At 42.1% G+C, this 72,089-nt stretch overlaps 1 protein-coding gene and 1 long non-coding RNA gene across 2 annotated transcripts; one reads left to right on the top strand and one right to left on the bottom strand.

Annotated features, from left to right (window-relative positions):
- Positions 1-5,759: 5,759 nt before the first annotated feature.
- On the bottom strand, positions 5,760-9,740 carry LOC146365143 (uncharacterized). The gene is made up of 2 exons (XR_014798637.1): positions 6,454-9,740; positions 5,760-6,355 (listed from the first exon to the last, which is right to left on the bottom strand). It is a non-coding gene; the product is annotated as an uncharacterized LOC146365143 (long non-coding RNA).
- A 5,924-nt stretch (positions 9,741-15,664) lies between these two features.
- On the top strand, positions 15,665-48,563 carry dicer1 (dicer 1, ribonuclease type III). Its single transcript, XM_084914291.1, has 29 exons — positions 15,665-15,925; positions 18,066-18,170; positions 18,317-18,518; positions 19,686-19,848; positions 19,958-20,088; positions 20,831-20,965; positions 21,070-21,230; positions 26,115-26,283; positions 27,736-28,208; positions 28,725-28,857; positions 29,297-29,539; positions 29,652-29,806; positions 30,198-30,330; positions 30,418-30,493; positions 30,572-30,711; positions 31,622-31,801; positions 31,911-32,124; positions 32,209-32,362; positions 32,474-32,656; positions 34,001-34,106; positions 34,631-34,806; positions 35,263-36,022; positions 36,368-36,520; positions 38,024-38,659; positions 39,892-40,150; positions 40,243-40,511; positions 41,503-41,665; positions 41,867-41,942; positions 42,799-48,563. The coding sequence occupies exons 3-29, from the start codon at positions 18,405-18,407 to the stop codon at positions 42,962-42,964; spliced, it is 5,721 nt and encodes a 1,906-aa protein (XP_084770417.1). The 5' UTR covers positions 15,665-15,925; positions 18,066-18,170; positions 18,317-18,404; the 3' UTR covers positions 42,965-48,563.
- The last annotated feature ends 23,526 nt before the right edge of the window (positions 48,564-72,089 follow it).

The raw sequence follows: 72,089 nt of genomic DNA, 5'->3' as shown, positions 1-72,089 counted from the left end.
AAAAAGTGTGGTGAGAGGCTCCATAAGTCTGACTATGTGTGTGAATATTCACTAATATGAACAAGCGTGGCTTGCGTGTGTGTCCTATAAGTCTGTGTGCGCTGTGAGGCTGTTGTAAATGTGCTGCCGTTGAGCGCATGTGTTTGCGTGATCGTGGTGTGATAATATGGAGAAATAGAGGGTGTTGTTTGTAGGTGAGTGGGGAAGTAGGTGATCACAGCAGTGAAAGAAAAGAGAAAGAAAGAAACCACGAGAACGGTGAGCGACAACAAAAAAAAAGAAAAGTAACGGAATCATTCCAGTTAAAGTAATGACGGAGGGTGACGGTGTTATATCGGCTATGACATCATACTGATATTACTAGGTTAAACCATTGACTGTAGAAAACATGGACGACGCGACCCCGCCTCCTACCATTGTGCAAAAATGAAGCCAAAATACCCCGCTTGTGGAGGCTGCCATCTTGCAAATTTGGAGCCAGAGTCTGCGCAGTAGTGACTTGAGGTGGAGCGACTGTGTAAGGCTGCCGCCCACACACCCGCTGGACGTGACCGCAAACACGCCCCCCTACACTTTTTACGTAGCCTGGCTGCTCGAGTTTTTTTGCTGGTTTACCGCGACTGACGACTCGTTTACTTAAGGTAAATACAACCATGTCACTGTTATAAAAAAGACACACAGCTTATCATCTTATAGTTCTAAAATCGCTCTGTTGTTAACAGAGATGGGCAGTAACGCGTTACTAGTAACGTGTTACTGTAATCCGATTACTTTTTTCAAGTAACGAGCAAAGTAAGGGATTACTATTGCAAAAACGGTAATTAGATTACCGTTACTTTCCCGTAGGAACGCTGCGTTACTGCGTTACTAAAACCGTGATTTTTTTGCGAGAATGTCTCATGACAGTGACGTAAGCGAGTGCGACATTCGTGACAACAGCTGTGTGCATATCAACAATGGATCATATATCGAGTGTGGAGAGAGTATGAGCGTGCAGCGTTTAAAGCGTGGAAGTACTGACCTTACTTTGAGTTTGATTCCATAAAAAGTGACAAAAACATTAGTGTCCGTTGTGCGTGGGAAGAAAACTTCTTTTTACAGCGAAAAACCCCACCAAAACTTCCAAGCAAGCACCGAGTAGCTACGACGTAATGGGAAACTCACAGAGAAACTCGCGGATTCTTCCTCTGACCGCTGCAGCTCACCTGCACCAGGGTAAACCTCCGCCTAACCCTGCTCCTGCTTTACAGGTGAAAATAGAGCAACAGGACCGCTGGTCTTTGACTTTATTTATTTTCTGCTGTGTTTTACTTGCATCTATTTGAAAGACTGAGTGTAAACACACAAAAAAATATTTTATGTGCTGGAATGTGCAGAAAATAGGTTTAAATGTTAAACTAATTTATTCAAGTCAGAGAATGGTGCATATAATTAAATTTGTGCTTGATGCATAAAGTTAAAACATTAAAACTAATAAAACAAGTTTTAAAAAGAGACTTTTCCATTTGATTACATTTGGTGATGGATTATGCAGAAAAAGTAGAATTGGCCTGACAGACCTATCGCTTTATCACCTATTCAGGTTGTAAATCGTGTTTTTAAAAAGTAACTAAGTAGCTAAGTAATTAATTACTTTTGAAAATAAGTAATCAGTAAAGTAACGGGATTACTTTTTGGGTAAGTAATCAGTAATTAGTTACTGATTACTTTTTTCAAGTAACTTGACCAACACTGGTTGTTAATTTGTTTGCTAGATTAGCCGCTAGCATACGCACTGTGTTGGAGGCTTGTTGCTAGCTAGTTAGCGATGCTACACACCTGCTACTCTTAATAGTCTTCAACACTTATGTTTTTTTTATCCATTTTTAGACAGCGATGAGATCGGCTACACACTCTACAGAGGCCCAGAGTTACTGTTAATATCAAAAATATAATGCTGTCCTTTGAGATTTTAACATAAGACTGTGAGTGTAATGGATCTAAAACTGTTTAAATCTTCAGAGCCCTCTACAGCCTGGTAACATGGAGACTTTAAAAACATCAGAAGAAGGTTTCAGTAGTGTAGTGTAATTTGTTCTTTTCATTTAATAATAGAGTCCATATTATAGCAACAGCTACATTCACCCTGGAGAGAAACTAGTGAGGGAGACCATCAGGACCAAGCTGGGTTTCCTGGGTCCAGAGGTTTGGAGAAACTTCTTCCCTTTCTTTCATCACAGCTGTCCTGTGCCAGAAGTTCTGTTGACCCACTGAAAGAGGCTTCATTTAAGAAACACCAGGAAGACTGAAGCTCATCGCATTGATCAAGCAGGACTCATGATCTTCACCAGCAGCTCCCTCACAGGGAAATCTTCAGAGCTCCTCTGTAGGCCCGCCCCAGGAGATGGATAAACCCAGCATTTCATGAACACCCTGATGGAGACCTTTGGTTTGTGTAATGTTATAAATACTAGGATACTCCCCAGAGGCTCCGGACTTTTACATAAAGATATTATATTCAGTCCTGTAGAAAGTTATATATTTAAAAATATATGATCCTCTCTGGTTACTCTGGTATGAATAACTCTGAATCACTTTATGGTAAATAACACACTATGTGTAAAAAAAACTGTGAAAAAATTCCAGATGACAAGTTTGTAGTTCAACATACAAGTGACGACCTTTGACCTTCATCAGGTTTTATTTAATTGTGTTAGAGAAACTCAAACGTGCTCTTCATGCAGCTGAGTACATCAAGTGTTTAAAACGGAAGCTGTGCAGGTCTGAGATACAAACTGAGGTCCTGTTAATGCTGATATATAGTGACACAGTTACAGGGGTGATCAATCCTTTTGTTTTTTTGTCTTTAACTTTATCAATAAAACAGCTGCAGCTTTCACTACAGCACATGTGGTACTTTAACCTTTGCACTGTTTTCATCAGTTCATTTTGCAGTTAACATGTGAACATGTTGGATGATCTGTCTGCTGTCACTGGGTGGTGCTGAGGTCTGAATCTGAGGGCAGCTCCTGTAATCACAAAGACAACAGAACCATCAAACTCAGATATAAATTTTATCCCTCAAAATTGAATTAAAGCTGATTCTTCTGTCCTCACACACTCAGGATCTGAAGTTCTTCTCTTACATTTTTTTCAGTATTACAGTACACTACAGTACTTTAATCCATAATTCCTGATTAATGAGGAGTTACTGAAGTACAAGCTTTTAAAAAAATGTTACTGTCTTTACAGATGTGGCAAGAGACTGAAAACATGCTGTTGTTTGCACATATTTAATATTCAGCTCTGCACAGGAGCTGAAGCAGGATGCAGCCTGTTGCTTTTACAGTATAATACTTGTAATAAAAGTACAGTAGCAGTAATTAGTGACTGAGCAGCCCGGAGCGTTTCTCTTGATTTCTTTAGTAAATTCATTCACCTGCACAGCTAAACGAACCCTGACAGCCGAGTGCTCATCTTAGCTAGCTAGGTCTCAGGACCGAGCCAAGGACGGTAGTTACGGATTAGCTGACAAACACGTTTAACTTACCGAAAAAGTGCAGCGGGGCCTCAGGTCCTTCTGTCGGGTAGTCCAGTTTACTGAAGAACACCTCAGGCTGTCAGGTTAAAACACTCGGTCGTGTTTTCGTAACGTAAACGCTGGCCCTCCTCTCAGAGCCTACGCTCTATCTGCTATTCCCGAACAGAGATACGCAAGTTTCTCCGTGACTGCAGCTGCCAGTCAAAGCTCTTATGATGACGTTTCACCCCAATTTAACATCACCGCGGTAGGAATTAGAATCAAACTTATGGGAGAGGAGACCCCTTGGACATAAATCAGCGTGATGAGAACTATTGATAACAAAAGAAAGAATCTTTGGAAAAAAATTATCTGAGGAGAATTAATTTATTTTAGTCTGACCCCAGTCCCATCCGCTAACATGGAGGAGGCGGGGTTTATGACCTATACTGCAGCCAGACACCAGGGGGCGATAGAGACGTTTTGGCTTCATTCTCGGGGAGCTGTTGCGTCGTCCATGTTTTCTACAGTCAATGGGTTAAACCCATGTTAAAGGAGAAAGTGTGAATGAATAAGAAAAGAGTGTAGCGGGTTCTTATCTGGAGTGCAGTCAATATAACCACGGAGTGGTGCCGGGGTCGCGGTAGAGCTGTCCGTCCACGTAGAGCCGGTCCACGGCGATGACAGCGCGGGAGCCTCTCTGGATGAAGCTATGTCGAACTGGGAACAGGACCTTGCGTCGTTCCAGGATCTCTTTGGGGAACTGGTCGTTCACGCTGAAGTCCGTTCCTTTCAGCTCTCTGCCGCGACTCTTCACATGTTCCTTCTGTTTGAATTGACCGAATTTGGCCACAATAGGACGTGGTCTCCCGGTCCGCGACCTCACTCTATCGAAGTCGATGTTCTTTACGGTGTCCTCCGGCAGCTTCAGACGATTTAGATAAGCTCCAATATGCACACTTTGATTTAATAGGTGGTGCTTACCTTTATTTGAAAATGATCCGGGTCTCTGTTCACTTTGCTGGTTGAGCCCCCAGACTGCCCAATCTGTCTTCCTTAGCCTATCGGAATCCCAGATGAGCCCCCAATTGTTAAATATCAACACTTCACAGAGTTCTTTTGATTCCTCAGAGGCATCCGATGGAAGACAAAACACTGCTCATGTCACGGTTCTGGGTCATTTCGACCCAGCATTTTGAGTTCTTATCTTTTGGTTTGATTTTGTATTATGGGCTATTCTTAATCTCTGGTTGTGTCTTGTTGATTATTACTATTCTTCGTCTGTTTCAGTTAAGGGTTTTGTTCTTGTACCCTCGTGTTTAGTATAGCTTTAGTCCTGTGTTAAGTCTGCGTCTTTGTGAATTGTTTCCTGTTTTACTTTGAAAGTCGGTGTCCTTTGTCAATGTATTGAGTTTTGCTTCCTCCTGGTCTTGTCATTTCTGATTACTCCCAGCTGTGTTCTCCTCCTGTGCCTCGTTCCCCTCGTTATCCCTCTGTGTATTTAAGCCCCGTGTTTCTCTTTGTCAGTGTGGCGTCGTCTGTGTTTCGTCCCTCAGGTCATGTCAAGGAGGTTTCTTCCTGTTAAAAGGGAGTTTTTCCTTCCCACTGTCGCCAAAGTGCTTGCTCATAGGGGGTCATATGATTGTTGGGTTTTTCTCTGTATCTATGAAGCGCCTTGAGGCGACTTTTGTTGTGATTTGGCGCTATATAAATAAAATTGAATTGAATTGAATTGAAGTGTTTTTTCAAGATTCGTTGCAGGTCATGTTCTTAGTGTTTATTTCAAGTCAAGGTTTCCTCATGGTTTTTTTCACACATCTGCACCGAATCTTGTTCATAGTGCTCCTAGCCATAGTCTCCCTAGTTTTCATAGTTAGTCATACTGTTCTCCAGTTTAGGTTCTAGTTAAGTTTAATCTCTGTCCCGGCTGTTTTTGTCATGTCATTGTTTCAGCCACAATAAAAGCTCGCTTTTCATTTGAGATTCAGTTTCGTCTCTTCATCTGTGTCCGCACCTGGGTGATGCGGGCTTAACAGTTTTATTACAGAAGCTCTCTCATTCTAGTCTAAACAACAGTGTCTCAGTAACTTTCCACTAGAAGATGGTCCCGTTATCTACTTTTTCCCAGGTAAGCGTGAGCAAGAGTCTACAGCATTCCACTCCCCAAGGACACATAGTCTAATGCCTTTATTTTTTAGGGCTGTGTCCACTTAATACTATACTATATAACTTTATAACACTTATTAATAAAAGCATAGCATTATTGAGGCACTTCAAATAATTTTATCTCAACAGGACAGAGTTTCAGTCTTGAAAGGGGTCCGTTCGGCCACACGAAAAACACTTTTAACATCACTGTCCATGGAAACTACTTAAAAGTTCATAATCAGTTTCAGCCACACAAGACCTAGCCAAAGCATGGAAACATTCTCGAAAAGTCCATAACTTGGTCCCAAGTCAGACACTGAGAAATCTGTTATAGCAGGCTCAGTGACTAGACTAGCAGGTAACTGCTGGGCACCAGCTGTGCTCACCCGAGGTGTTATGAAGCTCTTTAAACTACCAGTCACATTTCAAAATAAATTCATACAGGGCTTTATTCTATATACTTGAATTACGTTGTCTACCTCACACCCATAGTGTCACGGTTTGGCATGGCAGACCGTGGGGGTGTAGGGAAGGATTACCTAGGCGCGGTGCTCGGTGTGCGAACAGTGCGTTTATTTACAGTGTATGGTGCAAAACAACAATAAATCCCCGTGTTTCCCAAGACTCCCGTGTCGTGTCCTCCTTGTGCTCTCTGCTCCGTGTCGGCACTCCCGGTGCTCGCTGCCCTTGGGGCCTTCCACGCTCCTCCTGCGGGAAACAATAGCGGCAGCTGTCAGGACGCTTAACAATAGCAGGCATGCACTAAACGACTAAACCTAAACTGGGTGACTAATGTGGAGTCTCACGCAATGATCCTGCGTCGGTGGGAGCTCCAAGACTCTCCTAAGTAGCTCCCCCGACGAGCCCTGATCAGCAGCAGGTGTGTGGCTTCGGGTGTGGCCAGTACCAACAGGGCCACACCCACCAGGCCTGAAGGCGCCCGCAAATCGGTGTTCGCAGAAACACCGGCATCCGTACACACACACACACACACACACACACACACAGAGTAGTGGCAGCAACACCAAAAATACATATACAATACATATAATATAACATAAGTCCATAGCTGCTCAGAGATCCTGGGTCGCTCAGACCCAGGATCTCTGACACATAGCCAATTTAGAATCACCAATCAATCTAGCATATTTGACCTAGCATGTCTTTGGTATGTGGCAGGAAACACCTGGTCTCCTCCTACAATGTATTCCAAAGAAGCACAGGGAGAACATGAAGAGTTAAGATAAAAACAAAAAAACCCTCCAAATGTCACCTCTTTGAAAAATAAGAGAATGATATCAAATAAAACCTCTCAATGTGTAGTATATGATAATGACTTTTTTTTTTTTTTAGAAGGCTAGAGATGTTGTGTCTGAAATCTGCTACAATGTCTCCTGCATTTATGCTTTCGGAGACTTTGTCTCCTAATGCTCTCATGACCAATGGGACCACTTTTTTTTTTTTTTTTTTTACTTGCCACATCTGCCCCAGTTGTTTCTTCAGTACCTGGTACTCTTTTGTGCTCCTTCTTTCTGATGTTGCGCTCCACTGGGATTGCCACATCTATCATATCTGCAGTCTTCTTGTCAACCACCACAATATGGTTGGTTGGACAGCAGCTACTTGTCTTCCTGAAACTTGATGTCTCACAGGACCTTACACCCTTAACTATCTTTGTAGCTGTCTTCCATTGGAGCTTGACACTAGGACTGTGCGATATGACCCAAAATTCATATCTCGATATTTTTTAGCTGGATGGCGATATACGATATATATCTCGATATTTTTTAAAGCCATAAAGTAAGAACAAAAAGAGAGTTCTTAGTCAAAGCTGTGTCTGAAATCTCACACAGGCACTTTTATTAACATACAGCGTAGATGTACAAGAAAAAAAATCCTCAGAAATAAATTATCAGCATTTATTAAATAATAATGCTCCATAAATAAAATAAAACAATGTTGTTTTTGTGCACAACAAAAAGCTCACAATTGTGCAGTCAAAATGTAAACTAAAAAGACGCTGAGCATAATAACAAAGACAGATTTCGCAACTCGGTTCCCAGGTTCTACTGCGTGACTGACAGCCCGGAGTTTGAAATTCTCTTTGTAACCGTGTCTCATACAGGTGCCATCTGTGGTCCTTATACGCACATAATACGGTAATATTACGTTGAAGCACAGTACGTATTACTCAGCGAGGCTCCTGACTACAGTAGCTGTAATGCTCCAACAATCCATCAAGCAGTGCAGCTTTGTAGCTTACCAAAGTCGTACCAAAACATTTTTTGAAAGGTTTCTGAGCGCTGTGTACCACATAAAATCGGTTCGCGGTCAGTAACCACAACCAGAATTCATACATAAGGCGCGCTGTCGATTTTTGAGAAAATGAAAGGATTTCAGGCGTCAACGCGTTAGCGCGGTTAGCTCGTTGACGCCGTCTAGCCCCACGCACGGGGCAATCTGCGGTAACTCGTTAACAGAGATTTGCCCCGTTAATGCAGTTATGGCGTTAACGTCACGCTGACAGCACTAAAATAGTAATCTCCAAATGTTTTCTTTTTACCGACCAGCTCCTCTTTGATAGCAGCCGTGTCCGTCTTGTTGTTGCCTGCAGGTGAAGCGATGGGGGAGGGGGAGTTGTGTTCAGTGAAGGAGAGAGCCGAGGCAGAGTAACGCGGCGTAGAGACAAAAGTGGACAAACGAGAGGCAAACTTGCGGTTCCACAAGTATAATTATAATGTAACAGACTATATCGATATAAACGATATTGTCACATCTCATATCTCGTATAAAAATATATCGATATATTTAAAAACTCGATATATCGCCAAGTGCTACGTGGCACAGATGCTCAACTACATTATCCCAGCCACTTGGTTGTACCTCTCAATGTATGCAGTCTCAGCTTGCATCTCACACCCTTCTATGTGTTGAATAGTCTCCGGGGCACCGTTGTACAGTCCGCAACATGGTCCTGTTTCCAAGTTCCAATAGGAGACACTATCAAAGATGGTTAAAAACCAGACAAGGAGCAGAAGACCAAAGATATGGTAAGCCTAGCAGATAACAACATCAAAAAGGAGGAGGATGAGAACATACAGAAGTACAATGGGGCCAAATGAACACACAAACACATGTATAGAGATTGACAGACCATGTGACTTGCACGCGTTGCATTGTAGGTACGAGTGGCAGCAAAATCAAAACACTGCATCAAGCATTTCCAGCACCGGTAACCATTCATTCTGCAGTTTTAATCCCTACTTGCATTTTATTTGCCCCCAAAACAGTTGTGTACAAAATGAAGGAGAACGCGGCAGGTCTGGACACAGACTTGATGAAAAGGAAAAAAAAAAAAAAAAGGTACGAGGAAAAAAAATCAAAGGAGTGAAAGGGTTAGACCCATACGAGCATAAGAGTGGACGTTAGCGTGCTGCCCAGCTTTCATCACGCTCATATTTATAATTATATGGTCTTAAGTGTGAGTGCATACACTCATGAAGTGTTTAGTAACTTCAGATCCCTGCAACAAGCCCAGTTCCAGTTTACCGACGGATGGTTACAGGACACTGACATGTTCAGAATAGCCAGATATGTAGGTGGACGCCAGGTTTTATTCTAAGTGAAGGGCAACCCCTCAAAAAACGGACAGAGCAGTGGAGTAGCCAAGGCAACAGAACAATAAACTCGATTACCAAAATATAATTTATTTCACAATTTTTTTTAAAACAGTTAAAAACACCCCTGGCCAGGGAGAACACACAGTAAAAACATAAAAACAACACAAAAATCCAGTGGCGTCAGCCACAGCATTAAAATCCACTAAAATCGGAGCGAGGCAAAGAAAACCCAGCGATGTCCCCGGCCGTCCTGTCTCTTCGCTCTGGAAGACAGAGGGGGCAGCGACAGTCACTGTTCTTTCCAGTGAAAGGGATTTCTTGTACCACCGTGTGTCTCAGGACTTACCCTGCAATCCAGTCCCTCCGTCGCCTCTTCGTGACTTCGGAAACATGACTTGAACAATTTTTCTTCCACGAAGGAATCCGATAAAAAACGATTGCTTTACCCGTTGGCTTCCAGCGGCTGTCATGCAACCGGCTACGGCAGTTAATAATACAACAGCTTCTTGCCATTCTTTGCGTCTCTGTTTATCTCTGTGTGACTGTTGTCTTGTAATAGACTATGTGCACCTTAGCATATGCTACTTCCGGTGGGGAAACTCCTGTAGAGCACTTCGTTTCCGGTGTGATATTCACTCCTTGTTTACGGTCGGGTTTTCCAAAACAAGTCAACCAAATGGATTAATCAAGTGGCGATTTGTTTCTCAAGATGTCTCGGGCATTTACCGAATATATCTGTAGACAGTGGCGGTCCTAGCCCGTTTAATGATTCCGATTGTTTCAGGATGACCTGCCATTATCCAATCACACATCTGCTTACCTGCATCTTTTGCCCGTTTCTCCTCCTCTTCTTTTCTATTTTTTCTAAACTGAGCTCCTGATGGCTTTGAACTTTTCTTGTCCATCTTCCATATGTTTTAATTTTGAACTCCAGTATGAACACCCATCCACCAACCCGAGGATCACCACAACATAACCTAATAGACCTACACCTTGGTTCACAGATTCACTTTGTCTAAGGTTTATTTCTGGGATTTCACACAACCCAGGATTCAAATCATGAATCCATAATGGACTTGGATTTACATCATTATAAATGAAATGTGCTCTATTTGGAAGCAGCCGGCCCCGCCCCTTTCGATGGGTTGTGTGTGAGACTTTAAATCATCAAACTGTAAATTATAAATTTTAAATTGTTATTGAGCCCTTTACCCCTTTTGTTTTATTTTGCGAGTTGATTATTAGATGCTGCTCCAGCCAGCCAGAGAATCCCCCGCCACCCCGCCCTCTCCTCCCCGTGCCGCAAGCAGCAGGCGCACCTCGCAAACGGAGGGCGCCCTTACTCCCAGCAAATGGGCGATAGAAAACCGCTCGGTGCCTGTACCATTCCCAATATGCGCTGGCTGACGTCGGGGCAGCATGAGTACGAGCAAATCTTTTTTTTCTTTTTTGTCAATGCCCGTGATGCCGTCCCCCACCACTATGCCGCCCCGGGCGACCGCCCGTCTCGCCCGTATCAAAAACCGCTACTGTCTGTAGATGATGTTCATTGACGTGTTGATATTTTTTCCCCCCCGCACCTCAGAACAAAAGAGAGAAAGGATTCAAATTCTATATTTCTCAGTATTTTTATACAGCGGTCTCTCGTTTATCGCGGATGTTATGTTCTAAAAATAACCAGCGATAGGTGAAATCCGCAAAGTAGCCAACTTTATTTTTTACAATTATTATAGATGTTTTAAGACTGTAACGCCCCTCACTACACGCTTTATACACTTTTCTCACACAGGCATGAACATTTTCACATTTTTCTCTCTTGTTTAGACACTCTCAAAGTTCAAACCTTTGTAGAAAAATAAGTCGAGTATTATAGGATGAAACCAAAGATCAAACCCTGTTTTCAGGTCCAGAACATGGGAATAGAGCAGCTGCGAGATAATTCAACATCAATGAATCAGCGATTGATGTAGCGATTCTGTACTGTACAGGAGAGAGGGTACGGAGGAGATCGACAGTGGTCTGCAGCCAATCAGGACACAGAACACAATGCACTGTAAAAAAAAAAAAAAAAAAAAAGCATGCAAAATTGCACTAAAAAAATCCACGAAACAGCGCAGCCGCGAAAGGTGAACGGCGTTATAGCGAGGGACCACTGTAATTTTGAAGGTAAGTCACAACATACCCTTCGTAAATACTAATGTATAGAAATACTTACCAGCACGATACATTTATTTTTTGTGGCTTTTTTTCACAGTTTGTTGACATGCTGTGTAGGTGTGTTCTTGGCTAGCTGATATCAACATAACGGGAAACATTTGACTATTGTTCACCTGTAGTTTGAATGCTGAACATTTGCCGATGTGTCTTCTCATTTTGTAATGAAGTTCTGCTTGTGTTGACTGATGTAAACAACCAATCGATCTACACGCTTCAAAAGTCAAAATTGATCATTTTATTTGTTTTTATGACAGCAGTGGTGAGTGGTTAGCATTATCTCGTGCACAGGGTCTATGGCCCGTGCGCACTGGCCACTCGTACCTACAATCCTTTGCGGTTTTACCCCGGAAATGACGTCATATTTTCGATCTCTATAGAGATCGAAAATGTGACGTCATTCAGGGGTAAAACCGCAAAGGATTCTGGGAACGAGTGGCAAGCGGTACTAGCGCATGAAAACAGTCACACAGCGATAAAAAGAAACACAAAAAATGGCAAGAAGCTGTTGTATTATTAACTGCAATAGCCAGTTGCATGACAGCCACGGGAAGCCGACGGGTAAAGAGATCGTTGTTATCGGATTACGTAGTGGAAGAGAAATTGTTCGAGCCATGTTTCCGAAGTAACAGAGCCGACGGATGGCCTGGATTGCAGCCATTCAAAGACCAAACATAACGTCCCAGAACTCTCCAGCTCACATGTTAGTCTGCTCCAAGCATTCCCACAAAGGTCAGTCTTCTGTTGTAGTTAATACGTCATTTATCATAACATAATTGTTGATGTAGGTTACAAATAAGTCTTAATTTGAATTGAATTCGTTGCGCTATGCTGCTTTGTTCACTGTGGCTTTGCGGGCTAATGTTTGTTGTGTTTTGTAGGAAAACCGGCCTACAAAATGCTGGAATGCGATCCAGACTGGGCCCCTCTATCAGCCTGGGTCATACCGAGTGTAAAGCTGCTACCACGGCGAGATTTGATCGGTTAACAGAGACAGCGATATCAAAACAGCCACGAAAAGTCCCGCATATATGTGCCCAAGTGTTGTATTGAAGCAATCAAGTGATGAATAACTGTTTTCCAGTATGTTGTTTTGAAATGTTTTTTTTTTTTTGCATTGTTGATTTGTTTTTCACCGAAGCAGCTAATAAAGCACAATGGAATACAATTTTGCCTCTTTCTTGTAAGATTCTATAATAGAATGAAACAATAATGCCAGTTATAAATAAAGATAATAAATTGAATGAATTACGAAACATTTTATTTCTATTAGATCTGAAAATGTTGTGTAACACTACAACCTGAAACGATAAATAGATTATCTCCTGTGCAGGCCAACGCGAAGGAAAAAAAATTAACAACAGCTGTGAAATGGAATAGTCCAAATCACCAAAGTAAACTGGACCTGGGCTTGTTGCAGGGGTCTGAAGTTACTAAACATTTTGTGAGTGTATGCACTAAAACTTAGGGCCATATAATAATAAATATGTGCGTGATGAAAGTTGGGCAGCACGTCCTTACTCAACTCTGCATGCTCGTAGTTTGGGAAAATAAATTAGAAGTATTTAGCTGAAGTGTATTTTATTTGTGTTTAGTTCTTTTTTTAACTTGTAGTTCTAAATTGGAAGATTATTGTGATTTTGAAATATAAAAATAAAATTATATTATATTATTTTTTCACCGCTGAAAATAAGCGTCACACTCGCCGAAGCCGGTGTACCCGCCGAAACGCCGTGCATTTATCGAGACTTTCAACCCCAGGTAGGCCAGTTATGGATCTTCGGATCCACATTATGTCAGCAGCCCCACCATGAACTATGTTAAAACAAACACCGCTCACGCCTCACAGATGACAGCTTACAGTCCTGTAAAGATGAAAGTGACTTCGTACAGCCCCGATTTGCAGACGCTGTGCGCAGAGGTTCAGGAGCAGGAGTCCCATTGTAAACATATCACGGCAGACCCGACGATGTTTGCATGAACACGCTTTTCAGCATCTCTTTATTGACCACTTTTCACACATGCTTGCTGTACGCACACAGCCGGCTGTAGCTTTGCAGCTCACAGCCCGACACACACCAACCAGTGTTGCCAACTTAGCAACTTTGTCGCTATATTTAGCGAGTTTTCAGACCCCTTAGCGACTTTTTTTCTAAAGAAAGTCGCTAAGAAAGACGTGAAAGCGCGTATCGCCTTTACTCTCAACAAGCAGCGGCTGCTGTAACACAGTCAGTTCTTCTTTTACTCTTTTACTCTTATGCTGTTTTGTGAATCACAAGGTTTAAAACTACTTATAAACACACACACAAAGTAACTCCACCAGAGTGCCTATTTCGGGTCACTTCTGCCGGTCCAAGCCCGGGTAAAGGAGCAGGGTTGGAATTGTGACATTAAAAAAAACAATAATTGCTAAAAGAAATTTAATTTGTAGTTCTAAATAAACTCTAAATGCATTTAGGACGTTTTTTACTCACTTTATGTCTCTTCCGCGATGTTATTTCTCTCTCCAACAACATAGGTTACAATTAGATTAGCATGACCAATTATGCAAATTAGGCGATGACTCATTTAGCGACTTTTAGGACAACCAATAGCGATTTTCCTTACTGAGGAGTTGGCAACACTGTCACCAACAACAGCAGAGAGAGCACAGACGTTAAGGCGGCGAGGCGTGATTGCGGGTGCGGCTCAGGTGCGTCCGCCTCCCCTGCAGCGGCGCTGCAGACCACGCCCCGCCACACACGTTAACCAGGTAAAATACATACTTAGGCAGAATTTTGCAAATATCTATTTTTCCTTTTTTAGCAGCATAGAGCTTTTTTTCCAGTTATTTTTTAAAAGTCAGGTCAAGGCTCCAAAAGCTCAAAGGCGATATAAGGGTGGCGGCTCACAACAGGTTTTGTTTGCTGGATCATTTTAGTTCAGCTGGGTGTCTTTGCTTTTGTTATGTTTCTTTAAGAGTTCAAAATGTGTTCATTACATAAATAAAATGTAATTTTCTCTGTAGCACTTCATGGATTTCAAAAGCAACACACCTTAGTTGTTCACACAAAGCATAAAGATAAAAAACAATATATACAGTGTTATCTTCATTTTAGATGTCAAAAAGTATTTGCGGCTCCCAGTGTTTTCTTTTGCGTGGAACCCGGGTCCAAGTGGCTCTTTGGGTGTTAAAGGTTGCTGACCCCTGCTCTAGATGAAAACATAAACACACCGTCTGCAAAAAAGGCAAATTCCACTTGCTACTGTGGAGGAGTTGTCACCGATAAGCTACTCCATAAACAGAACATAGTTCTGCTGCACCACACATTAGGATGTTTGTTCTAATTTTCTATGACCTCAGCGCATTGAAAATAAAACTAGAAGCCTATAAAGAGCAATATGAATTTCTTTAGAACTTACCGGAATGAAAACACCAACAACAAATGAGAACTCGATATCTGCTCGTCTCACCGCTGCTATCTAAGCCTGACGTCTTCGTTTGGTAACATCAGATACATGAGATCCATCACGTTGCTTCCAGGAGGGGAAACGATAAAAGCTCATTCCCTTCCCGATCGTGTGCTCTAACGTTGCAGCCCACAACACAGCACGTTCGCTTTGATTGGCCTACTAACATGGCGACTCGACCCAAAAAACTGGCCACGCCCCCTCTCGTGACATCACGCTCCAAAGCCCTATTTGTCCCTTCCCATTGCTTTTCTTAATTTTGATATTACTATCACTGTTTTCACAAAAAACCCCAGAACAAACAAACAAACAGCAAATCCTCAATGATAGATTTTTTAATGTTACTTTTATTTAACGTCCACTGGTATGGCTCAGAAGCAGAGAGGTTATGGTACTTTTCACCCACTGAAAACATTTGTTAAGATGTGAAAGCAACAGTTGATGCTATATCAAGTAAGAATCGAGAACACAGCATTTGGTGACGTTTGCTGTCAGGGTTTTGTTAAAAGAAACCAGTAGCCAGGCTTCTGCTTGTCTGAATGCTGTCATTGCATCCTGTTTTCACTTACATTTCACACAGACCTGTTTATTTACAGTCTAAATAGTAGTAACGATTAATCCAACAGCAGAATTAAATGTTAATAACCGGTAAACTGGGCAGCGTCAGGTTCAGTGTCACAGGTGTTCAGTGCTGCTTTGGTCTGGTTAAATCCGTTAGTGGTTTCCTGTCTGAGATGGTCGGAGGGGGACCTCCACACTTCGTGCTCGGTACAGGGACTGCTATTCTGGTTCGTGTTAGTAGACTGGTGCGCCACTCTTTGACTAGCGGTTGCGTAGCTTACGTGAATGTTTTGTCGTAGCAGAGGCCCAGGTAAAAGGAAGTGGTCCCCCGTGGACGAGTAGCTACCAAATCGGGACGAGAGTAAATGGCACTTAAAATATTCAACGAATGAGTTTAAGCTAATCGAGGTGATAATCAGAAAAGCATCCAGTGGTGAGTTTATAGTCGAGTTGCTTGATTCTTCTTTGTAAAATACTGCTGTGGTGTTTGGCCTCGCTAGCTGTTAGCTAGCTGGCTGACATGATGATGGTGCATGGTGGCCGCAGTAACCGTACAGATGTTGCACTACATTTAACGCTGTAAATTTCAAGTGAAGCCATGGGTCAGATTCGCCTGTAGCTCAGGGACAATGCGAGGAAAAACACACAGCCAGGCCAGTTACCGCCGCAATACACAGGCCCAGTCTTTCATTTATCGCGTGCTAGGCATGCTACGTTCACTTGCTGTTTTGGCCGCTGTGAAAAGGTTTTCATTGCAATTGTACAAGTCTCTGCTCAGTCGGCAACGCTTTGTACAATGCTAGCGGGTTCTTAGAGACGTTTGATTCTTTACATCATAGTGTAAGGCAGCATTGCGTAAATAAGTTATTTTTTGTAATATGGCACACTTAGCAGTAGCTAGCGTTGTACTTTTATAGCAGTTCTCAGGCCAGGGACCTTAAAGTTCTCGCTTTCTTCTAGTACATTTTTTTTAAACCACCAGTATTCAAATGTTTACTCAAACTAATTTAATGTCGAGTTCGTGTGCATCAGCTCGGCTGGTTGTCTGAAGGTGTTCGGTGGAAATGTGACATTTAGCTGCTAACTAGCCATCCAACACACATTGTGCTCTTTGCCACTTGCTGACAAGTGGAGAAACGCCACAGTTCGGCCTTGGATTTAATGTAACAATTTAACGTAATGTAGAACCTGGGAGGTGGACTTCAATTGGATCAAGTAATGATGAAACTGGGGCAGCATGGCGGTCTGCACTGTTGCTCACAACAAGCGTCCTGGTTCAAATTCACCATCTGGCCTTACTGTGCAGAGTCTGCTTGGCTCTCCTCCCACCGTCCAAAGACTTGCAGTTAGTGGGGTTGGGTTAACTGGTGATTCTAAATTGCCCATAGCTGTGATTGGCGACATGTTCAGCCACCTCTTGCCCTAAGGCAGCTGGGATAGGCTCCAGTCCACCGAAACCCTGAAGTGGATAATCAGAAGAAAAAGATGTTTTGTGATTTACCACCACCTTTTCAACGGCAAATTATATTTTTACTATATTCTGTTTTTTGGCTGCAAAATGAGATTGTCAAGCACGCCTAAACTGCTGCTGAAACTTCCCATAAGATAAAGTCAGTCTGTGAAATCATTTGTGACACTGGCGGTGGTCATTGACAAAGACTCATTCAGACTGATGACAACATGTTGGCAGTCTGTCCCCTTTGATAACTTAGCAATTATTTGCTTCAACAATCTCTCTCTGCGAGTGACTGCTGTCAGTCTGCTTTAGAAAAAATGCCTCTTATCAGGCAACCTGTGCAATCGCCTTGCGATCAGAAGTGGTTGTGAGTGTGCCACACTCACACTCTGGGCAACCATTTAGTCATCACAAGTTGCAGTCGGTTTCAGAACGTGAAAAAAAGTCAATACGGTTTCCAGGTACCCAGTCATATATTGTTTACATTTTTATTATAAATTTTTCATTTTTGTGTAGATGTAAGCAGGTTAACACATTAGCTTCCTCAATTTTGTGATCCAAACAGTTAGCACCATGCACCTGTGTGTTTACATCTGTGTGGCCATTTTTGAGGTGGACTTTGTCCCATGATAAGCCACACAGAGGTCCACACTTGGTTTATAAATGCTGCAGAATTTGAGCTTCTCTTTCTTTCCTAACCTTTTTTTTTACCTGCATGTTGACATCTTGTATATGAAATGTTAAAGCTTCCAGCATTTGCGTTACCAGTGTGGTCTGCTTTAATTTGAAGCACTTACTAGATTTGTGTATGTGAAAGACCTCACTTCAGGCCTGTGTCAGGTTGTAATCTTTTAAATTGCAAGCAAATGTGAACTGCTTCATTTACAGCAAGAAATGCTTGCTGCACCAAGCTGACTGCTGGGAATGGTTCTAGCTGCCAGGCTGACAGCCTTCAGGCAAGCGTCAGGTGGTCTGGTGACGATTTCAGGTTTAAGATGTGTTGAAAAGTAGTTGATTGATGGATCAGAATAAATGATTCTCATTTATAGATTACTTGAATCTTATTGACTGAGCTATGTTTGAAATACATGATCATAACAATGTTCTGATTTCTCAGGTCTGTTTTGAGCCAAATGTGGGGAAGCATTAGGAGCTGAAGATATATTTGATCATGAAGCCCAGATTAACATTTGTCTGCCTAGCCCATGTGTCTCTGTTATCAGTAAGTATTTATTTATTTTTGCATTTTCCAACATATTCTTAGCCGTTCTTAAGTCTTAAATTCAACTTGTTTATACCTTAAAACACCCTAATGTTATGTCTGTCATTTGCAGCACCCTAACAAAATATTTTCATGTCCACTGCCAGTGAACTGTTGAAAAGAAGAGGATGACGAAATGAGATAAAGTGGACGACTGGAGGAGCCTTAGCCCCCTCACCTCCACCAGTTTGAAGCATGGCTGGCCTACAGCTTGTTACCCCTGCCACCTCACCCATGGGGCCTTTCTTTGGTCTTCCATGGCAGCAGGAGGCTATTCATGATAACATTTATACACCTAGAAAATATCAGGCAAGAAGGCCATTACTGCTGATTTCCTGTGTGTCTTATTATTATGTTTGTTTTAACTGATGAGACTAAATAATTAAAAAAATGGGCTCCTATGGCTCTAGTGCAGTCAACTCTCTTTAGTCTTTACTCTGTGGTCTTCTGAGCAATGTCCGGAGCACAGGACGAGCATGGAAGGCAAACGACCACATTTGCTGTCAGGAGCAAAGCTCAGCTCTTCTGAAGATATGGAGGCAGACATCACTGATGTTGTACAAAGCACAATCCTATGAAAATGTGCTCCAAGTACCATACATCTTTCTACCAGTAGCAAAAAAACTGAACAAGCAGCAAAGCAGGCATTCAGCGACCTTAGCACAGGCACAGCCACAGGACTAGGATAAGTTACCGAACAGCCACTGAACTGCACAAACCTGTCAAAGGAAAGCAGTGAAACTAACACCTTTGTTTTGTAATTAACAAGGGAAAGTGAGGACTCATATTTTGCCATATAGACTATTTTTTTATCTGTAAGTTTTTGCAGTTTGATGGCATATTTAAAAAACAACAACCCTAAAACAATAAAAAAACAAAAGTAACACACTTATACAGGGACATTAATGATAAAGGAAGCATACAGTATCGCAGTTTGCTTGTGTAGTCATTCCTCAGGATTTTGAGATGTGTGTATTGACCTGTAATTGTCATAAGTAATCCAGTACTCTAATTTTAAAAGGCATCTACTTTTGTTGTTCCCTGTTTTTATACCAAGGTGGGTTTTTTTTTTTCTTTTGGGGGCGGGGGGGTCCACATATGTATACCAGTCCCACGTACTGGTTATCAGTCTAACTCGTGATGCTGGAGTCCTGCTCCTGACTAATACTTGCTGATTGCTTATGGCTCAAAAAGCAGAGGAAAAAAGGTTCAGGGCTATGACGTGAACATTCAATTATTCCATCACACACCTTAGTATATTTTAGTGGTAGAAGTATTAACAGAATTGAAGTTGTAAGTAGTGCTAGATCACATTAATCAGAATGTTCTGCATGTTGGTTTTGAATCATTTTTGATGAAGTGCCCAGCCTTAGTGATCAGTGATCCGCAGGAGTTTTAAAAAGCACTGTGCTTTGTCACTTTGTCCCTACTTCTGCTATGGGCTTGCTGTCTCTAAATGTGAAACTGCCTCCACAGGTTGAACTTCTTGAAGCAGCTCTTGAACGCAATACCATCGTCTGCTTGAATACTGGCTCAGGGAAGACCTTCATTGCAGTACTTCTAACAAAAGAGCTCTCCCACCAAATACGTGGACCTTACCAAGAAAATGCAAAGAGGACTGTTTTTCTAGTGAACACAGGTACCTGTGCCAGAAATGTCTGTGAACTTGTTCATTCGGATTCAGCTGGTGTGACATTGTGCTTGATTTTTGTCTGTGTGTCACTCTGTACCTCTGCTCTGTTCCACAGCTGCTTCTGTAGTTCAGCAAGCAGCTGCAGTCAGGACTCACTCTGACCTCAGTGTGGGAGAGTATACAGATCTGGAGGAGAGCTTAGCATGGACTGACCAACGGTGGAGTCGACAGATAATAGAAAATCAGGTGTGCTTTAGCTGATGCTAGTTGCGTGCTGGGATGCTCTTACAAGTTTGTCTTCCTTTACACACAGACTTGGAGAGTAAAACGAACTGTATGAAGGGCAGTACTGGTTAGATTGTTCATCTTTTTGTTTTCTTCACCCTTTTAACATATTTATACAAACTAATTGTTTTAGCTTCTTTCAGTGTACACAATATGAAACTGGGTCCCATTTACACACAGATGGAGCTGAAACTTTGGTCATTGTTGTCCTGGATGTCATCACATTCACATAATAAGCCAGCAGCATCCAGTTAAGCGAATATTGCCTGATGCCAGTGTTTTTCTCAGAAACACCATTACTTTGACATAATAAAAATAATATCTGTACTTGCGTTTCTTTTTCGTACCTTTAAACACTGACTTATTGGGCACGGTAAGCCCAGCACTCTGTTCCCCTTCATGCTGCAGGGGGACTCTAAACCCTCCAGTGTACTTTCTGTCTGTGACTTCACTGGGGTCTGCTTGGGACAGGGTGATCATTTTGTCGTTAGATCGTGAGTGCCAGGGTGATTGCAGATGTTTGTTTTGTTTTGGGTTTTTTTGGTGACTGTTCAGATTTGGCTGTGGACAATTTACATTACATACATGGCACCAAATACACATCGCAGGAAGGAGAGCGTAGAGATGTATATCTGATAGTTAGATATCCTGTACTCACTGATGGTAATAATCTATTCCATTGTCCTTGTCAACTTTCTGTAAGGTGCTGGTCATGACTTGCCACATATTCCTTCATGTTCTGAGGAATAAAATCTTACCATTGTCGAAAATCAACTTGGTGGTGTTTGATGACTGCCACCTGGCCATCACGGACCACCCTTACTGTCAGATAATGAAGGTGAGATTGTAGTCTTTAAGGAAATGGGATTACGTTTATTGTAATAGTGGCAGAGAATCATGCAAAATCATTGTGGATGACCTGGCTGTCCTCTGTGTGTGCAGCTGTTTGAGGGCTGCTCCTGCACTCCTCGTATCCTTGGTCTCACAGCTTCCATTCTGAATGGGAAGTGTGACCCATCAGAACTGGAGCAGAAGATTCAGAATCTGGAAAGAATCCTTAAGAGCAATGCTGAAACTGCTACTGATCTTGTGGTCCTGGACAGGTAAGCCTTATAACTGCGTGCATTTGACACTTTCCTCGGCTTAAGGCCCTCACATAGCATGCGCTGTGGTGAGCATGAGGTTCAGCAAGAATTTGCTTTGACTAGCCACTTGCAGGTTTATACTGCTGTGTAGGGCTGGGTATCGTCACTGATTTCTAGAATCGGTTCGATACCGATTCACAAGGTCCCGATTTGATTCGATTCGATTTGAATTGGGAACTTTTGACAGTCAGAAATATTATAATTCAGATCAGTACATTTACATATTTCTATAAAAAGGAAGCTGACACACGCAAGACTTTATCAAAGGTGTGAGCATCACAGCAGAGGCCTTTGTGTCAAAGTAGCTGAAGATAAAACAGAAAAACATGAAGGTGATTTTCCTGTTCTGGGATTTTATAAAAATATTCTGCAGTACATCAAAAACGAAAGAAAACCATTAATCAGCATATGAACATCACCTCTGAGTTACAGCAGTTTTATTAGAGACACGCTGAGCGTTTTGCATTTTGCATAATTTTAAAAAGTTTAAATTTGTTCAGTATTGAACGACAGAAATGAGGCTTTCTTTTCAGAAGTATGTAAAAAAACAAAAAACAAAAAAAACGTCGTTCAGAGAGAGAGACGTGTGATTTTATCCTGGTGGACGCAAAACAGCAAAAGTCAGAGTGAGTTCATGACGATGTTTATGTGAAGCGTAGTTTGGATCTTCTTTTGCTGCTGGTTCAGTCAATATTGTTTGGAGAGACATCAAACGAACAGCTTCAGAATCAGCGCAAAAAGGGCGTGAACACAAAGCTCGACCCGCAGAAACATCAGAGTCAGCGAGCTGTCGGCTTTCAGCCCCGACCGTGTCCGTGCCGTCGGGTGAGAAAGTCACATCTCACTGATTCTGATGTTTCGGCGGGTCGAGCTGTGTGTTTACGTCTTTGTGCAGAGTCCGTGTTCCTGCTCTTATTTACTGTCTTAGCTGTTTGGTGGGTGTTAAAAATTTGTGAGGTTTCACCTGAGATTCTGCCGTTTCGGGCAAAATAAATTTATATTAAAAAATTGATTCAGGATTTTAATGAATCGATTTCACGTTATCCAAGCCAGGATCGATTTTAATCGATGAACCGATTATAAAAACCCAGCCCTACTGCTGTGTTACTGTGTGTCTGTTTTTTGTTGTTTGTTTGTGTTTTGTTTTTAAAACAAAAAATAGGGTTAGGGTTCTAATTAGGGATGGGAATCGGGTTCTCTACAAGAACTGGTTCCCAGTAGTCCAGTTGCTTGGAATTGTTAGTGCTTATCGGTTCATGAGCTCTCACTACAGTCAGCTGATCTCAGTTCACATGTGAGAGGAGGAAAATAGTGGAGTGGTCTATAACCTGAATATAGATGTTACTTTTATTTTTATTTTGGTGAAGCTGAACTTCAACAGGTAACAAACTGATGAGCAGTCAGGCTGCAGCCTCCGTTTCTACCAGTTCGTGTTTCCACAGTGGAATCACTGTGACCATCACTTTGAAGTGTCTTTGTGCTGGTTTTCATCTTTGTTTTGTGTCTGAACTGAAATACTAAGAGAGGAATCACATATGTACTCATTAGGGTGTAATTAAGTAATGTACTGCATTACTTTTAAGTGTTCTGTGTAATACCTTTTTTACTTTTTTCAATAATGACTCCAACACTGATCACAACAAAGATGGAAAATTTGACCACACAGCATGTAATTAATTTGCATGAATATATTGTCATTGATATGCTGCGTAGAGATGATGCTGACTCTGTGAAGCCAATGGGAATCGATAAGGAATCTAATCGATAAGCGATATCGATAATGGATTTGGAATCGCTAAATTCTTATCAATTCCCATCCCTATTTATAATAGTGTGACAAAGTGTTTGCGCCCTTCCCGATATTTAAATAGTAGACACAAAGATAACACAAGTAAACACAAACGCAGTTTCTAAATGAAGATGTTTATTATTAAGGGGGGGAAATTCAAACCCCACCTCCTTCATTATAATGTAAATTAACTGTGGTGTATCACATCTTTGGAAAGCCGAGTTCAATTCTCTAGCCACAGTCAGGCCTAATTACTGCCACACCTGTTCTCAATCAACAAATCACTTAAATTAGACCTGCCTGACAAAGTGGAGTAGACCAAAAGATCCTCAAAAGCCAGACATCATGCCGTGATCCAATATTTCATCAGAACAAATGAGAAACAAAGTAATTGAGATCTCTGTCTGGAAAAGGTTGTAAAAGCCATTTCTAAAGCTGTGGAACCCCAGCAAACCACAATGAGAGCCATCCATCACAAGTAATGAAAACATGGAACAGTGGTGAACCGACTAAAGTTACAAGAGTGCAGCAAAGACTCATCCAAGAGGTCACAAAAGACCCCACAACAACAACAACCAAAGCACTGCAGGCCTCATTTGGCTCAGTTAAGGTCAGTGTTCATGACTCCAGACACCCTGGAGTCACCACCTGAGTCAATATCTGAACCCCTGTAGCTTTGTGGGGTGGCTGTAGCTCAGGTGGTAGAGCAGGTCACCTACTAACCGGGTGGTAGGTGGTTCGATTTCAGTCTGCATGCCAAATATCCTTGGGCAAGATACTGACCCCATGTTTGCCCTCCGATGGATGCATCGGAATGCGTGTGAATGTTGTTAATAATAACTTTATTTATAAAGCGCTTTCAAACAAAGTGCTGTACAACTAAAGGGATAAATAAAATAAAAGTGATACATAGCAATACAGGTAAGAGACACAATACAAGTTAAAAACAATACAAATTTAAAAACTAAAGGCCACAGAATTAAGACATGTAGGATAAGGTGAACAAATGTGTCTTCAACTTAGTTTTAAAAACCTCCACAGAGCAGCCTGCCGAACATCTTGAGGGAGGTTGTTCCACAGAAACGGGGCACGAAAAGAAAAAGCTCTCCAACTGTCTTTTTTTGGCTCTAGGAACTTTTAGAAGGCCAGAGTCCTGAGATCGTACAGCACGAGATGGAACATAAAGGTGTAAAAGGTCGGAGAGGTATGCAGGTGCCAGTCCGTTCAAAGCCTTGTAGGTGAGCAGCAGGACCTTAAAATCTGCTCAAACCTGACAAGGTAGCCAATGCAGAGATCTCAGAACAGGGTCATGTGCTCAAATTTCCCAGTTCTTGTTAAAATGCGAGCAGCTGCATTTTGCACCATCTGCAGACCTCTAAAACTTTTCTTTGGTAGGTCAGAAAGAAGAGCGTTGCAATAATCAATGCGGGAAGACACAAATGCATGGACAAGAACCTCTGCAGTGTCGCTTGACAAAACTTGTCTGATTCTGGCGATGTTCCTCAAATGATAAAAGGCGGTCGTTGTTATCTCTTTTACATGAGACTCAAAGGAGAGCACCATGTCGAACCACACGCCCAAGTTTTTACCTTGTTCCTGCAATTTATGACGCTGTCATCAATTTTCAAGATGAAATTTTGGGACAAGTGCTGAAATTTGTGTGGCCCAATGACCATCAACTCTGTCTCATCAGTATTTAGGAGCAAGAAATTATCCGATAACCAGCCCTTAATTGCAGATAAACAACATTCTAGTTTAGAGACTTCAGCACAATTTCCAATGGTTAAAGGAGCATAAAGCTGCAGGTCATCAGCGTAACAATGAAAGGTTACATTAAAAGAACGTAACAGAACACCAAGAGGCAGCAGGTACATAGAAAACAGCAGTGGTCCAAGTACGGAGCCCTGAGGGACCCCATGCCTCACTGCACAGGTCTCGGAGAGATCGTTTTTAAAACTAACAGTCTGAGACCTCCCAGACAGGTGAGATCGCAGCCATGATAAAACATTTCCTGTAACTCCAATAAAATGTTCAAGCCTATCCAATAAAATGCAGTGATCCACAGTGTCAAACGCAGCACTTAGATCCAGCAGTGATAAAACTGAAGTGCGATCGTTGTCTGCATTTACCAGCAGATCGTTTACCACTTTGACTAAAGCTGTGGAGTGATTTGGTGTAAAAGCAGACTGAAATGCTTCATACAGATTGCTTGTTGACAGATGCTCAGTGAGCTGCTTAAAAACCACTCAGACAGAAAGCAGTTAGGAACAGCACAGAAAAAACTGCTGGTGTGAATGTACACGTGTGCTCAGAGTAGAAAAGCGCTAAATAGGAGCGGGTGTTTTGTTGCCTCACGACCTGGAAGACTTGGTAAGTGGAACCTGCTGTCCACCAAAACACCTTGAAGGAGAACGTCCAATCATCTGTTTGTCACCTCAAGCTGAAGCGCACTTGGGTTCTGCAGCAGGACAATGATCCAAAGCACTCCAGCAAGTCCACCTCTGAATGGCTTAAGAAGAACAAAATGTAGACTTTGGAGTGGCCAGGTCAAAGTCTTGACATGAATCCGTTTGGGACGCTGTGGCATTGCCTTAAAAAAGTGGTTCATGCTCAAAAACCCTCCAATATGGCTAAATTACAACAATTCTGCAAAGATGAGTGGGTCAAAATTCCTCCACGATGCTGTAAAAGACTCATTGCCAATTATGGCAAATGCTTGATTGCATTTGTTGCTGCTAACGGTGGCCCAACCAGTTATTAGGTTTAGTGGGCATTCAGTTTTTCACACAGGGCCATGTAGGTTTGGATTTTTTTTCTCCTTTAATGGTAAACAGCTTCATTTAGAAACTACATTTTGTGTTTACTTGTGTTTGTTTTAATATTTAAATTTGTTGATGATGTGAAACATTTAAATGTGACAAACGTACAAAAAAATAGGAAATCAGGAAGAGGGCAAACACTTCTTCACACCATTGTATGTGACACATGTGAAACTAGACTGAAAACCAGTAATGGTGGCAGTGAAACGCTCACAATACAGGGTCATGTTTTAGATACGCCTCTCAGCCAAGAGAAGTGGTGTTGGACTGCGGTTCCTACGTGGACAAGAGTGGCCTCTCCTCCCGTTTGCAGGCTGAACTCAATGAAGCTCTTCACTTCCTGAATGACTGCAACATATCTGTGGTCAAGGAGGACCGTGATCCCACATTCATCTCCAAACAGGTCAGAGTTCCAAAGCTTTTCCGCCTTTTAAAATTTAGTGTTTCTTCATCTATCCTACGGTTATTTACTTCATCATACTCTGGAGGGGTTTCTGTGCCTCTCACTAAGCGCAGAACAGACCAGCATCGTTTTTGCAGGTTTTGTATGTTTGTACACGAAGGTTGGGCGATATGTCAAAGTCTTCCAACCAACGATCATCAGTCCAATAACCGGCGATCGTCACGCAGGTCAGCTTTTGATGGGTGACCAGTGTAATCGTGCACAGACTGATTTGCGCATTCAGAATTTGTTTTGTTTGGAGGGAATATTTTACCTTCTTTTCTTCTTTCTTTCAGGATTAATATAGTTTTTGGATTATTTATTCATTTAATTGAGATGCGCCAACTTGCACAGAAGACTGTACATTACGTTGGCGATTTTTTTTTTTTTTTTAATTTATTTTTAACTTACTTTTGGTTTAATTTTGTATTTGTTGTTTGGTCGAGTGTGTAAGTCAGACAAACGCTGGAACGGCCTGCAAACACGGTTATAGTGGAAAAAAGAAGGCAGTTTGTTTCCCTCCCCACCATTGTGGGTTTTTTCTTAATTTAAATAAAATGTTTTTGATTTTTTTCTGAACGTAGGCCGCTGCCTTTCTTTTTTACTGTTATGAGTTTGAGTAAATGCTGCATTTGTTTGCAGCTAGAAGAGGATGCTGTTAAAATAGTGTCATTATTTTTTCCGTTGACTGCTTCTCTTAGCTTCAACCAACATTATTAGAAAACTTACTCATGGGCAAACAAATAAATAAATTGCTGTTGTAAAAACGATGGGTGAAAGCCTCAGCCTGTCGGCGATAGTCGATATATACGTCCAGTTGCCCAACCTTACTGTACGCCCATGTGTTGGACTCATCAGGCTGTTGCTTTATGCATTTTCTGGTCCCTGAGCGTTAACCATCGATGTAATGCCTGAATTATGCTTCAGCACTAAATCTAAGACATAAGTGGACGTGTGTAACTGCTCATCGGGCCGATGCAGTCAGCAGCTATTATGATTTCAGCACCATTAGTGGATTCTTCGCCGCACTTTTTACCTCTCAGCCATAAAATGTTGCGGTATTGTCGTCACCATGCCAAAATTGATACCAGACTAGAAGGCTGAAGGGTACAACTGCCAGTACTTTTGAATTCATCAGTGAGAGAATAATGGTCATCATCCCTGGATAAGGAATAATAATTTTAGCATCAATATAAGGGAGGTTGCTGAAACAGTCGTCATGTGGTATACTGGGTGTACCTGAGAAGATTTTGTAATTTGCCATGCTTATTTAGGAGATTTTTACCGGTGGCTATCCAGCCATGATGATGGAAAAATGTCCCCAGAAAAGATGCTAAAATTACAAGTAGAAAGGTGAGCTGTAGAACAGCCTGCTCTGTGAACTTGTTGTTTATACTGTGCCTTCCCGTCCAGGTCCTCAATGACTGCCGGGCCGTACTGCAGGTGCTGGGGCCCTGGTGTGCAGATAAGGCAGCAGGCATCATGGTGCGCGAGCTTCAGAAGTACATCAAACACGAGCAGGAGGAACTCAGCCGCAAATTTCTACTCTTCACGGACACTATTCTGCGCAAAGTGCACGCTCTCTGTGAGGAGCATTTCTCCCCCGCCTGCCTGGACCTCAAGTTTGTCACGCCAAAGGTCCTACGGCTGCTTGAGATCCTGCACGAATACAAGCCGTTTGAGCGGCAGCAGTTTGAAAGTGTGGAGTGGTACAACAACCGCAACCAGGACAACTATGTGTCCTGGAGCGACTCTGAGGATGAAGATGAGGATGAAGAGGTGGAAGCCAAAGAGAGGCCTGAAGCTAACTTTCCCTCTCCATTCACAAATATCCTGTGTGGAATCATCTTTGTGGAGAGGCGCTATACAGCTGTTGTCCTCAATCGGTAAGGACTTCAAGGAATAATCGCTTCAGCTTAGACACAGGTGTTATTTCGTGTGTGTCAGTCAGTGCTGCAGACGCCAGCAGGAGAGAGCACTGACTCGTGGTTAATCTGCCTGTCATAGGCTGTAATTAGTGGACATAAATGGATGATATCATATAAAAGTCGTCTGCGTTTTTACAATTTTCGAGGTGTTTAAAAAAAGAAGTGTTTTTAAAGCAGCTGAGTGCAACAGTGAGGCAAAGATACACTGGCTAGCTTAACGATCGTAGCTTTGGGATTTTATAAATCCCCGGTGTTTAGAGCCATTGAGTTTACATCTTAAGGTACCAAAATACCCTTTCTGTTCTTACTCTGGTGGCTGAGTGATAGAGGCATGTGGTGAGAATGAACGCGCCCTCTAAATCGTCAGTGCAGCAGGTAGTTGGTGATAAATCATCAGAGTTTGGATCTCCTGTTTGACTGGCTGCATGTTTTTGTCCTCGGTGAGTTATCACTGACACTCTTTCTGTTCTCCAGTCTTATCAAGGAGGCAGGGAAGCAGGACCCAGAGCTCGCTTATATAAGTAGCAACTTCATCACTGGCCACAGCATTGGCAAGAACCAGGCACGCAACAAACAAATGGAGGTGGAGTTCAGGAAGCAAGAGGAGGTAAGTGAGAGATAACTTGGGGATGTCAGCCATCACACTCTCTCCATATTAGCTTCTGAGTGGTGTGGCACTCTGTGAAGAGTCAAGTGTACCTATTTCTGACCCCACTGACCTGTGGGGACAAGGTCTTAAACAGGTTTGGAGTTATTTAATGGTTTTCTCTAATCCTGTGAGCTAGCACTTGTGGCTGTGTGCACAGTGGGCACCATGGCAACAACACTTTCTCTTTCTAGACTTTTCTCGGTCAGGTGCTTTTCGGAAATGTTGTGCACCTGGTCACCGGGTTCAGACGCTGATAAGATAACTACAGGAAGAAATTGTGCTGAATATAAAAGAAAACTTGGATTTTGAAAATGAACGATGGAGAGATATGTGGATACCGTGCTAAATTCTTGGTGGTTTTGTTGTTATCGCTTCCTGAACTTTCCTTCTCCGGCAGGTTCTTCGCAAATTCCGGGCTCATGAAACGAACCTTCTGATTGCCACCAGCATCGTCGAGGAAGGCGTAGATATTCCAAAGTGTAACTTGGTGGTGCGGTTTGACTTGCCTACAGAGTACAGGTCCTACGTCCAGTCCAAAGGCCGAGCTCGGGCACCTGTCTCCAACTACATCATGCTGGCTGACACTGGGAGGACCAAAGCCTTTGAAGAAGATCTCAGTACCTACAAGGCCATAGAAAAAGTAATGTTTTCTGTTTATCTGACGAGACTGAGATGCTTAGTCTGTTAATGGATTGTAAGTGTGTCAGACCAGGAGCTGTTGGCTTAGGATGACCTAATGTTCTCTCAAACAGATCTTAAGGAATAAGTGCTCCAAGTCAGTGGAGGTGAGTGAGTTTGAAGTGGAACAGGTGATGGATGATGACAACATCCTACCACCCTATGTCCTGCGGTCTGAGGATGGCGGTCCTCGAGTCACCATCAACACGGCCATCGGTCACATTAACAGGTGTGCAACAACAAATACTTCGTTGTTGCTCCAAACAGCCTCTTTTTGTTTGTCGCTTTAAGTCCATGTGAACTGCTGCCCACGGTTTCTGCCTGCATGGAGCCAACATGATACTGCTGCTTCTTTTGCTCTCACTCATCCTTTTACATGTCAGTATAGCTGAAGTGTCACACACAGTCCAATCGCCATCACATCAGCACTAAGCTTGTAAGAAAGAGATGAAGTGTTTGCAGTGTGGGTTTCCTCGAGGGGTGCGTTTCATTCCTGGGTACAAGTGCTCGTGGCAGAAACAGTACAGCGCTTTGAGATGTGAGAAAGAACCAGCAGAGCTCTGTATCTATCAAAATATTGCCATAAATACTTGAAAAGGTCTTTCTGCCCCGGTGTTCAGGTATTGTGCTCGGCTGCCCAGCGACCCATTCACGCACCTAGCACCAAAATGTAAAACCGTGGAGGTGGGGGATGGATGTTTCCAGTCTACGCTCTACTTGCCTATAAACTCCCCTCTGCGAGTTCCTGTCAAGGTAAGGAAGGCTGTTATAGTTTTCAAAATTGCCAGTGTGAACATTTTGACTTGCTCCTATTTCACTGATGTGATTGAAATTTTACAGGGTCCAGTGATGAATTGTGCAAGAGTGGCAGAGAAGGCAGTTGCACTAGTATGCTGCGAGAAACTCCACAAAATAGGTAAAACCACAATAACAATCTTGCAGACTAATCTTGTTATTTTTGTCTTCATTGCTTCATCTTTTGCCTCTTCCTAAGGTGAACTGGATGATCACCTGATGCCCGTGGGAAAGGAGACGGTAAAATACGAGGAGGAGCTTGATCTTCACGATGAGGAGGAGACCAGTGTCCCAGGCCGGCCTGGTTCTACGAAGAGAAGGCAGTGCTACCCCAAAGCTGTACGTCATGCTCATTACAACAAGAGTTCAGTGATAACCCAGAGCAAAAGTTAACGTGCTGGAAAACAGAGGCAGTGAAAGCTGCAGTCTCACTTCAGTATAGCAGGCATTGGATGCAGGGAGGGCACGGCTGAGCCAGTTTACAGACTGTTTTTGAAGTAATTCAGCTGCAAAAATCTGAGGTGAGATGATGGGGGGGTCAACTGGCTGTATCCAAACTCATCAGTGACTCTCCGGATTGGCAGAACCTTGCTGTCTCGCACCAGTAGGTGCGTGCGTTGGCACATACAGCACGCTGCTCCCCTCATTTCTTTGTATTCTGCTTCCTTTAAAGCAGGCTTTAGCAGTAGTCCTGTGAAAGACCGTAGATGCTGGCTGCTTTCGTACTCAGTCCAGTTTCAGTGCCAGAGCCAAGTTAAGCCATTAACACTGACTTTTACATTAGCAAAGACTCATTTTTCCATTGTATCTTTAAATGCTTTACTAGCAGCCTGTTGCTAAAGCACACTATTTGCTTTATCTATAAAAATACTAAAGATGGCACAATAGACAAGCATAAAATGGTTCCCAATGATCTATTAACTGTAAACTAGCCAAAATATGACATGGTGACCTTTAAAAAAGGAAGGAAACTGGACAAGCGGAGGTCAACACAAGTAGCAGGCCTAGAAGAAATAATCAGCAGGTGAACTGAATGGTGCACTTCATCCAGTGTGGTTGGAATTATGAATGCAAAACCAGTACAGTCATATTTGATCCACAGTGCACCACCACACAGAAAACACGTTACTGGTTAATGCTGAATGAGTTTCATCCCAGTGCCAGTGCAGTAAAGGCAAACCCGGATAGAGAAACACGAGGGCTGCCTCAGTGAGCACACAGTACCGTGTCCCGTTTCTGTCCTCTCCAGATACCGGAGTGTCTGTGTGACTGTTATGCAGTGCCGGAGCAGAGCTACTACCTGTATGTGATTGGGATGGTGCTCACCACTCCCCTCCCCGATGAGCTCAATTTCCGTAGAAGAAAGCTCTACCCGCCAGAGGACACCACCAGGTGCTTCGGCATACTGACTGCCAAACCCATACCTCGAGTGCGTTGCTTCCGCACATTTGAGTACCTCGGTGCTTCGCCATATTCTTCAGCATTTATTCTGTAGACGTGTTATACATGTGAAAACGAGCAGCTTTGCTTTGATCCAGATTCCCCATTTCCCGGTGTACACTCGCTCCGGTGAGGTGACCATCTCCATCGAGTTGCAGAAGTCTGGCTTCACGCTCGCCACTGCCCAGCTCGACCTCATCACTCGTCTCCACCAGTACATTTTCTCCCATATTCTCCGCCTGGAGAAACCTGCACTGGAGTTCATGCCCACGATGGCTGACTCTGCTTACTGTGTTCTACCTCTGAATGTTGGTGAGTGCTCGGTTTGTAAATTCATTTCCACCCGTGTTAAAATGTTCGTTAACCATCTTTCCTTCTCTCCTTTGGCTTCTTCAGTTGGAGACTCCAACACACTAGATATGGATTTTAAGTTTATGGAAGACATTGAGAAGTCTGAGGCCCGCACTGGCATTCCTACTACTCAGTACACAAAGCAGAACCCCTTCACCTTTAAGCTGGAGGACTACCAGGATGCTGTCATCATTCCAAGGTAGTGGCGCGGCACGTGTCTGTACTGGATTGATTTTGTGTGAGCGTGTCAGCTGTATGACGTATACGCTGAGCCGAACTACGCGATAATCGCCTCGCTGCTACTTTCCAGGTATCGCAACTTCGACCAGCCTCATCGCTTCTATGTCGCTGATGTGTACGCAGACCTGACACCGCTCAGCAAGTTTCCTTCGCCAGAGTATGAGACTTTCGCTGAGTACTACAAAACAAAGTACAACCTGGACTTGTCTAACCTTAACCAGCCGCTCCTGGATGTAGACCACACCTCCTCCAGGTCAGTGGCACCACATCGGGAGCCAGGTTCATAATTATGTGGACAAGGACAGTTTTCTCAGGCATGTGAGAAAACACAGAAGCAGATATGCGACTCCACTTGGCTCTGCATGAATATTGTTGTTAGGAATTGGAGCCTTTTTTGAAGTACCTCCCTTCCTGAATAATGTTATAGCCAAGAGTGGAGTCTGTACTGGTTATTTCATTCAACAGATTTATGCCATTTCCAAGTGAATAGAATAGAATAGAATAGAATAGAATAATCCTTTAATTGTCCCACAGGGGGAAATTTGGTTGCAACAGCAGCCAAAAAGACACATATACAACAAACAGGACACAGAAACATACACAATTTTTACATATTTACATGAAGGACAGTGGTTACTATAAACAGAGTGCTGTACAGTTATTAAATAAAATAAAAATAGCTGCAGATAGGAGGCAAAGCAGGTTGTAGTGCGACTCGGTTGATTAACTTATTGCAGTTGCAGCGCAGATGTAAACATCTGTTTGTTGGGAGCAGTTGTGATTGTGCAGTCTGACAGCTGCAGGGAGGAAGGAGCTGCAGAAACGCTCCTTCATGCATCGAGGATGCAGCAGTCTGTCACTGCAGCAGCTCTGCAGCAGCATCTACATGCATGGGCTGGGAGACTCTGTCCATCAGAGATGTTATTTTGTCCACAGTCCTTCTGTCTCCCACCACCTGCACTGGGTCCAGGCTGCATCCCAGAACAGAGCTGGCCTTCCTGATGAGTTTGTCCAACCTCTTCCTCTCAGCTGCAGATAACCTGCTGCTCCAACATACCACACTGTAAATATGACCAATGCCACCACAGAGTCATAGAAGGTCTTTAAAAGCGCTCCCTGGACTCCAAATGACCTCAGCCGCCTCAGCAGGTAGAGTCTGCTCTGACCCTTCCTGTAAACAGCATCGGTGTTGTGGCTCCAGTTTATTACTCAGGTGAACACCCAGGTACCTATACGAGTCCACTATCTCAATGTCCACTCCCTGGATGTTCACCGGGGTCAGTGTGGTGGGTCTGCGTCTCCGGAAGTCCACCACCAACTCCTTGGTGTTCCCGGCGTCGGTCAGCAGGTGGTTCTGCTGACACCGGTCCACAAAGTCCAGAGTCCACCGTCTGCACTCTGAGTCGTCCTCACCTGTGATGAGCCTTACATGCTAGCTTTTTATGGGATCTGTCAATATGTAATCCACAGAAGTGTGGAGTAAAGGTCAGGAGGAAAAAGGCAAACCTGGGGGGTGCTTGTTTAGTACTATGCGTATATATAAATTTAAATGTTCACTATGGTGACCAGGCTTTCCAACTCTCTTGTGCCATCGCAGACTGAACCTGTTAACCCCTCGACACCTAAACCAGAAGGGCAAAGCCCTGCCACTCAGCAGCGCAGAGAAGAGGAAGGCCAAGTGGGAGAGTTTACAGAACAAACAGGTACTCGCTGCCTCTGTTAGATTGTAGGGGGAGGAGATATCCATCAGTGTAAGGAACATGCTCATATTTCATTTTTGTGTGTTTTTAAAGAGCGTCTCTAGATATCACTTTACTGCTGGTTAGTACAGTGGTCCTGTTTCCATCCACTGGTCAGCTGGAGTCTTTCTGTGTAGAGTGGGCATGTTCTCGCCGGGTGCTCGGGGTTCCTCCCACAGTCCAGATTCTGGTTCTGAATTGGCTGTGGGGTAAACGCTCGTCTCTCTGGCTCCAGCCCCACTGTGAATTTGAACTGGAAAAGAGGATGGATGGATTGATGTTGATGATAATTCTTATTACTGATTTCTATAACCTATTATATCAAAGAATACTATTCCCATAGATGCATTATGTAGCGTGGCGTGATCATGTGTGTGGACAGGGTTGATGGTGATCTGTTAGCTTTCAGTGAGTGCCAGAGACAAAGTCTTGTTGTGAGCTGCTGTTTATTCCGACAATCCCAGTCTCATGTGCTTTGTGTTTGTCAGATCCTGGTTCCAGAACTGTGTGCCATCCACCCTATTCCAGCCTCCCTGTGGAGAAAAGCAGTGTGTCTGCCCAGCATTCTTTACCGCCTACACTGCCTGTTGACTGCTGAGGAGCTCAGAGCTCAGACAGCTAGTGAGGCTGGAGTGGGAGTCCAGACCCTCCCCCCTGACTTCAGGTTGCTGTTACACACACAATAGAATAACAGATTTCTGCGTCACACTTTCCAAAAGACTTATTTCCTGCTGATTCAAACACAAACACAATGAAAACTGTTCACAGGAGTGCAAGTGTAGACAGCGTGTGAGTGTTGGTTAGACTGTAAAGCCTTTTGACTTGTTAGACTAGGAAAGGACTATATAAATGTTGGTGTCCTCAAAATTGCACATTTTTTCCTGTTGCACACTAAAACGAGTTGATTGCACGACAAAGTTGTTCGAATGCTGATGTGGGTGGCACATGTCAAAGTCACATCCACAAGAATGGCCAGACCAAAGTTTCCCACCGGGACTTGATGAGTTAGTGTTAATGTCTGATCTTGGTTAAGAAAACCAAGTCTTCTCTCAGGATTTGTTGTTTGTGAACAACTTGTGTGTGTGCACACGCTAACATGTAGATGCTCTGTATGTGGCAGATATCCAAACCTGGACTTTGGCTGGAAAAGGTCTATTGACAGCAAAACCTTCATATCCTGCCCCGAGTCCTGCAGCGAGGAAGGTGCCAGTCACTGTAAGCACCAAGAGACTAGAAGCCCTGATCCCAGTTCCCTAATGCTTCCCAGTGGTGAGCACTCTTCCATGTCTGAGCAGGAGGACTTCAAAGCTTTAGATTCTGAAGAAGCCCCCAGCAGCAGGAACCTAACTAATGGCACTGCCTTCTTTGCTAGCTGTGACGATGGCAACCAAAACGAGCACCTTCCCCAATGTGACAATTGCCAATGCTCCCAGCTCAGCTTTGCTGGGCTGCAGAGCTCCAAATCAGTACAAAGCACTACCTCAGTTCTTGTGCAGCCCCCTCACACCTTGAAGAAGCCCAACTCCAGTCCTCCACAGCCTAGTGATGAATGTACATCGGGGAGGACTTCAGACCACACAAAAAAAGCTACCTCAGCCTGCAGCCGAGCAGCCACGAGTCCCAACACTCCCACAGCACCTTCTGATGTCTGTGCTCATCCCCAGCATGGATCGCACGCAGCAAACTCACCCAAGAGCTTGGGGCCCAACCCCGGTCTCATCCTGCAGGCCCTGACCTTGTCTAATGCCAGCGACGGCTTCAACCTGGAGCGGCTGGAGATGCTCGGCGACTCTTTCCTGAAGCATGCCATCACTACATACCTGTTCTGTACCTACCCCGATGCTCACGAAGGACGTCTCAGCTACATGCGCAGCAAGAAGGTGAGACACATGTTATTTCTCTGAACCGTGTGGCAGTAGTAAGGTACAGGCCGTGCACGTGTGCACACAGTAACAGTACATGATGGAATGCAGCCCGGCTGAAGATGTACAAACAGAGTCCCAAATGCAAATTAGCACATCACATCAGACACTTTCATCGCCGTCGACAACAAGGCAAATGACACAAAATGATTTGGATGAATTAGCATTTGGTCTGTTGATTAGTGTCACTTGCGAACCTGTTTAAGAACTCATCTTTGCACTGTGTCCTGGCTTGGCTGATGTCACAGTGTCCTTTAAGACAAGATGATTCATCGTGTTACTCACACTCTGCCTGATGTCCAGGTGAGCAACTGTAACCTGTACCGTCTGGGAAAGAAGAAAGGGCTTCCTAGCAGAATGGTGGTGTCCATCTTCGACCCTCCAGTTAACTGGCTGCCTCCTGGATATGTGGTCAACCAGGACAAGAGCAGCACCGACAGACTGAATTCAGAGGAGGTCAGTGGATTACTGCAGCTTTATACGCTCTGTTTTTTTCTCCTTGCTGTGTGGTAGTCGATCGGTGTGCTCACTGAGTTTCCAAAGGTTGTTTCATGTAATGATGATGACGGGCCAGTAGAGGGCAGACTTTCTCCATGTTTTGCAACTCGTGGTGAGCTTGTGTGCTTGCATGTCGAACAGGTCTGAACTCTCATCTGAACTCCTGGAGCTCAGATAATGTTTTTCATAATGAAGGTTAAAAACCAAAGTCCTTCGACACACTCTGTTATACACCACTTGGGGAAACGGCTTGAAATAAAACACAGTTAATGGTCAGATGTGAGCTAAGAAGGAACAACCTAAAACAGAAAAGACTCAAACCTTTTCCTTCAGTGATCAAACCACATGCCCAAACATCCAGTCATTGAACATTTTAAGGAGATCTGTTTTTGAAGCGATGATGACGATACGTACCATAAAATTAGATGTTCACCTGACAGTTTGTTCATGGTTCGTGTGGTGCTAGCTTTCTATATACTTTTCATCCCTGGCATCCCTTTTCGTCATCCACATATGGAGGTGGGAAGTTACACAACGCTGTATAGCCTTTGCTCCAGATTGTACCAGTAATCTATGAAAGTCTGTTGCTAAGAGAACAGGCCAAAGACAAATTCAACTTTATGCTGCGCTGAAAGTAACCTGGTGCCCCACATGATTTTAATTAGGCACATTATGTGCATCAACAGTGCTAAAAAGTGGCATAACAAATGAGATGGACTAATGCTGTGTGAGTGCAGGAAATATCCAGAGTGCTGAAAACAGGCCTGCGATCCTGTGTTTTTGTTGAATGATATACTGTCCCAGAAATAACTGCAGGAAAATGTAAAACAGAAATAAATTGCAATAAAACTAATGCTTAACAATAAAAGGCAGTAAAACACTGAGACAGGCTCATTTTCTAATTCAGTTCAGATAGCAGTGTTTTTACAGAAACACTCACAGAATGGAGCGAGACACAGTCGCTGTGCACAATTAGACTTTTATTAAGATTTCAGTTGTGTTTTTTGATCATGCTCAGGACGTATCGTCTGTCAATGTGTAGTCTATATATGCACACTTCAGTAAACACACATTAAACTGGAGGCTGTGAATGACAGCTCACATACTTAAAGTTGCACTTTGATTCATTTGGCCTCTGCAAACCTGCTTCAGCAGTTCTGATTACGTTATTGTTATTGGTTATCGGTTTGATTCCTTATCAATTCTGATTGGCTCCACAGCATATCAATGAGATTACATTCATGCTAATGAACTGCATGCTGTGTGCTCAAACGTCTGTGTGCGTTGGAGGTGTTTCTTCTCTTTGTTGTGATCAGTGTTGGAGTTATTATCTTTAAAAAGGTAACGCATACGTGACACAGAGCAATGTTCTCAAACCTAATGCAGTACATTACTTAATTACTCCCAGCAGTGATTACACTATAGAAATATGAACTATTGACTTTTTTTTTCCTCATGCAGGCCAAAGAGGAGCTTTTGGCTAACGGGCGATCGGGACACGAATACGATGAGGATGATGACGAGGGCGAGGATGTAGATGAAGATGGCGAGTTGATGCTGAAAGATGAGCCAAAAGATGAAGTGAACATGGAGGATGATCTTGAGTATTACAAGGAGCACATCCGCTTCATTGACAACATGTTGCTGGGATCTGGAGCATTTGGGAAGAAGATCTCATTGAGTGGCTTCCCTCCCAATCTTACTCCAGCTTCAGGCTCCTCACCAGCTATGGAATCTCCGTATGATTGGAAGACCCCCAAGAAGCCCTCCCATCCAACCGCAGCTCATTACCCCACAGAGCAGGTGCCCAGTGGGCCCTCACCTGAGGAGTTTGACTACAGCTCGTGGGATGCAATGTGCTACCTGGACCCCAGCAAGGCCGGTGAGGAGGATGACTTTGTGGTAGGCTTTTGGAATCCATCGGAAGAGAACTGTGGCACCGAGCTCGGTAAGCAGTCCATATCCTACGACCTGCATACAGAGCAGTGCATCGCAGACAAGAGCATCGCTGACTGTGTGGAGGCTCTGCTAGGTTGCTACCTGACCAGCTGTGGAGAGAGAGCTGCACAAATGTTCCTGTGTTCACTGGGCCTCAAGGTGAGCTCAGAATGCATCGCAATGCAGAAACAAATGAACACGCACAAAAATGAATAAATTGAGAATCCTAATAAGACCACATGTCCTTTTGATGAGCATAAACATGATGTGGAATATTTCCTGCTAAGTTTTTATTGTAACATCTCTAAAAGAGTTCCCCGGTTTTGGACAATGCACTTCTTCCTTTGCCTGTTTGTTCTTTCAGGCTTGTTTAGCATTTGCAGAGAACCTGAGTGGCACAAAGTGAAAACCACAGATGAAAGTGGCTTCTTCACATTTAGTTTCACTTTTGTAACAAATACTTTGTTACTGTGTTATTTAATAACTATAGAAAAACTAATAACCTGAACTTAATACATGAATTATAATACTGATTTGGATACACTTTACCAGCTTTCAGAACAAACCTTTTATTGCTGTTCATTGTTTTGCTGTTGGCCTCAGCTTTGCAACACGCTTCACCTGAAACTAAAAACACACTTTTGGTCTTATATCTTCTGACTCGGTTCAAATAAATAGTTAATTATATTTGATAATATTTTTATATTAATTATAAATAATTCGGATACATGTCAATTACTGAACATGCCAGTTAGGAGATCGCAAAGTTAAGCAAGCTCCTCCCCCTGCGTCCTAACATGGAGTTTATGGAGTTTGAGTGGCGACATGTGTTGTTCAGGAAAATATTGCAGTGATGTTAATGATGGACCGAGTACTTACATCAGTTCAACTCTGCAAGGACCCAAGCTTTACAGACGCTTTACAGACGCTTTACAGACTCTTTACAGACTCTTTACAGACGCTTTACAGAATCTTTACAGACACTTTACAGACGCTTTACAGGCGCTTTACAGACACTTTACAGGCGCTTTACAGACGCTTTACAGACGCTTTACAGACTCTTTACAGGCGCTTTACAGACACTTTACAGACACTTTACAGACGCTTTACAGACACTTTACAGACGCTTTACAGGCGCTTTACAGACGCTTTACAGGCGCTTTACAGACACTTTACAGGCGCTTTACAGACACTTTACAGGCGCTTTACAGACGCTTTACAGACACTTTACAGACGCTTTACAGACTCTTTACAGGCGCTTTACAGACACTTTACAGACACTTTACAGACACTGTTTGAAAGAATGCAAAACTGTTTATTTATATAATCCATCTCTCTCTCTCTCTCTCTCTCTCTCCCCCCCCCCCCCCCCCCCCCCTAAATGACACCAGGTTTTACCGTTGGAGAGAGGGACAGCGACTGGAGCAGTGGCACCGGTTCACACTCATACCCAGGTGGCAGACCTGTGTTACGGCTGGCTGAAGATCCCACCCCGCTGCATGCTGGACCATCCAGATGCAGAACGAACTCTCAACCACCTCATATCTGGCTTTGAGAACTTTGAAAAAAAGATCAGCTACACTTTTAAGAACAAGGCTTATCTCCTGCAAGCCTTCACTCACGCTTCCTACCATTATAACACCATTACAGGTCAGTGAACCTTATGCTTTACTGACTTTGTCCTTCATTCTTAGTTGTGCGTCTCCAGTTGACAAATCTGTGCTTCTTTCACTTTTTCTCAGATTGTTACCAGCGGCTGGAGTTTCTTGGCGATGCAATTCTAGACTACCTCATAACGAAGCACCTTTACGAAGACCCGCGGCAGCACTCTCCTGGAGTGCTGACCGACCTGCGCTCGGCGCTCGTCAACAACACCATCTTTGCCTCTCTGGCTGTTAAATACGATTATCACAAGTACTTCAAGGCCATCTCGCCAGAGCTTTTCCACGTCATTGATGACTTTGTGCAGTTTCAGCTGGAGAAGAATGAAATGCAAGGCATGGACTCTGAGGTGAGTCCTGTTTCTCTGAAGATGTGGTTATTATCGGTTCTGCAGGAACAAGCCTAATCTTTGTTGTTGCAGCAAGAATAACGAGGCTGTCAGCTTTCATTAAGCTGTTTTCATATTCCAACGTTTGGGTTTCATTCCTCTGCAAAAGGCTAGCTTGGCACCAAAATCTCCTTTCGTTGTGCTTAAGTACTTTTATGCCTTAGGGGACAGCAGGCATATAAACAAGAACGCATTTATAAAAATAAAAAAGTGAGAGAAAGAAATTAAGCAATAACTCGCACACTCTTTCCTACCATAGCCATTGGCTTAATCCTTTCTCGAGGTTTCTGCAGAGCGCCCTGAGCTGAACAATAAAACAACATATTTGGGGGTCAAATCAGACAGAAGAAGCTGTAAAAGCAGTGGAGAGATGACTTAATGTGAGTTGGTAACGCTAAACAGACAGAGGCTTAAATTCTGCAGCTTTACAGGAAAGTCACTCACAATGTCCCCATTACACAGAAGAAGATTAGGCTGATAGCATAGAGTTAACATGGGGTGGCTGCAGCTCAGGTGGTAGAGCAGGTCACCTACTTAATTGGAAGGGTTATGGTTCGATCCCTGTCTGCTTGGGCAACGTGCTAACCCCATGTTGCATCCATCGGGAATAAATGCATGTGAATGTTAGAGAGCATAGAAAAGTGCTTGTGCAGATGGGTGAATGAGAAAAGTTGTGTAAACGTCTTTGAGCGCTAAGAGTAGAAAAGCACTATATAAGAAGCCTCAGACTGGGAACAGTACTGGACTCCATATGTAATTAACTGGGATCTGGTTATTGTGTTGCCATCAGTGCAACCTGTCAGAGTACAGATAGACATTGAGAGGGGAAAAACTCCCTTTTAACAGGAAGGAACCTCCAGAAAGGCTCAGGGAGGGGCAGCTGTAACTGGTTGGGGGTGTTACAGCTGTCAGCGTGTCAGCTGACGCACAGCTCTGTTGTTTTTATCTCCAGCTGCGGCGCTCCGAAGAAGACGAAGAGAAGGAGGAGGACATTGAAGTCCCTAAGGCCATGGGAGATATCTTTGAGTCGCTAGCTGGAGCAATTTACATGGACAGCAGGATGTCATTGGAGACTGTGTGGCAAGTGTATTATCCAATGATGAGGCCACTTATAGGTGAGAAAGAGTGAAAGCATGTTTCTCTCTTTATTTCTGTGTTTCTTGTTTATCCTCCGTGATTGATGGGCAGCGCATGCAGAGAGCTTGAATGACTGCAAACATTCATGATAATTTGCCACTTCTGTGGTTGTGTCAATTGAATCGTCATGACACCATCTCCTTCTACCTCACCCATCTTCATCCCCTCACCAATTACAGAGAAATTCTCTGCCAATGTGCCACGCTCTCCTGTGAGAGAGCTGCTCGAGATGGAGCCAGAAACTGCAAAGTTCAGGTAGGACATGAAGAACACAGCTTTCACTGACTGTACATGCAGGGGCAAAAGTGCAGTGCTTTAAATTTATTAGGCCAGCTGTGATTGAAAAACAAGGAAACACAATTATTTTGTCTGTCTTTCAAAAGGATTTTTAAATATCATCACACATTAATCAAGCAAAATATTCCACCACTAAAAGTAGTTTTTTCTGTTCAGGAATATACGTAAACAACAGCTTCACTACGCAGTGCATGTACAAATTTATAGATCATCTTTGGGATGGGATCAACTATTAAAGAAACAGAAGAAAGGATTTTGTGGATGCTATTAACTCAGGGCAGCTGAATTCAGTGGACAGTGTGTAGTTAGCATAATGACCAAAATATAAAAGGCAGACTAATCATACTGGACTAACACTGGGCTCTGACATCTTCTTACTTATGCAAAACGGCATCTCTGGAAGCATCATATGTGATACAAGGGTTTTTGTGTGTTTGAGACTTCTACATCATCAGCGTGACTTTTCTTTTCCCTTAAAAAATGATATAAATTGCATGATAAATGTTTAATGACTGAATTGCAAAATGTGGCTAATGTAGCAAATGTGATAGAAATGAAAACTCATATATGCAGATTCAAACTTGATATATTTTGTTATATATTTTGTCTAAAGGTTCAACAAACACTCATCAAAAAAATTAAAGATTTCTGGGAGTTATTTCATGGTTCATGTTTTAAAGGGTTAAGCCTCTATATGATCACCTTTTTGAATCATTTCTTATTGGACTTGTGATATTCACCTTGAACACTGAAAGAATGCTGGTCTATTGCTCAGAGTAACAGCTGTTCCCTGTTCCCGCTCCTGTCTTTGCAGCCCCGCAGAAAGAACGTATGATGGGAAAGTCCGCGTGACGGTGGAGGTCGTCGGAAAGGGCAAGTTTAAAGGTGTTGGCCGCAGCTACCGGATTGCCAAGTCGGCAGCGGCGCGACGAGCTCTGCGCAGCCTCAAAGCCAATCAACCTCAGGTCCAAAACAATTGAGCTCTCTTACTGAGCTGTCAGCATTAGCACCTAAGTTAGCGAAGCCGACAGAGCAACGTCGGCTTCCGAACACAGCACGATACTAGCCCTGTATCTTTAGCCTGTGATGGCACAACAACGGCACCCAGGGAACACTGTGTGCAGACACAACAATTGAAGAAGACTGATCTCACAGCCTATTTCACGTTAGATATTCTACCTTTCTTCTTTTTTTTTGCGCAAACACAATCTTTACTTTTCCTCTCTGCTTTGTGTAATCATGAGTGCTTTATTAACGTATAGCAAAGTGTTTATAAAAAAAAAAGGTCAGGTCACAGTGTCAATTCCCCACTGTTCTTTTTGTTGTCATCTGTTTTTAACCTTGTGTCAGTGAGATGAGGCTTATGCTTATTGTGTAGTATTAGATTGTACATAGTTCAATCAGAGGTGTACGTAGGAAGAAGAAAAAAACGCTAAACTCCTCAGCCTGTGCACTAGTGCCAGTCAGTTAAAGCGGTTTGTAAAATGCTAACGGCAGACGTGGCTAACAGATACCACTGGAGCGAACACCTGGTGGGATTTCTGTCTAATCTGTCTTGAAATGTATTCTTGATCAGTTTTGCACTTATTCCATTAGGATCTGTTATTTTTAAAATGGTGTGGTCAGATTGACACCAAAATCATATACGTAGCAAAGTATATAAATATATATGAAATGCATAAATGATATTATTGGCCTTAGATGCTAAGGCTCACCGTCATCCTGCAAAACGGAATTACAACATTCCCAGTTACTGTAATTTAAACTAGTCTCTAACCGCACTTGAGGTTGCATGTTCTTGTAGCTTGTGTATAAACCGAGACAACTGGATGGCTTCTATAAATGTTTCAAGTCTACGGCTATATGCGGTGCGACAGCCTGGTGAGATGTTTAAGGTATTATCTCTGCGATTTGGTTTTAGCGATGCTGAGAGTGGACGGAGTCGACTTGGTCAGTCTTGCGCAACAGATGTCTTTCCACAGCAAATCATCCAGTTTTGATACGAGGAAAAAAGAGAAACTCACCCGTTCAATATGCTGCAGAATTTTCTATGAGTTGGATACTCGTGTGTGACACGCAACAAGACCAATTCATTTCAACAGTGTTCCTCACATCCTTTACCTACCAAAGCTATAGTAGATGTGACACTATGAGAATGAAGTCAGTTCCTGAGGGTAAGGATACCAGCCTCGTCTGTGGTTTTTGCTTCTTGCTAAATGTCTCCCCCTCGCCCTCATAAATAAGCCCTTGTCACTTGAATACCTCAGTTAATTGCATGCATTTTCTTGTCTTTGTTTTTCTTTTTTGTTTGGTGCTAATTTTTTTTTTTGTATTAAGCTTGAACTTCTCATCTTTTTTGCACTGTAACTATAATACCTCTTTATTTGACCTCCTTTTTTTTTAACTGTTTAGTTTGGTGGTCCTGTTTGTTTGCTATAGAGCTGTAAAGGAAAGCTGTGTGGTCGACTCTTCTCCCCTCTCATACTTGAGGCACTTGATGATTTTTAGAGGGCGGGGATAGGAATTGTTTTCTCTGCACATAAATGAGTTTCATCATCTATTCATTTCAAACTATTTAGAGTTTCCTTTTGAATTCAGGGGTAAAACAGATGATTGATTGATCACACGAGGATACGTGCTTGTAGAGGTAATCGGATTGCACTCTTAAATTTGCTCCAAAAAATAGGCGGTGAAAATACTTGACCTAACTCTTCAGTTCTGTCTTCATAAATAAGGGTTGGAAAAGACTTTTACCTGTGTGACACCTGAACTGTTAGTATAGCGATCTGAAATCTAATCGGTCACAAAATCCTCCACACAGGTCTTCTACCTCAAAGGACCGTCCTCTCGGTGTTCATTTCTGCACAAGACTGCAGTTCAGTTCAGTGCACTCTGACAGCGCCGTCTACATCAGATCTTCAGTGTACAATAATCTCCAATTCCATCATAATGATTTGCGTCGCTTGTCTTGAATCAAAGATGTGACTCAGATCTTAGTGCCTTCTGTGGGAGGAAACCAGCGTGTGCGCGGACTGCTCGTATCCGCTGTTAGCATGGCTATTCAGTGTTCTGATCCAAAGTGGACAGCCCACTTCACTCCTGTCATTAGAATGCATCTCCGTGGGTGTAGAGTACCACTCGGCTCTCAGTCCTCCACTCTGTATGCAAATATGTGCCTGCCTCGACGCCGTTTTCAAAAACCACGTGCCAGATCCTGCACGGGTGCATTTTCCAAACCAGCGTTTGCCCGTGCTGGGACGGCTCGGTCATTACCTGTAGTCGTCTCCAGGTCAAATCCAGATGACTTGCCATGTGTGGGCTACGGACAATGTTAGCTATGATGCTTGGCCAAGGTGGGTCATTGTTTAGAGTGGGTCTGTGGAAACTGACTTGGGGAACACTGAAAAGGAAAATGCCTGGTGAAAGCATTTAGCTGCAGGATTGGATTTTTGGCCTGGAGTTTTGTTTTACTGGCAGGTTACCAGTCAGTGGAGTAGCCTCCTGAGTAGCGTTGTTCGCAGCATCTTCAGCGACACACTGAATACACAAATCAACATGAATGTATATGTTCTTGCTTTTGATCTAAACTCCGTAATTAAACTGAAGATTATTCCTAAATAAATCATGTCACTGATTGGCTCCAGTGTCCTTGGCTGACTGAAGACCCACTGCAGACTTTTTCTAACTCTGACCCGTGCTAAGTGTTACTAGAGAAAACCTGAGAACTCAGGACAGGAACTGGCTCTGGCTGGTTGGCCGAAAGGGTTCGATCAACAACAGAGGGCAGAAGTATTCTGTGTTACAAACACCCAAACTGAGTTCAGACTGATAGCTGCTGCAGTACGGTACTTTTGAATATGGCCACAAATTCCAAGTTTCTGTTGACCCGTTTGTTGCAGCAACCTGATTCTTTCTTTTTCCCAGATTTCCATTCACTTCCTTTGGTCCAACAGTGAACCACGTGAAGAGTAAATGTGAAACTTTGCAACACTTCAGCCCACCTTTTTACAGCTTATCACTGTCAGAGTGCAATCTGTTATTATTTCTCAAGCAGGCAGAGTGGAACTATGAAAACCAGGCTGTGATTTCTCATTCCCCCGTGAGAGACACTGTGGGCTGTCAGTTTCACCCTGCCACTCCTCAGTCTGTAGTAAACACACAGAGCTGAGCACACTAATCATCAGTGAGACTCTGGGAGGGACAGAAGAGGGATTATTTTAAAAAAAGAAAACAAATGTGAAATCGCTCACGGTGCCACGCCCGCCGTGTTATGTGTGACCGATGGAAAACAAGGATGGCGAATAATCCTGTCAGCCACGTGTGGCGTCGGTCTTGAACAGCCTTTTCAGATGGAGATGAAGACGTGTGTGGGAGTGCTGAAATCAAGGTAGCCCTGGATTATTTGGAGTGGACGATGTTTTCTTCTACTGGCAAAGTTTTTTTCTTTTTGTACATGTAGCACAATTGAGCATTGCACTTGGGCGCCATACCTTACCTCATGTCAAAGTGTGAAAGGGACTGAACAATGGAGGAAAAAGCAGTGTGTGTATATATGATGCCATGTTATTAAGGACTAACTTGTGGTTCAGGCTTTGCTGCTGTCTCAGTTGCTGGTGTTACACAAATCTATGTTTAAAATGAGCGAATGAGACGATTGGAGAGGAAAGATAAAACCGTGCCTGCAGGCGCTCACCTGACAAATACACTGTAAGAAGAATCTCTGTAACTGGGGCTAAAATGTCTGGATGTCATGTGTCGGATATCCTGCCTTAAATGTGTTTGGAAATGAATTGTAAAGTTAAACTGACACTTTGAATTGAATCCTGCTTTGTCACAGAATGCCCACCGCAGGAGGACAAATGAGGCTGGCACATGTTATCAGACTTCCAACCTTTTGAGAACCTAAAGGAAAAATCTACTCATGCCCGTGAGAAGCAGCTCACACGAACACGTCTGCTCTTCAAGTGTAGGCTGAAAGTGGTCTGTCATTCAAACGAATTGGACCATAAACTGTTTACATGTGATTGTCTGTGATCTTCTGTGAATTCTTTGCCTGTAAAATTACTGCTCGTTTTCGCTGTGGATGTAATTAGAATGTTTTGACACCAATCATGAAAAAAGTGACACTTTGAAGTCAAACTATATAGATTACTGTAGTAACACTGTTTGGTCTTCAAGTTGGGATTTATCAGAACACCTTCAGCATCAGCAGCAGTCTTCTTTCTGCAGCTGTTATAAACGAGCAAACACTGCACTTCTTGGTCCTCTGTGCAAACTCAGAGTTACTATGGAGACTCTAAAGTGGGTCTCCTCCAGTAGTATCTAGCCCATGCAGCTTTGTGTCCACAGCTCACTCTGTAATTTTCCATTTAATTGATGTGACTACATAAAGTCTGTGGAAACAACAAATTGTCCTTTTCAAGGTAGAGTAGAGCCTAACCAAAACGGCAAACTTTCAGTACTGATATACTAACTGATACTGGCTTTGTAATACTTTACCATTGTGTACTGTGGATTTGACGAACTATGATTATGTCATTTCTTAATTACATCAAGCGTTCCTGATCTTAAAACAATACATGGTCTCAATAATACTTTATTTTATTTTGAAATGTCAGGTGCTGTTACTGACATGGAAACGTTGATGCAGGGTCCACATGTCAGTTTCCAACATGTGTTCCTAATGGCTCTGCTTCAGTGCGAGCTTAGACCAATGGATCTGACGCCTGATTACAGAGTCAGTAAGTCTCGGCGAGGTGTGTGCAGGTTAACAAACAGGGAAGATAAACAAACGGCATATTGTGGCGGTAGAAGTGCTTTAATGTTTATGGTGCTGAAGGTGGACGTGGACTCACTACGGTGTGCTCGTGTATGTGTTTAAGACCTTACAGTAGATATCAGTGGGTACTGTGATGAATGGTATGACAATCTTGGAAAATGGGTAAGGTTTTCTACAATGCTTAATTACAATCAAGCTCCCAAAGTGTTTACATTTTCTGTGAATGACTGTCAGAAAATTCTTTTTTTTGTTTTTTACATCCACCGTGACATCAGAGTTTCAAATGTTTTTATGTTGGGCAGGCACTAGATCTCTGTCAGGTCGGCCACATGCATTTGGCTGATTGGTTGTAAATTTGTAAAGCAAATGTCACCGTATCCAGCATTATTGGTGTTTTTTAAGGTGGGTTTTTCCTTCAAGGATCAAATATGGAGTGTAAGAAAACCAACATTGCTTTGTTAAATGTTAAACGGTGAAAAGTGGGGTAAAGAGAGAACTCTTGGCAGCAAGATATTGGTCTCATGAAGCCAACATGGAACATCCTGTTCACCATGCAGCAGAACACCAGCAGAATGGAGCTACACAGATCGAGTGAACTGTTATCAGTATGAGGAATTATGGGCCATCACAACCTGCAGCAAATATATTTAAGGGACTTTGGAATAGAACTCAGTCATACTGTAATACCGTGCTGCAGTGGTTTGCGGTCTGCACCTTATGGGTCACAAATACCTTTAATTCCCCCCATGTTTTTATAATTGTAGCCTGTTATATCTACAATAAAAATAATGGTATGGTTATTCTGTGGAGTTCATTTTTTTCCTATCAGGTGGAACCCTGCACAGCATCAGGTTGAGTATGTTGATAGGTCAAGCTATAATTAATGGGCAATCAGTTACACTATCACCACCACATACCAATGTTCTGTTGATGGTAGTGACGGCTGCTATAGCCAAACTAGACCCTGGATTTGAATAGTTTAGCAGTTGAATATATTGGTCAGTGTCACACTCCTCTTTTCTTTTTGTAATGAATTTATAACTGTGTAGAGAGCCTTTCTGGCTTTCTTCATGAACCATCATGGTGAAGCAGTCCTTTCAAAAACTTGTCCAAACCTTGCTAGCGGTTAGCATTTAGCCTTGCTGCTCTCCCACAGCCCACTTGCAAAGCAATTTAATATTCTACAAAGTTGCCAAAAAGTTGATTCTGTTCATCTGGACGCAGGTTTTAGTTGGTTTAGGTTTTAGTGAGAGAAATGTTTCTCCTCTAAGTGACTTCTTCAGTCTCAGCTGACTCCAGGTTTCCCCAACCTTATAAACAGTTCACTGCACAATGACTGAAAGTAGCACCACTGAATGAACATTGGGCTGTGAGGTCAGTTCCTTGATCATTAATGTGCAAATTGTCATGATCAATCAATTACAATTCATCAATGGTCATGACACAGCCCATTGTTCATTCAGAGTTACTGTTTTTTCCCCACATGTGAGGTATCTTATATATGCTGTCTTTATATTCTGATAAAGGTTCTGAGACTGACGTACTCACTGAACATCTTTGTTATAACCCCCAGTTTGAGAACCAGGGGGTTAAACGTGTCACTAATCATATTCTGTTTAAAATAAACCTGTGATGATCATTCCAGAAAGTATTGTAGGATTTATTTTTACATTGATATTATTTGCTGATTTCTTTTTCTCCTTCAAACAGTTCAGGTATCACTTTCTAGACTCTGGAGAACGTTCTTGTGGGATCTGCATTGTGTGCCGAGTGCAGCCTGAAATATCATTTTCCACTTTGGTTTTCGTGTCCTTCCAGTTGAGCTGTTTCAATCATTGTAATGAATGATTAACTGTTACTGTGTGACACAAAGATGAGCTTCATGCTTTATCACACCTACACTGTTTCAAACTGCATCTACTAAGTTCAGAAAGGATAACCGTTCAATATTGGAACAAGTATAAACAGCAGTTAAACCCTTATAATCCAATTATGATCCAACATTGGTTGTAGATGGTATGCATAATCTTAACCACGGATTTATAAAGATAATGTTCATAGATGGTTTACAAACCATCAGGCAATAATCAAACACTGATTTAACATAAACGTTCCTTTGAGATAATGTACAGAAATGAAACAACTGTGAATGTATTTAAGTTGGTTTTTTAAGGTCTTCTAAATGCGTAGGCCATTTATCACTTTTAAGTCTGTCCTCTGATTTGAGCTTGGATGGGTCTAAGCTGCTGAATTCAGCTCTGTATGGAGGTACAGCCACTCGGGTCTGAAACTCATCAACAGCACCCACTATACTGGCTCCATCTCAGGTGCCTGACAACATACCACAGCAGTTAATTCAGCCCCTGGGAACCAAACAGGAATACTCAAAGCAGGTTCACCATCAGGGTCACATTTCACTGGACTAAACCGGCTTAGAGGCAGCTAATTTTTCAGTCAGACCAATGTGTCAGTTTAACTTCAAACTTCAATTTGTCTTTTTTGTTGTTGTTGTTCTTCCCATGTTGAGATGTTCATTCCTATCTGGAATTTATAAAATCTTAAAGGCTAACACATTCTTATAAACCTGTCAAAATGTGAGTTTGTAAAGGAAATGCCCCAATGGCTGTGAAAGGAGCAGCTCAGAGAAAAAGGCTTGTCAACCTGTGAAGCACAGTTCAGGCTACAATCTATGAAAAAGCCTGTAGAAATATTGATTTTTCCATATTTACATGAAAATGTCATTTAGGATAGAATAGCCCTTTTTGTTATTGTACAATGAAATTGTGGGTGCTACTCACCAACTGTGCAACAAATACAAATGGTATGACAACAGGAATAAATAACAAGAATAAATACAAAACAAGAGAAAGGCGCACATTAAAAGGACAAGTTGCAAAGTGCTTAAATCTAGTGCAAAGGACTTGGTCTGAGTCAGTGGCGGAGCGGGGGGGGGGGGTGGCTTACTGGGCTTAGCCCGGGTTGTTTTGTCAGAAGCCCGGGGTCGTTTGGAGTGTAATTTTTTCATAGTTAGATGCCTGGCTGACAACTGTATAAAACAAAAACTACACACAATATTCGAAGCACATAGTGCACACTGTGGGAATTTACGACTGTGCGTAAATCCCCCCTAATATTGGTATGATCCGAGCTCAGGCAGTAAGAGACTGAGCGAGGGGGCGGGGCAGCTGCTGCCTGCAAGTGCGCTGTTGGAGAAGCGCAGCCAGGCAGACAGAGGAGAACTGAAGTTCTACCAGGTACCAAAGCAAATCATTTGTACCGTACAAATAATGTAAATATGACGGTGAATCACGAAAGATTGATATCAAAGTGATCACTTGACCCATATTACGTTACTCGCTCTTCAAGTGAATCAACAAATGAAAAGCCGAACAACAACAACGCTGTTTCTTTAGAGAGTCTTAGCTTACATGTGTGTTTATTTCATATTTTCAGTTGTTTCCCTCCACGGCTAAATAAATCGGTTTCAGTAATGTACTGATATACAAGAATGGACATAAGGAGCTTCTTTCAAAGAAAAAACTCTGGTAGTATTTTATATATTATGCTTTGTATGTTGTTCGGTATATTTCTATGCAAAACAAGAGGAACTTCAATACACAGCAGTATATTCACAGTTTAAACCAGTTTAAACCAGATATTTACACTTTATGGAAAACACAAGAACAAATTTATCCAAAACTTGTTTTGTTTTGGATAAATAAAAATTGAAATATCTTTTGAATTAGTTAAATATCAGAATAAATAGAGACAGAGCTTCTATTTTTATCACTTTCATCAAATGTAGGAGCACATGTACACTAAGTTTATTGTTAATTAATAAGAAACTCCAGACGATTCCATTCTGAGCTGAAGAAGCTTCTGATTGGTTCGTAGAGTCCATGTGAGTAAACTGGTGGCACAGCTGTGGATGCATATAAGGCGAAACACAGAGCCTGTTTCTGTGACATGGGAACATCAAGAGATGTCAACCAAAACACCAGAAAAAGAATCGTGGAGCTCCATAAGTGTGGCTCAGTTTGAATACAATTTGGTGCCATTTACAATTAAGAAATACAGACAGTTTCTCTCTTTACTCTGAAAGTTAACAAATGTGTTTTTATATTTATCAAACTAAAAAATAAACATTTAGTCAGATTTGATGTTACAATTAAAAAAGTGTTTTTATCTGAAGAGTTTGTAAATATCTGGTTTCACCTGTATATTTGATGATTGTCAGCACAAAGAGGGAGAGAGGGGAGGGAGAGAGAGGAGAGGAACAGAGAGGGAGAGAGAGGAGAGGAACAGAGAGGGAGAGAGGAGCAGAGAGAGAGAGAGAGGAGCAGAGAGGGAGAGAGAGGAGCAGAGAGGGAGAGAGGAGCAGAGAGGGAGAGAGAGGAGCAGAGAGGGAGAGAGAGGGAGAGAGGGGGGGGAGAGGGAGAGAGAGGAACAGAGAGGGAGAGAGGAGCAGAGAGAGAGAGAGAGGAGCAGAGAGGGAGAGAGAGGAGCAGAGAGGGAGAGAGAGGAGCAGAGAGAGAGAGAGAGGAGCAGAGAGGGAGAGAGAGGAGCAGAGAGGGAGAGAGAGGAGCAGAGAGGGAGAGAGAGGGAGAGAGAGAATGAGGACAGAACAGAGATGAACAAGAGCAGGTGAGACTCACATGTTAGTCAAATGGTTGTTTACCAAAGTATCACCGTATCATAGGTCCTCATGTATCTGTACCTAGTGTTTCTTTTAAGGTTTGTTACTTTTCAAATTCTATATTTACTAAGTTATGCAGCTTGTTTGCACAACAAGGCTAAATAATTATATAAACGTTTCTCAGTCTCAATCTACTACCCTTTAGGGCTAAGCCCCGGGTGTATCAAATGTCTGCCTCCGCCTCTGGTCTGAGTAAGCAGTCTGCATGTGAGTGGCCTGAGGGATACTCAGACCATGGCTCAGATTGATGGTTGGAGGGGTGTGGGGTGTGGAATGGTGGTTGTTTACAGTCTAAATGGCCCAGGGGAAGTAGCTGTCTGTGAGTCTGTAGGTGTGGGTGACCTGAGGGAGGGCAACGAATCAAACAGATGATGGGATGGGAGGAGTCACCTGTGATGCAGCACCTGAAACTACGGATACTGGATGCCTGTGCTGGCATTTCTCCTGCGGTGTTGCTATCAGTGTGTGAAGAGTGGGAGAAACTTGAAACTTGTAAATAACTCATGAAAGAATAAAGTTACGTTGAAACCAAGCACACCATTGTTTTTCTTGTGACATTACCAATAAGTTTGATGTGTCACATGGCCCTCTTCCTATTGAAAAAACAAAAGTTGTATCCAAGATGGCCGACTTCTAAATGGCCACCATGGTCACCGCCCACCTTGAGGAGTTTGCCCCCTCACATATACTAATGTGCCACAAACAGGACTTTAGTATCACCAACCATTCCCATGTTATTACGCTGTATCCATATAAATGGCCCACCCTGTAGTTTTAAGACTGACAAAAAGTCTTGCTGCATGTTCTCACCAAGCTTTTGCTTTAGCATTCCACTTGCTTCTCATCAGCTGTCATCTGCCTCCAGAGTCCCACAAGCTATCGAAGCTTGACCTGCTCTAGTCTGATGTCTCTCTTCGCCTCAAGTCCACGACAGTAAAAGAAAACTAACCTGCAAAGTCAAACAGAAAGTAATCTCTGCCCTCCTCTCTCCGTCTTTCAGAGATGAAATAGATGAAATAAACAGAACAGAGTACACCGATTGCCACCGACTTTAATGGTTAAATCATACAAATAAGCAAAGGAAATTCGTCTTTGTTTTTTAGACACATGTGCACAGCTGTTTTAGTAAACATAAGTGCCTCAAAGCTACTGCTGTTACGATGTAGTGCTATATAATTTAAAGTTGATAAAAAAATAGAAATAAATCGCTTTTTTCTCTGCATTTTTCATCCACAACTAAACAGATTTTTTGGTCTCTGTAAATGAAGCTTTTAAAAAGCTACTTTGCGGTTTACAGTTTTCAGAAACTTAGCTTTTGCAATAGTTTGTAGACAAAGAAAAAGATTTTAATCACGCAGCATGAAGGGTGTATGCATTCATCTCCTTTTTTTTTGTTCTCTTATTGTTTGGAGGATAATGTTTTCTCCTTGAAGTAAAATTGCAAAGACTTTCTAGATTTCATCATCTACAGTACATAGTATCATCTAAATGTTCCAACAATATAATTTAGATAAATCTCTGAGCACAAGGGACATGGGTTGCCCTGCCTGCATTGAAATAAAAAATACAACCAAAAAGAGCCAGGACTGCTGAGAAACTAAAATCCTCCATCAGACTCCCCCGAAGTGCAGCAGCTGCTGTCCTCACTTCCTACACTGTTGTTAAACAGGGGATACAAAGTGTGAAACATTGATGCTGTTTTCTTCCTTAAGCTGCATTTTCTCACTTTAAATATTTAATCTGTTTTCTACGTTCTCTTGTGAATTAAATGTGGGGTTATGAGATCTGCAAATCATTGCATTGTGTTTTTCCTAACATTTGAGACACCTTCCAGCTGTTTTTGGAATCGCACCCATGGTTCACATCATTACCAGCATAAACCAGTCAACACGCTTCCTAGCGTAGAAGGTCCAATCTACATTGATGCACATTCCAGAAGGAGGTTTCCAGGAACATTATATCTTCAACAGTTCAAGAAAGGAAAAAAAACAAAAACAAAACTTCAAAAGTCAGTCAGCTGACAGTTCATTCAATGTAAAAAAAAAAAATCAGCTTTATTTATTTCATTTAAAAAAAAAAGAATATTGTGCTTTGAAGGCCTGATCATTTATTTTTTTACAATTTCAAATTAAGAACAATTTTCTTTTACTGCTAAACTGTTTTCCCTTAATGTTAGGAACCTCTCCACAATGTCTGGAGCCAGCCTCTGCGTCTGCTCTTTTTATACCCGGTATTGTTACTGATTAACCTCATTAGAGGAGATGTTCCAGTATGCTAACCTTAGATAAGGAAGTCTTATTTAGATTTTAGTCCACAAGTTCAGATGTACTTTTAAGTTGAGAAAAAATGCAGGGGTGCGGGGGTGGGGGTGTTGTCTGTGGTCAAACAGTCTCATATTCAATAGTCCCAGATTTCCACGGAGCTTTCAGAGTAGAAGATATCCACAGCGTGGTGAGGTTGGAAGTAGAACTGTACAGAGCGACAGACTCTGCAGCACTGCACCAGGCTGCAGTGAAGATCCCCAAAAAACTGTTCAGGCAAGCCCTCCCTCCTCTTCCTTCCTCTTGCATATTTATTCATGTTTTCCTTTGATTTTGCTTTAGAATAAATGGCTGATGTGACACAGCAGCAGCCTGTACATTATCAGCACAGGCAATAACTCACCATTAACCTTGCTCATTCCCCCTCTATAACCCTGATTCCACCTCTGTTTTCAACAAGGCTGACCCTATTTGCATTCAGCTTACAGTGTATCCACAAGTGTGTGTGTAAAACACGCAGTTTTAAAAAATATGGCTTACTTAATGAGAAAAAAAAGTACACAAGAGTGACAGTATAGATTAAAAGTTTACAGTTTTACCACCAGATATGTTCAGTGCCACCATCTTGGTTTGCTATCTCAAGGTTTGTTGATCTGTTTCGACTTTCCAGTTGGGAAATCTGAGTTGATCTGTGTTCCACATAACATCTCTGACTGGGAACTTGGACTTTCCAGCTTCCACGCACCAATAGGCCTGAGCTGCTGAGGGACTTGCCCTCTCACTGAGGGTTTCTCACTCTGCTCGTTTCTCACCTGATGTGTTTATATGCCTTTAACTTTTATCTCCCACAGTATGTTATGCGTCCTCTGTTTAGTTCTGTTCTTTTTGCCCTCATTCCCCAACCAGCTGACACAGATAACTGTGCCCTGCCTCTATATAATTAAAACTGAAGTGAATGGAACTGAAAATACAACTTTGAAAAATTAAACATAATTGTCAGAGGCCCCTTCTGAAAGTGTCACGGTCCTGGGTCAGTGACCCAGTGTTTTGAGTTTTGTATTATTATTGAACTTTGTTTTTGTCATTGTTTATCATTTCTGGTCTTCTGGCTTCTGTCTCTGTGTTGCATGGTTGCTCTGTATCCCCTTGTCAAGTCCTGTGTCCTCTGTGTTATGTTTCCTGTTTTACTTTGAAAGTTCAATTCAATTCAATTCAATTCAATTTTATTTATATAGCGCCAAATCACAACAAAAGTCGCCTCAAGGCGCTTCATAGATACAGAGAAAAACCCAACAATCATATGACCCCCTATGAGCAAGCACTTTGGCGACAGTGGGAAGGAAAAACTCCCTTTTAACAGGAAGAAACCTCCGGCAGAACCAGGCTCAGGGAGGGGCGGGGCCATCTGCTGCGACCGGTTGGGGTGAGAGAAGGAAGACAGGATAAAAGACATGCTGTGGAAGAGAGACAGAGGTTAATAACAGATATGATTCAATGCAGAGAGGTCTATTAATACATAGTGAGTGAGAAAGGTGACTGGAAAGGAAAAACTCAATGCATCATGGGAATCCCCCGGCAGCCTACGTCTATTGCAGCATAACTAAGGGAGGATTCAGGGTCACCTGGTCCAGCCCTAACTATATGCTTTAGCAGAAAGGAAAGTTTGAAGCCTAATCTTAAAAGTAGAGATAGTTTCTGTCTCCCGAATCCAAACTGGAAGCTGGTTCCACAGAAGAGGGGCCTGAAAACTGAAGGCTCTGCCTCCCATTCTACTTTTAAATACTCTAGGAACAACAAGTAGGCCTGCAGAGCGAGAGCGAAGTGCTCTAATAGGGTGATATGGTACTACAAGGTCATTAAGATAAGATGGGGCCTGATTATTTAAGACCTTGTATGTGAGGAGCAGGATTTTGAATTCAATTCTAGATTTAACAGGAAGCCAATGAAGGGAAGCCAAAACAGGAGAAATATGCTCTCTCCTTCTAGTCCCTGTCAGTACTCTTGCTGCAGCATTTTGGATTAGCTGAAGGCTTTTCAGTGAAAGTCCGTGTCCTATGTCAATCTATTGGTCTCGTCATGTCTGATTACTTGTCATCCCCTGTGTTACCACTGCTCTCAGTCCCCTCGCGTTTTCAGATTTGCTAGTTGTAGTTTCAGGTTACTTTATTCTTAGTTTTCCCAGTTTAGGTTTTGGTAAGTTTTCTCTGTTTGTAGCTTTGTTCAGCTCAGTTCAGTAAAGGCTCACCTTTTGTGATCATCCACCTTTGCCTGCATTTGGGTCCACTCCTGACTCATTCCACACGATTTGGCTCTACAAATCGTGACAGAAAGTTCTGAAATGCTGGTAAAAAAAAAATAAAGCTTGTTTCCTAAGAGAAGAGGTAGTAAGCGTATCCCTGTCCTATACTTTTCCAAGCATGTCGCTGACATCAGTAAGCGAGCAAAGGAGAGTGACCGAATTAGCTGAACCTTTCAGCTAATTCGGTCACTCTCCTTTGCTCGCTGCTTTTTCTCATCACACCTAAAGAGCTGAGACGGCTGTCATAATAAAAACTTGTGCAAACCAGAAGTAAATAAGAATCAAGCTGCTGATTGAAGCCTTAGTCAGTGTTAGCAAATAGGAAAAGGAGCTGACAGTGCTTGCTTAGGCAGATAATTAACACAGTGTCACCTTTCTGCAATACTGCGATTGCTGTTGTCTGTTTGTGTGCATGATGCTACATGGGGATACTCATCATTCTCTGCCAAAGCAGTATTTGAAGGCTGGAGGAGGACCTCTAACCTTGAAATGCTGTTCCCCTTTATCTTTGTCTGATGAGACGCAAATATTGAAATGAAGTCTGGGCACTGGAGGCTTGAGAAGCAGCATGGGAGCAGTGGGAGAGTTGCCACATAATTAGAAACATCATTTCAGCTCCTGCTTGGCCTATTTTCATTCAGCATTACCACATCTCCACAGGTAAATTGCTCCCTGTATTCCTGTGATGATGGTAATGAGCAGTGGTTAGGTCTGACACCACATCTCTTTGATTTAACATAAATGAGAAATATGCCATCAACAGGGGGGACTAAATCAGAGTGACTTTAAATATGATATGAGCCTAGCTGAACTAGAGGGGGTGAATCACAGAGTAAAAGTATGATATTAGGTTGGCTGATGGAAAGAGGTACTCACACCATCAGAGGTGTGTGTTATCATTTGTAAAGTCAACTCTTCTTGGAAAAAAACTTATTATGCAGATAATAATATATGAAAACCATATCAGCTTTGGTGGTGGCTCTGGCTTCGTTTTCTCAGATCACAGCCTGTCACTGCATTTCGCTCGCACTACATTTCAGCTAATTGTGCACTCGTTCAAACAAGAGGGAAAAATCAAATTTGATCTCCTCCTACAAGAGTATTCGTCCGACAAGACATTCATTGAATCAGACATTAGACTTTCTGATGTCAAATCTCTATTTGTCACAAATCATTAATAATATCAAAAGAAGTTTTGCTTCCGTGAGTGTGTCTCGGTTTTTGTTCCACAGCTCAAAGCACCAATCCTTTAATAAGATTGGCTACATGTTTCATAAGGACTTTTAATTGGGTTTGTCGTGCTTCTCAGTAAAATGCATCTTCAACTCTAGAGGCAAATACACAATCAGGAAAAAAACAACACACAGGAAGCCAAAGAAGAGAAATGTGTGTACGGTTATGGCCTAAGCGCTGAGACCTGAAAGTTAACTTTGATTTTACTGTAACCCTATAATGCCCTATGTATCATACTTAATACATGAGTTTGTGAGACCTCTCTCATCAACATGAACAATACTTGCCATAATTTCAAAAATGTTACAGACAATTTCTTTGTCTAAAATTGACATTGTTGTTAACAAAAAGTTGCCAGAAACATCCACTGCATCAAAAAATATATAATTAAAATATATCATACACAACATGATATAGCAAAAAAAAAGTTTGTGGATTTTTTAAATAAAGGTTAATAAACATCTCAGTTCCAAAAAATCTGAATTTTTTCAGCTATTTTTTGATGGGTTGGGTCTTACAGGGTTAAGTGATTGAATGCACGAAGCTGCTTGAGGTCAAAATGATATGAATGCGATAGTACTTACTGCCACATGCCACATTACCTTGCTGCACATGGTGGTGGTACTATTGTGGGTTTTTAGGACCCTAAAAACAGGTACTGTAGAAAAGTACTGTAGATCATCTGATACCAATACTTTTAACTTGTAAAGGCAACTTGAGCAGCGTGTCATGATTTATGAGATGAATCATCATGAATGTGCAAATTCTGAACACACTTTAATATAAAAAATGTTAGCACTTGTCAGCATAGGTTAATGAAAGAAAACACACCTTTCAGCGTATTTTAAAACTAATTTTCAAATGTAAATATAAATGTGTCTGTCTTTAAAGCACTTTGGGTCAGCTTCTGATGTTTTAATATACTATATAAATAAAACAGACTTGACAGTCAACACAAAAAGGTTACTCTTTCAGACATTTTTCTTAGTTAATTTAGGTAAAGAAAATAATAAAATAATTTGTTTAACCTAATTCAGTGGCTAATTATATTACTTTGCCTGAATAGACATGTAATCACGGTTCACAGGTAATCAGTCTGATAAATGTTAAGTAAGGCTGAAGAGGGGAGCTTTGTCTCAAACGTCACTTTCATTCCTATATGAGCTCCCTGGATGTTCTTTACCTCTGTGTGCTTTGGCCTGTGGGTCTGGGACAAAGCTTTTTTTTAATACTCTGTCATGTCTTTTTATATGGTAGAGGTTGTTGCCACTGCAGAGAGTTTTCTTCCAACATGCATCACTGTTTGCAGTTGTAAAGTATTCCTACACAATGCTGTCTCACTGCAGCCTGTGCGCTCTTCCTCAGTGCCACTGAGTCACATGACTGCGGGACAACTAAAGACACCTAGGCATGGAGGAATGTGTAGAGCAAAGTGTGCCTGTGTGAGACAAGCACAGACATGAGTACTATAACACCGATGAGTGGGAGCAGTGTGTTGAACTTAAAGACAAACAAACTAAAGCATGGATCCTATTGTGCTAGGATCGATCTGATACAATATCATTTTGGTATTGATATTTGGATCAATCCACTAGCCCCTACTTCCTATCGCTAATATATCCAGCTTCTGAACAATCATCCGAGTATTTCTGTTGGTGGCATGACTCAGAGATGTTCTGAAAATCTGAAGTATGAAGGTTCAATGGGCATCCATCAGGACAAGCAAGGCAAGCAGTGCTTGCCTTTTCAAAACTAAAAATAGACATATATTAAAATCTACCAAAGTAAATCATTAGGCTGTAGCTCAGGTGGCAGAGCAGGTCAGCCACTAATCAGAAGGTCGGTGGTTCGATCCCAGGCTGCCTCCTGGCTGCATGCCAAATATCCTTGGGCAAGATGCTAACCCCATGTTTGCCTACTGGTGGTGGTCAGAGGGCCCGGTGGCGCCAGTGTCCGGCAGCCTCGCCTCTGTCAGTGCGCCCCAGGGCAGCTGTGGCTACAATGTAGCTGCCATCGCCTGTGTGTGAATGGGTGAATGACTGAATGTAGTGTGAAGCGCTTTGGGGTCCTTAGGGACTAGAAAAGCGCTATACAAATGCAGGACACTGCTGTCACAAACTCCTCACCTGTTTGCACCCAGCTTCTACATTACTGCCATCTTGTGACAGCAGTCAGCTATTGTTGGCTTATTTGTAGACTGCAGCTCTCTCTGTCTCAAGGACGTGTCCATCTCTCATTAAAGTGGGATTTATAGTCCTGCAAATGTGTCTGTCCATGTGCACCTTTCAGTCGGACGATTTGCTGCCATGCTGCCTCTAAGATCCTGAATGGGAGTTGCTGGAAGCAGATAATTTTTGCCACTGCCAAATGTTGATTTTATAAAATCTATTGCTTCCATCAAATTTATAATTGACCTTTTTATTTTTAAATGGTATATTTTCCAACTTGTTTTAAAAAATTTGAGGTTGTATCATGGCATTATCTTCTTCACTGGTTTTGCTTGAAATTTCTTCTTGTTAAAAGGGAGTTCTTCATTTTTTAGGGAACCATCTGATTTTTGGAGTTTTTGCTCTAATATTGTAAGGCCTTTAAGAATCCTGAAACCACTCCCCACACTATATAAATAAATATGACCTGAATTCAGAAGTCAACTGTCAAACTAACATTGACACACGATGTACTGTAAGCAACTCAGAGTTGTGTATCTTGATGATACAGCATTAGGACTGGAGGTGTCAGAGATCGATCCACCAAGCTTGCAACTGGTAGATGGACTCTATGAATCAGATAGTAATTTGGATCACTCTTACAAGTGTAAATGCGAGAGGTAATGTGCCTTCATGAAATGTAAATGTAAATAAAGAATGTGATGGTCACCCCGACAGTGAGTACTTATGTTTTTCAAAGGTTGTTTGGTTTTCTCATCATTGACTCAGAGTAATTACTGGCAGTTACAGTGAGTTGCCATAACTACAACCCTCCCCTTACCCTAATATGCCATGGGCAGAGATTTGTTCTGGTCTCTGGGTTGACTATGCCACATTTCGAAGCCACTAGCATCATTACATTTTCTAAACACATTTGTGTATCTAGCAATGCTACTACTTAGTGTCAAACACTATTTTTTTTAACATGTCCTATATTTACTGCTTTGCCACAGCCCATTGTTGCTGACATGTTGTGCAGCAGGATATTACTATGGAATGTAATGACATACTACAGTAAGTAGGAGACAGCATGGCTTTAATCTTATTTTTTCCTCAACAATTTATACTCAACTGGCTAAATTGTTGTTAATAAAACAAAAATCATTCATGGAAACAATTGTTCCTGACATGCTCAGTTGGGCGTATTTTCTTGGACATTCACACATTCGCAATCCTTCAGCCACTGGATGAAATAGACAGCATATATGTAATGCTTCCAGTGGCTTGTTTGTCAAGTATCACATGTTGCCTGCAGTGACGGAGTGAAGAAATGAACCGTGAAAAGACAGGGATGAAATGAGGTGATGAGCAATACTCAGCAAATTTTTACTGCAAATATAAAAACTTAAGATAAACCCCTGGTCTTTGGATGTTGGCTGTGGTGACTGATGGAAATTTGCACCCAGATGGTTCTCCTGAGTGTTTCAGTGACATCAATACCAACAGAGATACGCCTCAACATCTCCCCATGCAGAGCAACTGTGACAGTATACGCCGAGCTGTGTTGTGATTGGTAATGTGGTACAGCTGTGACCATGAAATCAGGACTTAGCATAATTAGTCACTTTGAAGCAGAGATTTAATACCAAAATCTTCAACAAAATACCAGGGCATCTTTTGCTTCTTGATGATAATCTGATATCTAAAACACTCCTCTTGTGTGTTTTTCTTCTATAAAACCATGCCATTTTGGGACTGAAGGATGAAACCTGGGTTCCATTTGAACTGACTGTTCATGAGCCAGATAGAAATATTGCGGTGAAATACCCTCAATTCCTATTTGTAGGCGGGAGCCCAGTATGACACATGCACTTTTTGAAAAGAAAAAATAAGGAGCCCAAGTATAATATTACAGTGTTATTAAAGAGGGTTTTTCCTTCTTCTAAATACTTGTACTGGCCCCATAGAGCTTCAACATTGAGTTGATTTGCAGCAGTGTATTTGCGTGAGACCTTTGACAGAAGCCATTCACATTCTAGCGATATTCTGGGTGGTATGCTCCTTGCATAGTTTTAGTATGCAATATTTCATTTCATCAGGGCCCTGACACAATTAAAACAGAAAGTTATCCATTAAAACAGCAGTAATGAACACTTTTACCTAATAAAAAGGCTCAGTAAAATGCAGAACTAGGACAGGAGTGCAGTCCTAACCAGTTACCCATTTCACAGTTTAAAAAAAACCAGTCAGACGATACTGTGGACGTCAAAGTCTAGAAACAGTCCTCTTCCATGAGGCAAGAAATCGCGTCCTCTAGGTGAAAGCCTGGTGGTACTGTATGCTTGCTTTCTTTGGAATTTTACCTTGTGTGTCACTTTGATATTGAACAATATGCTTCTCTAAAGCTCTACTCAGAAAGAGTGTTCCCAGCATGTTGACACATCACAGCAGGGGGGCAGTATGTCACATAGTGAGAGTGAGACTATGTTGCCATTGTGAGGCAAAGAATCTACAATGATACAAAACAGAGAAAACGCCCCAAATCATACGACCCCCCCATGAATAAGCGCTTTGGCGACAGTGAGAAGGAAAAACCTCAACCTGAACCAGGCTCAGTGCGGCGCAGCCGTCTGCCACAACTGGTTGGGGGTGGATTCTTGGTTAGTGGTAGATAGGGTTATTACAAAACAAATAATAAGTTAACAAGAAAACAATAAAATAAATATAATATAATATAAATTTGTAATAAATTTCCAATCAAATAAATAAAAGAATAAAGGCTTTTTTCAGGCTGATTGTTGGGTGACCTCTGAAGCCCAATGAAGGCTACTGTAGTGGGTGACTTTTACATACTTGTGTGCTGGTGTGTGTATGTGTCACTTTTACAGAGTTAGGACAAACAATTTATGGGGCTGAAATTGTGAGCAAGATCAATACAATTATAGCCAATTACATGTAGTTTAAGAGAGGGATTAACCATGTGTTAATCGAAATACTGTGATTTTCTCCAAAATTCATGGATATAACTTTAAATTGTTAATATACAAATGTGACTATAACTATCATAAAAGTAGGAATGTTTCTATATTATGTTTCATGTACTTTATATCTTTTGACACTGTTCTTTTAGTGGCAGCTTAAAGATAAAATCTTTCCGAACTGGTTGTTTGTGACTGCATCAAAGCTAATTTAGTAGACGGTGAGTGTCCTCCAGTGGTGTAAGCTGAGACCCTTGCAGTCGATGATGAGGCATAAATGGCCCAAATCAAGGTTCCCCTTTGGGCTGAATTGGCTCCAACCACTCAGCTTTCACTCTCAGCTGTTTAATGCCTTCCCAGAGCAGCCGGGGCAAAGCTGCAGCACGGGAAGGCCTTTAATGAAGTGCTTTCAGATGGAAAGTCTTTTCATGCCTTGCAATGCTCTTATCAACCCCCCTTCAAGTCCAGAATAAGAGAATTAGCTAAGCCTTGTCCAAACCCCCACCCACCACCCCATCTTAAACACCAATCTTAGAGGCCCCCTGCACAACCCGTCTCAAATCCCCCATCCATTCATTTTCCCGCTCCAGTGCTGTCCATGTTTAATGAAGTTGTGATATATTTATGGCCAGCCAAATCCCGCTCTAATCCCACCCCTGATAATAATGGCTCTGTAACTGTTTTCCTTAAACATGCTGCATGAGTTCTGGCTGGAGACTCACAGATCCAGCTCTGTGAATATTATTCAGTAACCTAATTTGCACTTTGTGTATGTAATGCACACCTATGCACATAGAGACAGGGAGGTAGCTGCACAGCTCAGCGGCAGGCTGCTCAACTGTGAGGAGGTGGCTCTGGAAAAAAGGGGTCCTGCTGGTGTCACGAAATGGGCACCTTGTGGGGTTCAGAGGGCAAAGGCAAAAGCAGGGCTACCTCAGCCAGTAACGAGGTGTTGGTGGACCTGTTTTTTAGAGTTGGATTACATCAGAGCTCATGAGAGCCATTGTAAACATGAATAAACCTCGCCGGTCTCCAAAACGATATTCGAGAGAAAACAATAACATGCTTGTACAGAAATGACGTAAAGGCATTAATTCTGTTTCAAAAAACGTTCTGAAATTTCTGTTGGCAGAGATGGAAGTGATTTAACTTTTTATTCTCCACTAAAAACAAAATATAATGAACATAAATGTGTCCCGATCAGCCAGCACTCACACTGTTGATATAATGTAAAGGAGATTTAGATGCACTAGATTTTAAGTGTTGGGGTCTTAGTTAAGTTCAGGATTGCAGCGTGTGGGTTTACTACAACCAAGCCTGCGTCATATCCTCTTAATATTCACAAATAACATTGCCAAACATTTTCAAGGCCACACAGTGTTATTATGAATTCGTCTCTAAAGAAAATGTACAAAAAATCTACATCAGAAAATCTGTTAAATGAAAACTCTTCCATTAAAACAAGAATCATCCATTGTTATTGTAATCATATTTATTTGGGTGTTTCTCTTAATTGTTTTTAAAAGTACATCTCTCTCTCTCTCCACACACACACACACACACACACACACACACACACACACACACACACACACACACACACACGTCTGGTTTGCTATCCTCGTGGGGACATCCCATTGACATAATGCTAACCCTAACCATCAAAAATGAGTGCCTAGCATTAACCCTAAACCTAACCATAACCCAAATGTAACCCTGACACTAAAACCACACTTTGAGCCTGAAAAATGCCTTCAAACTGGTGGGGACCTGGATTTTGGTCCCCACCAGTATAGTAAAATTCCAATTTTAGGTCCACACAAAGATATTAATACATGTACGCACACACACTACACAGTCTGTTGATCTCAAACTGAAACTGAACCAAGTTACATTTCCTTTAGGGTGCAAACACGTTGATTGTAGCTGGTTCGAATGACAGCTCTGATTTGGCATGGTCCTGATTCGAGGTGCAGGAGGGTGGAGGAGGGGAGCTTTGGTCCTCTAAATGTAAAACTTTTACACCTGAGCTGTCAGTTAAGTGAGAAAGTGTGGATGACGGAGTGCTGGCCTGCACACGCAGTTAGCTCTGATAGGCCAGGCCCTTGAGGAATGACAGAGTCCCTCTCTGTGGACTCATGGTGCCATTTCAGGCATTCTGTTTATTTTCACCATTTCACTCAAGAATTTTAATTTATTTCATCGTTCTTTCATTTTTCTCAGCGATGCTGACTGTTGTTTAAGGTTACCTTGCCTCCTCAGGCAATTACTGTGTCAGGAAGACTGAGCTTAAACATCTGCAGTCGCTGAACGACACTTTGCTGTATCGAGAAAAGTCCTCCGTTTGAGGCTTATGTATAAATCTTTACGCAAACCTCTCATAGTGGAAGCGATGTGATTTGTGGTTACTTAAACTGATGAAATGAAAACAAAAAAACCCATTGTTGTTCTCAACACTAACTTAAAAAAAGAAAATCTTGCTTCCACTGGAGTTTTCTGCAGGCCTTTTATTTGCCAAGCCACTGCCAGAGACTGACTGTGGATTAGCATTTTGAGCTGAGAAATACCTCCCTATTACCCTTTTACATTGTGACAATTTCTGGGGCGATTCCTTTGTAATATTTCTTTGTTTAAGCTCTGTGCCTCCATTATAAGAGTGGGTGAACCAAGCACACATGGCCAGTGTCAGCTGTAATTAGCTTTGACAGGGGCATTTAGTGGTTGTAATTCAAATCTAATTCAGAACATCTTAACCCTGAAGTCTGTCAAGACGCTTGAAATGCACTGGAACACTCATGGTCCCAATCAGCTCTGCATTTCTGTAGCAGCACACTGATGTGTCAACAAGGCCAGTTAGAAAAACAGGCGCAGAAACCTCATTTACAGTACCGTTGGATACATGCAGTTTTCGAACCACCACAGACCAATGAGAAATAAAACTGCTAAATCTGCTTTCGATTTTGGCTCTGCCAGTGTTTATGTTTAACGCAGGAACCGTTTCAGCTTCATACCTCGTGATACCTTTTGAACTTTTCTAGCAAACAATGAAACATCAGTTTGTAGAAAAGAAAACAGACAGAGGTCTGAGAGGAGACTACGCTGCCCAGCTGAGGCCACTCCTCGACGTTGAACAGCAGCACTGTTGTAATCCTGTTGAAGTACTTCTGCCGTGCACTGTGCTGCACAGGCAAGGTTTGAATTTGGTTTCGTTTTCTGTGATCCCTCATATGCTTACTTTCAACATTAACACAGAGACAGCATGTTCATTGATGAATTTGAATAGGCCAATCTTCAGTATCAATATTTCCAATGCCTCCCTAGCATTTGGAAATCTTTAAGTATCTGATTTGCAGAGCTGGACAAATCTGTCTGTTTTAATTACATGCTGCCTGAGAGTAGTGTCGTGCCTCCTGCCAATCCTGGTCTTTATTCAGCACGGACAAATCCTCTGCCAGACGACTACTTGTAATTTTCTTTATAGCGAAAACTGTAAGCAGAGATTCAGCGAGCCTGAAAAAGCCAGCTGTTCGACAGCATGCATTTAAGACAGCATATTTGCATTTCCCCTATAACATAACACTTCTGTTAAGTGACACATGATTGATGATGGGGAGCGAGGTGGCTTTTCTAACCCCTGTAAGTGCTCTAAAAACAAATTAAAGCTTTCATCATTGTAACATCTCTATTACAATATGTGGTAATAGCCCCTCTTTCTATCAAATTATTTGTGTGTCTCAATAATTTTAAAAAATTAAACTATTAATCATTCCCTAGAGTGTCTGACAAAAGATCACGGTGAGGTTCCAGCGGAACGTGCTGAGTCTATTCATAATACACTTAGAGGTGTTTATGGCTTACTTTGTGAAATGGGTGTAATTGCTTAATTGCTCGTCTGCTGGTGGCTGTGGTGTTTTGGGGGTAAAAGTTACCGTCTGACTTGAGTTTCACGGGAATTATCCTAAGTAAAACCAAATGTTCGCTTTGAGGTTTTCATTGCTAATTTCAAATGAGAATGTGTTTGTAGGATTGCCCCCCCAGCCCACCCCCTCCAGCGCACACAGGGTATCATTCAAGCTCAAGCTCATAAAGCGCTATACAAATACAGGCCATTTACCAAGGTGGCTATTGTCAAATTAAATTCTCATACTAACAGAATAATACATGAAAGAAAAGAAATCCTTAGTTAAATTTCCTGCTTTGTAGCAGCTGGCTTGTAATTCCTCTCTCTGTCAGTCATGCAACTCACAAGATTGATTTCCTCAACATGCCCTATCCCAGCAACAGTCAGTTTTGGAACAGCAGGTAATAGCTTCACTCCAGTTAGTGTTGGAGAAAAGACAAAAAAAGGAGTGAAAGTTTACACGTGGAGGTAAGTGGAGGTGTCAGTTGTTTAAGCTCAATGAGTTCTCTGAGATGGTATACTCTTTGTTATTAAGCAGGTCCAAGCAAAACACAAAGGAATCGTGTGTTTTTTATATGAGTAATGCATTAACCTGCTCGGGAAAAGTTCATGTTAAATGTATGGACTTGGACAGCACAAGATTTATGGCGATGGCTGCAGAAATTATGCTTTTCTTCCCCCCAAAGGCACTTTAATTATGTAATTACAGACAGCTGCTTTTCATTTGTGGTCGTTGTTAATTAGGGCCCAGGGTCCACAGTTCAAGTGCTGGGTTTTCCTCTCTCTCCCTCTCTCTGATAAGTCCAGTTGTCTTGGGGAGGCAGCCTGAGATGATTAGCCAAATCCTCAGCAAAACTCATTTGTTATTTGAGCTTTGCCTTGCTGCCTCCTGCTGGGCTGGAGAAAGAACCCCAGAGCCCAATTTCTTGAACATCCTCCTCTCCTTATCCCTCAAACTCATCAGCAACTATCATCCTCAAATAAGGAGGAGAAATATCCACATTTCTTTTCCTTATTAGCCTTCAGGATGCAGGGCAAATTTATCAAAAGTAGGCAGCTGAGGAGCCCCAACCAACTGATAATCTAAATTAATCACACTCTTTACAGTGGATTCCCATAAGCATACAGCACGGTAGGAGGGTGGGGTGTAGCAGTGGATGGATGGACAGAGGAGCCGAGGGAGGGAAAGGGACAAAGCAGAGGTGCACAAAATAGATATCTGTTTCTCCATTGTAATTGCTGGATTAATATTCAAGTCAAACCTACGTGAAGCAGACAAATGAAGCATAAGCCTCTGTTTTGGGAGAAATAAGAAAACGCCTCAATATTGGTCACAGTGTATTCTGTGTTCTGGGCTAGTATTAGACTCAACACTGTCCTTACTGTCAAGTTTTCAGGAGACTAGACGGTTGTTAGAATTTTATTCTAATTTGATGTTGTGAATTAGCCAAATGTCTTACTAACAGGTCAAAGTACATTTTTCCACTTTACATATACTCAGTGTGTATGCCGTGTACAGCTGCCCATACGGACAAGCCAAATGCCTTCTAGAGAAAAGCCTATGGTCAGCTGAGACAAAGACTGAGCTCTTTGGCTGCAATGACAGGTGGTATGTTTAGATGAAGGTGAGGCTTTCAGACTCAAGATTATTATAGCTGCTGTGAAACATGGTGGTAGCATTATTTTGCTGCCAGTGATATCGCTACACTGCTCAAAGTGGAAAGTGGATGGAATAATAAATAAAGAGGACTATCTCCAGATTTTCATGTCAAATCAGCAGCTAAATGGTTGAAACTTAGAGACAACTAAATGTTACCAAACACACATCACAACTAGTTTTGGAATGGCTAAAGCAGGCTAATATTAAACTCCTTGAAACCCTATTGAAAATTTGTGGACTGTACTTAAAACCCAGATGTTAAATGGTAAATGAACTCTTTCTTATATAGTGCTTTTCTACTCTGTGCCAGAACAAAACTTGCACACAATTGCAATGCAAATAATAATGATAATAATAATAATAATAACAACAACAACAACAACAATTATTATTATTATGAAATAATATTTAATGTTTGTACCTTTCTCAGGTTTCTCTGGATCCAAACTGCTGCCAGCTGATCAAAGGCATGCACCAAAAATGTCTAAATTTAGAAAAAGATCACAGTTAGAGTTAAAATATGTCCCTTCACAGGATACTAAATGCTGAGAAAATTGCCCTGACTAAACATTAAATTTCTGATTTTTCAAAAACTTGAAAAATAAAATACAAAAATAAGTAAAATTGTCCCCTTCCTTATTTTATGTTGTTTTGCATATTTCTCCCACTTAAATGTTATAGCTCATCAGTCAGAATCAGTTTTGTGTACACATATAAGAGATTGGCCATTGGCTATTTCTTTGCATAACAGAATCGACAAAAGACAATACTGACATTAGCAACATGTCCGGAATATTTGTTGCAAAGTGCAAAGATGTTGAAACAGAAAACTAATTATAATGTTAGACAATAGATAACCTGAAAAAAATCTAAATATACTTTTATTAAAGAAAAAGGGTTATTCAAACAATTTTAAAAAAGTAATTGCCCCTTAAACCAAAGAACTGGTTGTGGTACCCTTGCCCACTTATCTTTGCAGAATTTTTTTAATTCATCCACTTTGAAGGGTTTTTAAGTGTGATGCCAATAATGCCAAATCATTGTCATCAGATTTAAATCCAGACTTTGATTAGGCCACCCCACAATATTCATTTTTGGACATTCAGAGGTGTGCATGTTGGTATGTTTTGGATCGTTATCCTGCTACGACATAACACGACTGCGTGGAAATAAAGGGAATGAAGCCCCCAACCGGTTGCAGCAGATGGCCACCCCTCCCTGATCCTAGGAGTATTTTTCCTTCCCACTGTCACCATTGGGTGGCTGTAGCTCAGGTGACAGAGCAGGTAACCTACTACCTGGAAGGTAAATGGTTCCCCGTCTGCTCCAGTCTGCATGCCAAAGGTCCTTGCTCATAGGGGGTCATCAGCTTTGCTTTGTATTACTGCAGGGTCTTTAACTTACATTATAAAGCCCCTTGAGGCAACTGATTTGGTGCTATATAAATAATACTAAACTGATGTTGGACGTTCTCATTCAAGATTTTCTCAGGACCATCACACTACCACCACCATTTTTGACCCCTTGGATGAGTTGCTGATGGGCTCTTGGAGTAATGTTGGTAGGTCAGTCACTCCTAGGAAGTCCAAGGTTTTTATGCTTCTTTACAATGGCTGAACTCAGCTTTTGAAAAAAAAAAAAAAGTGGTTAATTTTTCAACATTATTATTATTATTATAATTTTGATGATCTGAAGCATGTTATTGTGGAAAATCTGCAAAAACAGCAGAGAAACCAAGATCGGGGCAAATGCTTTTTTGACTGCGCTAGATACTGCACAGACATACAGTGTAGAACATATAAAAAAACCCAAATAATTCAAAAAATTCTGCCAGAATGAATGAAACAAAAACAGAAGAGACAGATGAGTTTTCTTCTACAAACCTCTTTAACTCATGGAGTGCCTGTAAGTGGTGCCCAGTGAAAAAGACTCGCCCCGGTACTAAGTGCTTCCATTTCTTTTTTGTCCACTCTTGCCCCCGGCCAGCCTGACAGTACAGTGCCTGGCACAGAGCAAAGAGGAGCATCCCATGAGCCCCTCAACTGTCACACATGCGAATATGAATGCTTTCTTTCCTCAAATGAGCCACATCCATTTAGCACTTAAAAGAAAAATCCAAGAATAAAAAAATATATATCTGTTGACACGGGTGCTGCACAAGCTCCCTAGCATGCTTTGAGTTTATGTGTGAGCGTGTTTGGATGATTGTGTGGGGAACACTTGACAGGTCTGACAGGGGCTTGATATTTTACTCATGGAAATGACGCCCTCACCCAGCCATCAGTGTCACACAGTCTCCCTGTGTGTCCATCACAGGCTTTGGAGGAGAAAAAAAAGCCAAAAGGGGGGTTATTTTTTAAAAAGGATGTATTTCATGTTTGGAGTGGCTGGCCGATTGGCCTGTCAGTAGGGGAAGTGGTGAGAACTGACACATGTGATTACCTATGCATTAGGGCAGATAAGGGCCTTACAGCTCAGGAAAGCTTCAAAGGAGCAGTGAAATATTAAGGCAGCCGAGCACTGAATGCATTACAGTATAGGACTGTTTATCTAAAGCTTATGCATTCTGAATGTCATAATGCCAGATGCGATGTGTGTGTTTGCCTTTGTTGAATAACACACCACAAATGCAACTGTGCTTTGCAAGGCTTTCTGCTCTGTTTGCTCTGCTAAAATGCAACAGCCCTATTTGTTAACAATTTGCAAAATGTTCTTATAGTTACTGCATTTCATAAATGCATCGCTTTGGTATGAGTTTAAAAATCAGTTTAAATTTTTAGATCCAACTGATAATTACAAACAGACAAATCTTAAAGACGAACCTCCCTCTTTAAGCTCAGCAGAGATCAACAGCTGGCAATCTGATATTTTTGTAAGGATACATATGAACAAAATTAATTAGTATATAAACTGACTGTTTTTTTTCTGATCCCAGTGGCCACTACATATACATATAAAACACACAAAATATAAAAATTCTTCTTCACAATAGTTCTGTTAAACTGAAGTTTGAACCTAATACAGTGGATTCCAATTGCAAGATTCTAATGGCGGCAGAACATGAAACACATTGTATAATACATGATATAATCTACTCCATGATAAATATGCTACTTTACAGAGTATTTTATGATGGAATGAAAAACAAAGT

This window comes from Perissodus microlepis, chromosome 19 (genome assembly GCF_051167445.1).
Source record: "Perissodus microlepis isolate ML-2025 ecotype Zambia chromosome 19, ASM5116744v1, whole genome shotgun sequence".
Taxonomy (NCBI): Eukaryota; Metazoa; Chordata; class Actinopteri; order Cichliformes; family Cichlidae; genus Perissodus; species Perissodus microlepis.
This window is presented reverse-complemented; position numbering and strand designations above follow the sequence as displayed.

Bases quoted from the DNA above. Each gene is read 5' to 3' on its own strand.
- dicer1 (XM_084914291.1), top strand. From the start codon at position 18,405: ATGGCTGGCCTACAGCTTGTTACCCCTGCCACCTCACCCATGGGGCCT. The intron at 18,519-19,685 runs GCAAGAAGGCCA...CTGCCTCCACAG, and splicing joins ATACACCTAGAAAATATCAG to GTTGAACTTCTTGAAGCAGC. The intron at 34,107-34,630 runs GTACTCGCTGCC...TGTGTTTGTCAG, and splicing joins AGAGTTTACAGAACAAACAG to ATCCTGGTTCCAGAACTGTG.